The 60,948-nt window shown below is 44.1% G+C and overlaps 2 pseudogenes; one reads left to right on the forward strand and one right to left on the reverse strand.

The window, feature by feature from the left end:
• Positions 1–44,161: 44,161 nt before the first annotated feature.
• Positions 44,162–56,833, forward strand: LOC146396349 (F-box/WD repeat-containing protein 12-like; annotated as a pseudogene).
• A 2,854-nt stretch (positions 56,834–59,687) lies between these two features.
• On the reverse strand, positions 59,688–60,495 carry LOC110256607 (coiled-coil-helix-coiled-coil-helix domain-containing protein 2 pseudogene; annotated as a pseudogene).
• Between the last annotated feature and the right edge of the window lie 453 nt (positions 60,496–60,948).

A 60,948-nucleotide genomic window follows, 5' to 3' on the forward strand; every position in this document is an offset into this window, starting at 1 on the left:
TTCTCTGGCCACCTTGAAGGTACTTTTGAGCTCATTACTGCTTCCTAGGGCCCTGTAAATAGGAGTAACCTGTGCCACCTTCCTGCAGGTCTTTGCTTCTGTTGAGAGCTCAATGACCAGGCCCTGAATGCTGGCCCTACTCATTGCCCTCTTCTCCCTGAAAACATACTGAGCATCATGGGGATAACAGACTTCTCATGCAGAAGAAAGAGACAGCAAAGATCCAAACCCCACACCAATAATAAAGAGTAACCCCCCAAAAAAAGATACAAAGGGGTATTCTTGCATAGACATAGACTTACAAAAATATAGTTTGGCTTTCCCAAATTCACACAAAAAGAAAAACACAAGGAAGATGAAGAACCTCAGAAATGATTCTGTTAAAACAACAGGAGAATTCACCCAAAGCAGTCAACAAGGAAACAGACCTCTGCAGTCTGACAGACTTGGAGTTCAAAAGAGACATAGTGAAAATACGGAAGGAATTAAGAGAGGATAGGAACAGGAATGCAGATTCCCTTAGAAAGGAATGAGAACATATAAGGAGGAGCCAAGAAAACTAGAAAATTCATTTGCAGAGATACAAACTGAAGGAAAGGCAATAAAGACCTGAATGAATAATGCAGAGGAAAGAATTAGTGATGTGGAACAGAGAATAATGGAAATCACCCAATCAGGACAGCAGACAGAAAACCAAATGGAAAAAGATGAAAGAAATATGAGACCTATGGGATAATATAAAGCAGTAAAATTTATGCATAATACGGATTCTAGAAGGAGAAAAAGAAAAGCAGACTGAAAATATATTTGAAGACATCCTGGCTGAAAATTTTCCAAATCTAATGGATACTGATAACAAGAAATAGGAAACACAGAGGGCCCCAAACAAGTGGAACCCAAACAAGCCCACACCAAGACATATTATAATAAAAATGGCAAAAAGTTAAAGATAAAGCGAAGATTCCAAAGGCAGCAAGAGAAAAGCAAAGCGTTAATTACAAGGGAACCCAAATAAGGCAATCAGCTGATATCGCTACAGGTACACTAAAGGCCAGGAGGGAGTGGCAAGATATAATTAAACCACTGAAAGGAAAAAAATCTGCAAACTAGAATATTCTATCCAGCAAGAAAATCATTTAAAATAGATGGAGAAATAAAGAATTTCTCCAACAATCAAAAGCTGAAAGAGTACAGCAACACGAAACCCATTCTAAAACAAATACTTAAAGGGCTTCTGTAATTAAAAAAAAAAAGGAATATATAGGATGGAGGAAACCACAATTGGAAACCCATCATTTAAATAAGTCAGCATACAGACCTAAACATGAAGATGTTAAAAAAAGAAAAGGCATCCAAATCAAACACTGTGGGAAAGGGAAGTAAGAAGAAATAGATTCTTTTTTAATTTTTTAATGATGTGTTTAGCCTATATGACTATCAGGCTAAAGTAAGCAGATATAGGAAGGGGTTAACATACTTAAGGAAACAGGGCAACCACAAATCAAAACCGAACACTACATTCACAAAAACTGAAAAGAAAATACTCAAGCATAAAATAAATGGAAATCACCCAACCAAACAAGGAAAGGAAGAAAAGAGAAACATAGAATCAACTGGAAAATAAGGCTTAAAATGGAAATAAATACATATCTATCAATAATCACCTGAAATGTCAATGGACTGAATGCTCCAATCAAAAGACACAGAGTGGCAGATTGGGATAAAAAAGCAAAATCCTTCAATCTGCTGCCTACCATACACTCACCTTGGGGCAAAGGACACTTCCAGATTGAAAGTGAGGGGTGGGAAAAGAGATTTCATGCCAACGGACAAGACAGGAAAGCAGGAGTTGCAGTACTCATATCAGACAAAAGAGACTTTAAAATCAAGGCCATCAAGAAAGACAAAGAAGGATAGCATTGTATAGTTAAAGGATCCATTCAAGAAGAGGATATTACAATCATCAATATATATGCCCCTAATATTGGAGGACCCAGATACCTCCAGCAAATACAACAGAGATAAAAGGAGAAATTGATGGGAATACAATCATAGTAGGAGAATTAACACCCCACCCACATCAATGGACAGATCCTCTGGACAGAAAATCAATAAGGCATCAGAGATCCTAAAGGAAATACCAGAAAAGTGAGACTTAATGGACATTTTGAGGACACTACATCCAAAACAACAGAATACACATTCTTCTTAAGTGCACATGGAACATTCTCAAGAATTGATCACATCTTGGGGCACAAAGCTAACCTCAACAAATTTAGGAGTATAGAAATTATTTCAAATACCTTCTCTGACCACAATGGCATGAAACTAGAACTCAGTCACAGGAAAGGAAGTGAGAAAAAAACCTACTACATGGAGACTAAATAACATGCTACTAAAAAACCAATGGGTCAATGAGGAAATCAAGGAGGAAATTAAAAAAAAATACCTCAAGACAAATGATCATGAAGACACAATCACTCAAAATCCATGGGATGCCACAAAAGCAGTGCTCAGAGGGAAGTTCATAGCAATACAGGCCTTTCTCCAAAAAGAAGAAAAATCTCAAATGGACAATTTAACCCATCACCACAATGCATTAGAAAAAGAAGAACAAGAAAAACCTAAAGTCAGCAGAAAGAAGGACATCATGAAGATCTAAGAGGAAATCAATAAAATAGAGATTCAAAAAACAATAGACAAAATCAATCAAGCCAAGAGCTGGTTCTTTGAAAAGGTAAACAAAATGGACAAACCTCTGGCTAGACTCACCAAGAAGAGGAGAGAAAAAAAACCCAAAGTACAAAAATCAGAAATGAAAAAGGAGAAGGCACAATGGATACTACCGAAGAAAAAAAAAAAAAAACCATGAGAGAATACTAACAACAATTATGTGCCAACAAATTCGACCACCTGGAAGAAATGGACAACTTCCTAGAGACGTACAACCCACCAAAACTGAATCAAGAAGAAATAGATCAACTGAACAGACCAATCACTAGAAATGAAATTGAATATGTCATAAAAACACTCCCTACAAATAAAAGTCCAGGACCAGATGGCTTCACAGGTGAATTCTACCAAACAAACAAGGAGGAACCTACACCCATACTCCTACAACTTTTCCAAAAGATTGAAGAAGAAGGAATACTCCCAAAGACATTCTATGATGCCACCATTACCTTCATTCCAAAACCAAAGATGCTGCCAAAAAAGGAGAGGTAAATCAGTCAACATCATACATCACATTAACAAAACGAAACTCAAAAATGACATGATCCTCTCAATAGGTGCAGATAAAGCATTTGACAAAGTCCAACATCATTTTATGATTAAAAGCCCTTACCAAAGTGGGTCTAGAGGGAACATTCCTTAGCATAATCAAAGCCATTTAAGAGAAACCCAAAGAAAATATAATACTCAATGGAGAAAACCTGAAAGCCTTCTCACGAAAATCATTGGAACAAGACAAGAATGCACACTCTCATCCCGATTATTCAACATAGTATTGGAAGTCCTAGCCACAGCAATCAGACAAACAAAGAAATAAAAGGCATCCAAATCGGAAGAGAAGTGATAAAGCTGTGACTCTATGCTGATGACAAGATACAATAAATACAAAACCCCAAGGACGAACCCAAAAATTACCTGAACTGCTCAGCAAAGTAGCAGGATATAAGATTAACATTCAGAAATCAGTCGCATTTCTGTATACCAACAATGAAATATTAGAAAAGGAATACAAAAATATAATACTTTTTAAAATTGCAACCCAAAAAATCAAATACCTGTGTATACACCTGACCAAGGAGGTGAAAGACTTATATGCCAAGAAATATAAAACATTAATCAAGGAAATTAAAGATGTAAAGAAATGGAAAGATAGTCCATGCTCCTGGATGGAAAAAAAATTAATATTGTAAAAATGGCCATACTACCCAAAGCTATCTACAGATTCAATGCAACCCTGATACAATTACCCACTCCATTTTACACAGAACTAGAACAAACAGTCCAAATATTTATATGAAACCACAAAAGACCCATGATTGCCAAAGCAATTCTGAGAAACAAAAACCAAGCAGGAGGCATAGCTCTCTCAGGCTTCAGGCACTATTACAAAGCCACAGTCATCAAGACAGTGTGCGTCTGGTACCAAAACAGACAGACAGACCAATGGAACAGAATAGAGAATCCAGAAATAAACCCAAACACCTATGGGAAATTAATCTTTGACAAAGGAGTCAAGAATACAAAATGGTGGAAAGACAGTCTTTTCAGCAAGTACTGCTGGGAAACCTGGACAGTTGCATGCAAATCAGTGAAACTAGAACACACTCTCACACTATGCACCAAAATAAACCCAAAATGGATGAAAAACTTAAATACAAGACAAGACACCATCAAACTCCTGGAAGAGAAAATAGGCAGCACATTTTCTGAAATCAACCTTACAAATGTTTTCTCAGGTTAGTCTCCCAAAGCGATAGAAATAAAAGCAAAAATAAACCAATGGGACCTAACCAAACATACACGCTTTTGCACAGCAAAGGAAACCAAAAAGAAAAAAAAAAAGACAACTTACAGAATGGGGGAAAATAGTTTCCAATGATGCAACTGTCAAGGGCCTCAGCTCTAAAATAGACAAACAACTTATACAACTCAACAGCAAGAACAGCAATAATGCGATTGAAAAATGGGCAAAAGACCTGAAGAGACATTTCTCCAAGGAAGATATACAGATGGCCAGCAAGCACCTGAAACAATGCTCAGTATCACTGATTATTAGAGAAATGCAAATCACAATGAATATGAGATACCACCTCACACCAGTCACAATGGCCATCATTCATAAGTCCACAAATAACAAATGCTGGAGGGGGTGTGGAGAAAAGGGAACCCTCCTGCCCTGTTGATGGGAATGGATGCTGGTACAACCACTAGGGAGAACAGTAGGGAGGTACCTTAGATATCTGTACATCGAACTACCGTATGACCCTGCAATCCCACTCTTGGCTATCTATCCAGACAAAACTCTCCTTAAAAAAGACACATGCACCCACATGTTCATTACAGCACTATTCACAATAGCCAAGACATGGAAACAACTCAATTGTCCAACGACAGATGATTGGATTGGGAAGATGTGGTATATATACACAATGGAATCCTACTCAACAATAAAATATAATGCCATTTGCAACAACATGGATGGAACTAGAGACTCACATCCTGAGTGAGGCAAGTCAGAAAGAGAAAGACAAATACCGTACAATATCACTTATATCTGGAATATAGTATACGGCACAAAGAAACCTTTCCACAGAAAAGGAAATAATTCTCTTGGAGAATAGCCTTGTGTTTGCCAAGGGGGAGGGCGAGGGAGTGGGTTGGATTGGAAGCTTGGGGTAAATCGATGCAGAATATTGCCTTTGGGATGGATTAGCAATGGGATCCTGCTGTGCAGCCCTAGTCACTTATGATGGAACATGTAATGTGAGAAAAAAGAAGGTATACATGTAAGTGTAACTGGGTCACAATGCTGTACAGTTGATAAAATATATATATAAATAAAAGATAAGAAAAAAATAAAGTTTTATACATTTAAAAAAGAAATAGGGACCTAGGGATGGCCAATGTCCCAACATTGTTCCTTTAACCGCACTGTGGTATTAGTCTTTCCACTAGAACAGCCCCTGAAGGGGGTCTCACCTGCCCTTTGTCCCTCTGGGTTATGGACATGGTCAGTTTTCTAACTCTTCTCCCTCCTCCATGCCTAAGCAGCCCCATGAGGTATGCCTAAGAAGTGGGCTGGTGGGGACACCCCTGGGAAATTAAAGGTTCTGCACTTCCTCACATGTGACTCTTACATGTGCCCACTTTCCTCTCCCTCCCATGGCACATGAGGCTTCAGCTGGTCCTAAAACCACCCACACACAGGTCTATGGCCCCCCAGCACTGCCCTCCAATTTGCATGCTCTAGGCTTAGGAAATGGACATTAGAGTCGCTCACTTTCCCTTCCACCTGATCACCCTCAGCCTGTGCTCTTAGGAAGGCCAGCCCTGGGGCACAACCCAAACACTGCAGCCATGCCACTGGAGTGCCACCAGAGGCCAAGGCACTCTGGTGTTCCCTAAGGCTGCGGTCAGACTAGGGTCACCAAAGAATCCTGCAAACCAGAGATTGATTTCAAGGCCCTTCTAAGGCACAGCCAGCAGTGAGTGGCCTTACAGCTCAAAGGCTCAGTTCTCTCTCCAAGAGGTCAGGACATCCCTCCATCCTCCTCAGGGACCTCGATCAGGACCCAGGGCCAATGAGGTTCTTGAGGAGACCTGTCCTCTTAGGGAGACCTGAGGGCTGGGGAACAGCTCCAGTAAGGAGGAGGACGATCTCCCCACCCTGACCTTCCTCCTGGAACCTCAGCACAACCTGCTGTCCTTGGTGCTGCCCCAGAGCCAAGTCCCCACCACAGGCCTTGTGGGGACTCTGCAGGCTGGGGGACTCAATGAGTTCACTGGGTCACCCCACCCCCCAGAGAATAGGCATCAGCCCAGCCTCCCCAGCAGCTGGCTCTGTGTGGAGGCCTGGCCACCACAGAGAACCTGCCCATGCCCAGGACTGACCTGGGAGTCTTTGGGAGACCAGCCCTAGACAGGGGCTTGTTTACCCTGACAGACCAAAAAGAGAAGGTGTAACATATTTGTCACAGGGAGGAGGATGTTCCACTGCATCCAGTAGTGAACAGTGGGCCAGCTTTCCAGTGCAAGCCCAACAGGAAGCCTAGGGGCTCTCTTTAGTCCCAGCACTGATCCTGGCTGACATGGGGGCAGGGAGGAAGGGCAAGGCTATCAGAGCCAGGAGAGGGGTGGCCCTGCGGGGGGTTAGGTAGTGAGGGATTTGGGTCTGGGTGTGCACAGAAGCACCATTGGGATGAAGTATGTAAAATGTGGACCAAGATAGTTTTATGGGAAATATTCATGGTCCACTGTCATCTTGCTCATGTCTGTGTTGCTCCACAGAGTGTTCTTTGGAGGAAAGAAGGATGAGGGCTGTCACAGGTGCTCTGGATTTACAGGTGAACCATGAAATCTTTCCTCCACAGAGACAAGGACTCATCAAGCTACTCTGGGGAGCACACAGATTTCACTATCCCCAGGAACCCCCACATCATCTCCGTCTCTCAAGCCTGCCTGACTAGTGGGCATCTGGGGCATCTCTACCATTATCTGCATCCCCCTACCTTCAAAGGACTTGGAGCTGCTTTTGTGCCTTTCAGCCTTCTGAACACTCAGCAGTTCCTAGAGTGGAGGCTGGTGACAGCCTTTACCTTTAGGGAGTTTCTCTCTGCTTCCCCGAAGTGGCCAGATGACAGGCTGGGATGATCCTACACTCATCCAGGGTGCCCTGTGTGGGCAGCCCGGCCAGAGAGGACAAGGCTTGGCTGTAGGGACAGGCCTTTCTGCTTCTCTGCCTCATCGATGGGGGAGAATCCACTATTCTCAGTGGGATTATTGCAATGGGCAAAATGGTGGGGGCAGGTGCCTCTTAGTCCCAATGAGGACAGAAAGATGGGAATGGTTGAGAGGAAATTCATAGATGACTAGTGACTTGAGTGGAGTAGTCCATCGTGATTTATTTATTTTTTCTTTTTAAGGCTGCACCAATGGCCTAAGTAGGTTCCCAGGCTAGGGGTCACATCAGAGCTGGAGACACTGGCCTATGCCACAGCAATGCCAGATCTGAGATGCATCTTCAACCTACACAGAGCTCACAGCAATGCTGGATCCTTAACCCCCTGATAAGGTCAGGGATCGAACTGGCATCCTCATGGATACTAGTCAGATTTATTTCCAGAGAGCCACTATGGGAACTCTGAGTATGGCACCTTGTCAAATCCCTGCACCACCCCAATGGCATCAACACCCAGATAGCTTTAGAAAGAGCAAGACCTAAGACTTTACAAAGACCAGGAATAGAGTTCCTGCTCTGGGAAAGAGGCCTAAGTATCCTGCCTTGTTCCAAGGAACCCCCATATGCCAAGAGTGTGGCCAAAAAAGGAAAGTAACAAAACCAAAAAATGAAATAGACTAGGTTTAACATTAAGGTGCATGGACTGCAAATGACAAATTACACTAATGTTCTTCAAACCATAAAAGGAATGAAATAGAAGGAGTTCCTGTCATGGCTCCGAGGTAATGAACACAACTGCTATCTGTGAGGACATGGGTATGATACCTAGCCTCGCTCATTTGGTTAAAGTTCCAGAGTTGCCACGAGCTGTGGTGTAGTGTCATGTAGCTTTGATCCTGCATTGCTGTGGCTGTGGCATAGGATGGAAGCTCAAGTTCTAATTCAATTCCTAGCAGGGGAACTTCCATATGTCCTGAATGAACCCCATCAAAAAAAAAAAAAAAAGAAAAGAAAAAGAAAGAAAAAAAAGAACAGGGCGTTCCCGTCGTGGCGCAGTGGTTAACGAATCCGACTAGGAACCATGAGGTTGCGGGTTCGGTCCCTGCCCTTGCTCAGTGGGTTAACGATCCGGCGTTGCCGTGAGCTGTGGTGTAGGTCGCAGACGCGGCTCGGATCCTGCGTTGCTGTGGCTCTGGTGTAGGCCGGTGGCTGCAGCTCCAATTCAACCCCTAGCCTGGGAACCTCCATATGCCGCGGGAGCGGCCCAAGAAATAGCAACAACAAAAAAAAAAAGACAAAAAAAAAAAAAAGAACAAAAAAAGAAAAAGAATGAAATAAAATTAATTAAATGGAATCTTCATTCAAAAGAATCAGCTGTAGCTTACATTTGACCCCTAGTCAGGGAACCTCTACATGCTGCAGATGGAGCCAAACTTGACCAAAAATACATACATAAAATAAAATAAATCAATAGTGGTCTAACGGATGATACATTCATGGAATCAGAGAATTGACTACCATCCACAGGGTGGATAAAGGAGGTTCCTAATTGCAGGGGTAGCATGGCTGCAGCTTGTCTGAGGGAGAGGCAGGTGCTGGGCAACCTTTGGATATGGTACACACCAAGGGGAAGCCTGCCCATTGACAACACAGAAAGTCTCATCTCCAAAACTCTCAACATGGAATCAGAGCATTGGCTGAAGGAACACCCCTGACAGACGCTGTGGGCTGCCTGGTCTGGGTTCTCCCTACCAAAGGCCATGTTTCTCCAAGAACAAGGCAAGGAGTAACACTTTTCTAAGTCACAGACATCATATATTAACAATACAGCTATTACAATTGTGCAGGTAAAGGGCTCTGAAGGGAATTTTTAAGTGGGGGGCAGGGAGCAGTTGTGTACTAGGGAGGATTTGGGCCCTCTAGCTTGTAGGTGACCTCTTGTCAGACAGGGGAAGTGACACACCTGGAAGCTGGGTAGTGTTCCAAGGCACTGCCTTCCTTCCTCAAATGGCAGGGATATGGAGGGTTTAAAAGTGGGAGCAGAGCAAAGATCTATCACCTACTGCCTCCTTACCTCCTCTGCTTCAGGGTGAGGAGCTTCCTGCTTTCATAGAAATTATTGCTAGCACACTGATAATTGGAGATCTTGAACATCAACATTTTACTTCTCAGAAGCACATAGGAGAAATCAAAGATAGCCCATGGGTGTAGCTAAGGGTCTTGTCTTAGGGGAAACTTGCTTAATTGCAGTAGCTGCTTCCTGGTTAACTGGGGTTTGGTTGTACTTCTTCTAGAAAATGATGTTACTAATATTTGAAAAATAACGTTTGGGGAGTGACCACCATGGCTCATTGGCTAACAAATCTGACTAGGAACCATGAGGTTGCAGGTTCTAGTCCTAGCCTCGCTCAGTGGGTTAAGGATCCAGCATTGCTGAGAGCTGTGATGTAGGTCGCAGTAGTGGCTCGGATCCTGTGCTGCTGTTGCTCTGGCATAGGCCAGTGGCTACAGCTCTGAGTAGACCCCTGGCCTTGAAACCTCCACATGCCATGTGTGCAGCCCTAGAAAATACAAAAAGACAAAAACAAAAGTTTGGCAATCCCATGTTTTGGGAGGTAGCAAGATGGAGTGATGAGATTTCGGTTTCTGAAGTAGTGAGAGGGCAGGGCTGACTTGGGCAAGACAACCTCCCTGCAGGAGAAAGCCTGGCCTTCCTGGGACTTCAGGGTCACTGCCCATAGCCAGGGCTTATGGCTGACAGAGATGGGAAGTGCTGCCTAGTGACTCAGCCACTGGCCTTCTGAGACTTATGGCTGCACCCACAGCTCAGACCCACCCTGAGCAGCAGGAAAGAGGCTGGAGCTTCCCCCACCCTGAGCGCTCATCCCGCAGCCAGCTACTCAACCTGCATCCTGCATGTCACCATGCTGGTGGTAGTCCCTGCCCACAAGGGGCCTGGACTTCTCTGATCATGCAATAAAAAGCACCAAGCCCAAGATCTGGGCCCCTCTCCTGAACGCTGGGTCCGAACAGAGTCTCTGGGTGCTGACCCGGAAAACAATGTGCAATGGGGACCCACAAATTCTCCTACTATTGTTCTGTCTGTGAACTTCCCTTGATAAACGCAACTTCAGCAGCATGAATTCATATATTCAGGCAATTCCCTTATGGTTACTGTATAAGTGAAAAGTCTGAGAACTCCTATGTAAAATTAATATTCAAAAGGTTCACACCAATGACACTTGAGGAACCTATAAGATAAACAAATAGTCATTACATTTCACTCCACCGTGTCCAAAGTATAAGCTCCCCCTTGTATAACAATGAGAATGAGAAGTGAGCCTCCAAATATGTGGAAATTGAGAGGCACACTTCTAAATAACCCATGGTTAAAGATGACTCTCAAAGAAAAATTTTGAAATGAATAGAACTGAATGCAAAGGAAGATACAGTCCATAAAATGTGATTGGATCCAGATAAACCATTGTGAAGATGGAAACAAATGGCACTAAATGCTTCTACAATACAAAAGAAGAAAGGTCTCAAAATCAATAGCTTAAGTTTTCCTGAAAGGAAACTACAAAAAAAAATTGCAATACTCAACCAATATCTGAAGAACAAACGAACTGACAATGCATTAGAATCAAATGGAGTTTATTGTAGGAATACAAGCTTGGTTTAGTATTTAAAAATCATCAGTGTAGTTTGCTGTTATTAATAGATTAAAGAAGAAAACGTACATGGTCACATCAATTACTACAGAAAAAGCATTTGGCAATGTTCAACAACCCATGCATGTTAGAAACTCTCAGAAAACCAGGAAGAACACTCCTTCAACCCAGTACAGAACATCTACAAAATACCTACACTAAGCATCCTACTGAAAGGTGAAAGAATGAATGTTTTCCTCCTAAACTCAAAAGAAGGTCAGAATGTCCTTTCTCATTTCTTCCATTCTACTTAGTACTGCAGGGACTTGCCAATGCAGCATGGCAAGAAAAAGAAATGAAGACATACAGAATAGAAATGAAGAAATATAACTGTCCATGTTCATGGATTGCACGGCTACCTCCACAGAAAATCCCAACAATTCTCTTAAGGTACACTGAAGAGATGGAGGTTCCTTTACCAAAGTCTCAGGAGAGGAGATCAACACAGAAACATTCATCATATATGTAAATGCTAAAAAGGGACATCTGGTAGCCCAAACCAAAAACACAATGCAATACAGAACAGTTCCAAAAAATGAAATATTTGGTTATACATATAAGTTTATGGCTGATCCTGCAGCTTGTGGAAGTTCTCAGGCTAGGGGAAAAAAATGGAGCTACAGCTAGCAACCAACACCACAGCAACAGCAACACCATCTCCAACTGGCATCTGCACCCTACACTATAGCTTGTGGCAATAAAAGTACCTTACCCCACTGAGCCAGGCCAGAGAGTCACCCCACATCCTCATGGCCACTATATCAGGTTCTTCATCAGGGACCCATAATGGGAACTCTCGTTAGAAATGTTTTGATAGAGGATTTGATTTGTATGATAAAACCCTATAAGACCTAAACAAATGTGTAGGCATATACATAGATAATATTCACAGTCTGGAAAACTCCACATAATAAACTGTCCACTTCCAACAGAATTGCTTTTGTCAACATGGACAAGCTTATTATAACATGTATAAAGAAAAGGAGCCAAAATAGCTAAAATTATTTTGAGAAAGAAAATTAAAATTTGAGGCTATTAGGCTCCATATAAAGCCCTATGGAAGACAGATTAGCATTGGTGGAGGAATAGATTCATAGTTTGGTGTACAGGATAGAGAATACAGAAATAGACACATACCAATACAGCAAACTGGAATGGCTTAATACAAAAGTTATAGAGAAGTAGAATGGAAAAGGGATAGTTTTTAACGGATATTGAAATTCTACAAAATGGGGCATAGATTCAAATGCAAATTTCGAGACTGAAATTTTTACCAAAAAAAAAAAAAAAAAAAAAAAAAAAACTAGGAGAAAACTCTCTGGGTTGTTGGGCTTGATAAAGAGGTCTTACACAGGACAAAAAAAAATTACCCAAAAAAGAAAAAAATGGAAAATCATATTTCATCAAAATCAAACATTTCCCTATACTGAAATGTCCTTCAAAAGGCACATGCACCACAAATGTCCCTGAAGCACTGCTTACAAAAGCTATTGACCATGAGAAGTAGGTTGTGAGACTTCCCTCTACAGGCCTTCACAACTTGAAGTTTAATGAAGATTTCATTTTCTTAATTGGCACAGTTCTCCTTGATCTGGAATGATCCAGATCTTTCTCTGAAAGCATCACTGATCAAGAGTCAGGTTTTCCAAATTTAGAAGTCTTCACCTCTCAGTGCCAGGAAGGCTCTTTCTCATGCACTGTGTCCCACATAGAAGGGAAAGTAGACAGACCAGAAATCACTTGAGGTCACATTTGAGTAACAGGAAGAATAGTAGGGAGAACCCTCAGGTATGAGAGTCTACAACCCTATTGTTTGCAAAAAGGAGATCACACTCAAAAGCTCTACAAAATGACAAGGCATAGAATTATGACTCAGATAAAGGAAGAAGAAAAAAACCAGAAAAACAATTAAACGATCTGAAGATTATTAACTTCCACAAAAAAGACCTTAGACTAATGAGAGTCAAGATGGCTCAAGAACATGGAAATAAACTGGAGGCAAAGAGAGACAAGTTACAAGAAAACCCAACAAATAGAAGATTTTAAGATTAAGCAAGCAGAGATGAAAAACACAATAGCTGAAATAAAAAAATTCACATCAAAGGAAACAGTAACAGAATGCAGAAGGCAGAAAAATGAATAAGTGAGATGGAAGACAGACTGGTGGAAATCACTGACGAGGAACAGAAGAGAAAAAAAAGATTGAAAAGAAATGGAGGCAGTCTATGAGAACTCTGGAACAACATGACATGCACCAACATCTGCATTATAGGGGTACCAGAAGCAGAAGAGAGAGAGAAAGGGCCAGAGTACATAACAAAAACTTCCTTAACATGGGAAAGGAACCACTCACTCAAATCCAGGAAGCACAACGAGTACAATAGAAAACAAACCCAAGGAGGAACACCCCAAGACACATATTCATGAACCTGACCAAAATTAAAGACAAACAGAAAATGTTGAAAGCAGCTAGGGAAAAGAAACACATAACATACAAGCGAAGCCCAGGAAGGTTTTCAACACCACCAAACCAGCTTTACAACAAATAGTATAGGAACTTCAAGAGGTGGACATGAAAAGGCCACCACTAAAATAAAAAATACTAAAAACGACACGGCTTACCGGTAAACATATACATATACATATAGTAAAGGCAGGAAATCATCCACACACAAATATGCTGAAAAATCCAGAAAGCATCCAAAGAGGGTACAAATGCAGCATACCAGAGTTGCATTTGCAACTAAGAGACCAACAACTTAAAACAATTTGTATATAGATAGACTCCTATATCAAAACTTCATGGGAACTGTGACCAACAATCTACAATCAATACACACAAAAATAATAAAAAGCAGTCCAAACACAACACTATATAGACTCATCAAACCACAAGAGAAGAGAAGAAGGGAAGGAAAAGAGGCCAACAAAAACAAATACAAAACAGTTCATAAAATGGTAATGTCATTGGACTAAATGCCGCAACCAAAAGCTATAGACAGGCTGAATGGATACTAAAGACCCACATATATGCTGTCTCCAAGAGACTCACGTCAGTTCTAGGGACATATGAAAAGTGAAAGCGAGGGGATGGAAGAAAATATTCCATGCATATGGAGTCAAAAGAAAGCTGGAGCAGCAATACTCTTTTCAGACAAATTAAACCTTAAAATAAAGAATATTATAAGAGACAAACAAGGTCATTACATAATGATCAAAGGATCAATCCAAGAAGCATGCATAGGGATGGTAAATACATATGCAACGAAAGAGGGTTACCTCAAAACATAAGGCAACAGCTGTTAACCTGACCAAGGAGGTGAAAGACTTACATGCTGAGAACTCTACAACTTCACTCAAGACAGTTAAAGAGGATTCAAAGAAACAGAAAGATGTTCCACACTCCTGGATTGGAAGAATTAATATCATTTACATGACCCTCCTACTCAAATCAATCAACAGATTCAAGGCAATCCCTATCAAATTACCCATGCCATTTTTCACAGAACTAGAACAAACAATCCAAAAATTGATATGGATCCATAAAAGACTCAGAATTGCCAAAGCAATCCTGAGGAACACAAACCAAGCAGGGGGCATAACTCTCTCAGACTTCAGACAATATTACAAAGCTACAATCATCAAGACAGTGTGGTACTGGTACCAAAACGACATACACTCCAATGGAACAGAATACAGAACCCAGAAATAACCCCAGACAACTATGGCCAAACAATCTTTGACAAACGAGGCAAGAATACAAAATCAGGGAAAGATTGTCTCCTCCCCAAGTGGTATGGACAAAGCAGAACAATTCCACGTAAATCACACTCTCATACTAGAACTAGAACACACTCTCATACCGTACACAAAAATAAACTCAAAATGGCTTAAAAACTTAAACATAAGATAAGACATCATAAAACTCCTGGAAGAGATCATAGGCAAAACATTCCCTGACATCAAACATTGAAAGGTTTTCTTAGGTCAGTCCCCCAAAGCAATAGAATGAAAAAACAAAAATAAACCAATGGGAGCTAATCAAGCCCACAAGCATTTGCACAGCAATGGAAAACTTTAAAAAAAGCAAAAAGATAATCTATGCAATGGGAGAAAAGAGTTTCAAATAATGTAACTGACAAGAGCTTAATTTCCAAAACATACAAACAACTTATACAACTCAACAGCAAAAACAAAACAAACAAACAAACAAAACCCAGTTGAAAAATGAGGAGAAGGGGACTGGATTAAGATGGCAGGACAGAAGGAATGGAGTTCACCTGCTCTCTTCAAAACAACAAAATTACCACCAAATGCTGAACAACCTTCAACAAAATGGATTGGAAACTTTCATAAAAGATATCCTACTCCAAGAAACAAAGAGGAGACCACATCAAGATGGTAGGAAGGCCTATTATGTGATATACACAAGCCCATGAGCATCATGTGGGCAGCACACAGACTGGAAAGGAACTGTGTCACAGAGACCCACCTACAGGAGCGAGAGTTCTGAGTCCCACATTGGATCCCCATACCTGGGGGTATGGCATTGGGAGAAAGAGCCCCCAGAGCATCTGGCATTGAGGGTAGTAGGGCTTCGGTGCTAAAGCTCCATGGGACTGGGGGAGACAGAAACCCCATTCTTGAAAGGTACACACAGGCTTTCATATCCACAGGGTCCCAGACAAAGTAGAGACTCCATGGGAATCTGGGGCAGGCCCGACTGCAGTTCTTGGAGGATCTCCTGGGAAAACAGGGAGTGACTGTGGATCACTGCTGGGGAAGGACACTGGAAGCAAAAGTCTCAGGAGTGCTCACTGGCATGTGTTCCTCTAGAGGTGGCCATTTTGGGAAAATCCGGCCCCACCTATCAGCGCTGAGAACCCCCAGGTCAAACACGAATCCAGGTGAGATCACAGCCCCACCCATCAGTAAACAGGCTGCCTAAAGACACCCTAATCACACAACTGTCTCTAATCTCACCCAGAGCAAAGACCCATCCTCCAGAGGGATAAGAAGCAGCTCCACCTACCAGTGGGCAGGCACCAGTCCTTTCCATCAGGAAGCCTATAGCAAGCCCCCATACCAACTTCAGCCACAAAGGGTGCAGACTTCAGAAGAAAGAGGGGCTACCACATTGTTTTCTGGAAAAAGGAGACCACATCAAAAACCTATAAAAATGTAAAGGCAGAGAACCATAACCCAGATGAAGGAGAGAGAAAAACCCCAGAAAAACAGCTAAGTGATCTGGAGAGTATCAGCCTCCAGGAAAAAGACTTTAGACTGATGATCATGAATGTGATGCAGGGCATTGGAAACAGATGGGAGGCAAAGACTGATAATTTACAGGAAACACTGAGCAAAGAAATACGAAATTTAAGACTGAAGCAAGCAGAGATGAAAAACACAATAACTGAAATATAAAATTCATTAGAAGCAGCCAACAACAGAATACATGAGGCAGAAGAATGAACAAGTGAGGTGGAGGACACACTATTGGAAATCACTGATGTGGAACAGAAAAAGAAAAAAGATTGAATAGATTGGAAGACAGTCTAAGAGAACTCTAGGACAACATTACATGCACCAACATCTGCATTATAGGGGTGCCAAAAGAAGAAGAGAGAGAGAAAAGGCCAGAGAACCTATTTGAAGAGATAATAGGCCAAAACTTCCCTACCATGGGGAAGGAATCACTCACTGGAATCTAGGAAGCACACTGAGTACCATATGAAATAAACCCAAGGAGGAACACCCCAAGACACATATTCATGAAACTGGACAAAATTAAAGACAAAGAGAACATATGGAAAGCATCTAGGGAAAACAAACACATAACATACATGGGAATCCTGAAAAGCTTTTCAGCTGATTTTTCAGCAGAAGCTCTGAAGGCCAGAAGGGAGTGGCACGATATCCTTAATGAGATGAAAGGAAAAATCTCCAACCAAGATTACTCTACCCAGCAAGGCTTTCATTCTGATTTGAAGGAGAAAGCAAAAGCTTTACAGACAAACAACAGTTAAGAGCCTTCAGCACCACTAACCCAGATTTACAACAAATACTGAAAGAACTTCCTGAGGCAAAGAAAAGGCCACAACTAGAAACCAAAACACTACAAATGACAAGGATCACCAGTAAAGGCATAGACACAGTAAAGGCATAGACACGGTAAATGTAGGAAATCATCCACTCATCAATATGCTACCAAATCCAGAAATTGGGAGAAGAGGAGGGTACAAATGCAGGACACTGGAGATGCACTTCCAATTAAGAGACCAACAACTTAAAACAATCAGAGAGAGAGAGACGCCTATCTCAAAACTTCAGGGTAACTACAGGACCAAAACCTACAATAGATACACACACAAATAAGAGCAATCAACTCAAATACAATGCTAAAGGTAGTCATCAATCCACAAAAGGAGAGACCAAGAGAAGAAGGGAAGAAAAAAGAGCAACAGCAACAAATCCAAAACAGTTAATGAAATGGCAATAAGAACATACAAATCAGTAAATAGCTGACATGTAAACGGACTAAATGCCCCAACCAAAAGATCTAGACTGGCTGAATGGATACAAAAACAAGACCCATACATATGCTGTCTTCAAGAGACCCACTTCACTTTCTAGGGACACATACAAATTGAAAATGAGAGGATGGAAGAAAATATTCCATGCAAATGGCAATCAAAAACGCTGGAGTAATGATACTCTTATCAGACAAAATAGGCCTGAAAATAAAGAATATGATAAGAGACAAAGATGGGCATTACATAATGATCAAAGGACCAATCCAGGATCACTTCAATATATAAGGCAACTGCTAACAACCTTAAAAGGAGAAATTAACAACAACACCATAGAGCAGGGGACTTTAACACCCCACTTACTGCAATGGACAGATCATCCGGACAGAAAATCAACAAGAAAACTCAGGCCCTAAATGAAGCATTAGACCAGATGGAATTAATAGAGAGTTATAGCACATTCCATCCAAAAGCAGCAGAATACACGTCTTCTCAAGTGCACATGGAATTTGCTCTAGGAATGATCACATTCTGGGCCACAAATCAAGCCTTGGTAACTTTAAGAAAATGGAGATCATATCCAGCATCTTTTTCCAAACACAACGCTGTTCAACTTGAAATCAACAAGAAAAAATTGCGAAAAACCACACACACACAAAGACATGAAGGCTAAACAACATGCTACCAAACAACCAATGGATCATCGAAGAAATCAAAGAGGAAAACTATAGCAAACGCAGTTCTAAGAGGGAGGTTTATAGCAATACAAGCATACCTCAGGAAACAAGAGAAAGCTCAAATAAACAACCTAACTTCACATCTAAAAGCAGCCTGAGAGAGTGTAACAGACAAGACCTAAAGATATAAGAAGGAAAGAAATAATAAAGATCAGAGCAGAAATGAATGAAATAGAAATGAAGAAAAACATAGAAAAGAGCAATAAAAATAAAAACTGGTTCTTTGACAAGATCAACAAAATTGAAAAACCCTTAGTCAGACTTATCAAAAAAAAGAAAAAAAAGAGGACTCAAATCCATAAAATTAGAGATGAAAAAGGAGAAGTTACAAAGGACATCACAGAAATACAGAGGATCCTACGAGACTACTACATACCAATAAATCTATACCAATAAAAGGGAAATCCTAGAAGAAATGGACAAATTCTTAGAAAACTACAATCTTCTAAGACTAAACCAAGATGAACTAGAAAAGATGAATGGACCAATCACAAGCACAGAAATTGAAACTGTGATTTAAAAAATTCCAAAAAATAAGTCTAGAACCAGATGGCTTCACAGGGAATTCGATCAAACATTTAGAGAAGAGATAACACCTATTCCTCTGAAACTATTCCAAGAACTTTCAGAGGAATGAACACTTCCAAACTCATTCTAGAAGTCCACCATCACCCTGATATCAAAACAAAAGATGCCACAAAAAAAGAAAACTACTGGCCAATATCTCCAATGAATCTATATGCAAAAATCCTCACCAAAATACTAGCAAACCAAATCCAACAGTACATTGAAAGGTTTGTACATTATGATCAAGTGGGATCTGTCCCAGCAATGCAAGGATTCTTCAATATCCACAAATCAAACAGTATGATACACCACATTAACAAACTGAGGAATAAAAACCATATCATTCTCTCCATAGGTGCAGAGAAAGACTTTCACAAAATGCAACACCCATAAAATCCCTTCAGACATGGGTACAGAAGGAACCTACCTCAACATTCTAAAGGGCATATATGACAAACACACAGCTAACAGCATTGTGCATGGTAAAAAGCTGAAAGAATTCCCTCTGTGGTGAAGGATGTCTGCTCTCACCACTAATATTCAACATAATTTTGGAAGTCTTGGGCATGGCAATCAGAGAAGAAAATGAAATAAAAGGAATCCAAATTGGAAAGGAAGAGGTACAACTCTATTTGCGGAGGCATGATACTATACCTAGAAAATCCTAAAGATGCTACCTGAAAACTGTTAGCATTCATTGATGAATTTGGAAAAGTCACAGAATACAAAATTAATACACAGAAATTCATGGCATTTCTACATACTAAGAATGAACGATCAGAAAGAGAAATTCAGGAAATAATCCCATCAACCATCACATCAATGAGAATGAAATTCATAGGAATAAACCTACCTAAAGAGACAAGAGACCTGTACTCTGAAGACTATAAGACACTGATGAAAGACATCAAAGGTCACACAAACAGATGGAAATACCATCTTTTTGGATTGGAAGAATCAATATTATCAAAATTACTGTACTACCCAAAGCAATCTGCAGATTCCATGCAATCCCTATCAAACTACCAAGGACAGTTTTTGTAGAACTAGAAGAAAATATCTAAAAGTTTGTTTGAAAGCATGAAAGACTCAGAATAGCCAGACATCCTGAGAAAGCAAAACAGAGCTGGAAGAATCAAGTTCCCTGACTTCAGATTATTCTACTAAGCATCAAAACCATATGGTACTGGCACCAAGACAGAAATGTAGATCAGTGGAACAGGATAGAAAGCCCAGAATTAAACCCACACACCTACAGTCAACTAATCTATGGCAATAGAAGCGATAACATACAATAGAGAAAAGACTGTACCTTCAATAAATGATGTCATGAAACCTGGACAGCCACATGGAAAAGAATGAAATCAGAACACTTCCTAACACCACACACAACAATAAATGCAAAATGGATGAAAGACCTAAATAGAAGACCAGATAACATAAAACTCTTGAAGGAAAACCTAGGCCAAACACTCTCTGATATAAAGCAAAGCAATATCTTCTCAGATCCACCTCCTAGAGTAATAACAATAAAAACAAAAAAAATCAATGGGACTTAATTAAATTTAAAACTTTCTGCACAGCAAAGGAAACCCTAAACAGAACAAAAAGACAACCCAAAGAATGGGAGAACATATTTGCAAATGAAGAGACTGACAAGGGGTTCATCTCCAAAATTTACAGCTCAATTACAAACAAGAAAATAACCACATCAAAGAATGGGCAGAAGACCTAAACCAACAATTCCCCAAAGAAGACATAACAGATGGCCAAAAAACACATGAAAAGATGTTCAACAGCACTAATTATTAGAGAAATTAAAATCAAAACTACTAGGAGGAACTACCTTACACCACCCAGAATGGCCATCATTAAAAAGTTTACAAACTGGAAATGCTGAAGAGGGGTGGAGAAAATGGAACCCTTATCATACTTTTGGTGGGAATGCAAATTGGTGCAATACTATGGAAAAGAGTGTGGAGATTCCTCAGAACACTAAAAATAGAATTACCCTTGATCCAGCAATCCTACTCCTGGGCATCTCTCCAGAGAAAACATGACTTGAAAAGATACCTGTACTCCAATGTTCATTGAAGTACTAGGTACAATACCCAAGCCATGCAAACAACCTAAATGTCCATCGGCAGTGGAGGAGATAAAGAAGATGTGGTCCATATACACAATGGAATATTACCCAATCATACAAATGAATGATGGGAGTTCCCACAGTGGCCCAGTGGTCATGAATCTGTCTGGTATCCATGTGGATGCAGGTTTGAACCCAAGCCTTCTTCCATGAGTCAGGGAGCTGGCATTGCTGTCAAATGTGGTGTAGGTCATAGATGTGGCTGATGCCATGTTGCTTGGACTGTGGTGTAGACCAGCAGCTGCAGCTGGGATTCAATCCCTAAATGGAAACTTCCATATGCCCTAGGTTTGTCCCTAAAATGCAAAAAAATAAAATAAAATAAATCATAAAGAATGAAATAATGCCATTTACAGCAGCATGGATGGACCTAGAAATTATTGTCCTAAGTGAAGTTAGACAGTGAAAGACAAACATCATATGATATCACTTATAGGTGGAATCTAAAAAAGGGATACAATGAACATCTTTGCAGAGCAGAAATAGACTAACAGACTTTGGAAAACTAATGGTTTCCAAAGGAGACAAGTTGGGGAGTAGGTGGGGTGGGCTGGGTGTTTGGGATGGAAATGCTGTAAAATCAGGTTGTTATGTTTGCTGAACAACTATAAATGTAATAAAATTCAATATAGCCCTGGGAACTATGTCTAGACACTTATGATGGAGAATAATGTGAGAAAAAAGATATATATGTAAGTGAGACTGGGCCACCTTGCCATAGAGTAAAAAATTGACAGAATCCTGAAAAACAGCTATAATGGAAAAAAAAAAACATTATAATCTAAAATAAATGAATTAAAAATAATAAACAAACAAACAAATACATACATACATACATACATACATACATAAACTTAGAAGGTTTTGCACAGGAAAGGAGACCCTAAACAAACAAACAAAAAGACAACCCATGGAATGGGAGAAAATATTTGCAAATGAAGCAACTGACAAGGGATTCATCTCCAAAATTTATAATCACCTCCAAAAAAATGGGCAGAAGACTTAGACAATTCTCCAAAGGAGACAGACAGATGGTCATAAAGCACAAGAAAAGATGTTTATCATCACTACTTATTAAAAAAAATACAAATCAAGATACAATGAGGTACTCCCTCATACCCACCAGGATGGCCATCGTCAAAAAGTCTGCAATAAATAAGTGCTGTAGAGGATGTGGAGAAATGGGGACCCTCTTAACAATGTTGGTGGGAATGAAAATTGATACAGCCACTGTGTAAAACACTATGATCATGTCTCAAAAAAACTAAAAACAGAATTATCATATGATCCAGAAATCCCACTCCTGGGCATCTATCCAGAGAAATCCATGACTTGAAAAGACCTAGGCACCCAAGTGTCCACTGAAGCACTTTACAATAGCCAAGATCTGGAAGCAACCTAAATGTCCATCAACAGAAGAATGGATAAAGAAGAGGTGGTACATAAACACCATGGGATATTAGCCATTAAAACGAAAGAACTAATGGCACTTGCATTGTTGTTGCAGCAACATGGATGGATATAGACAATATCATGCTAAGTGAAGTTAGTAAGACAGTGAGACACCAATATCATATGTTATCACTTATATGCGGGATCTAAAAAAATATGGATACAACTTCTGTGTAGAACAGAAAATGACTTTGAAAAACTTTCCGTTACCAGGTGGGATTCACCCCAGGTTCACAAGGATGGTTCAACACACTCAAATCAAACAATGCCATGCACCACCTTAACAAAACAGTCAGAAACCACATGATCATCTCAAAAGATGCAGAAAAAGCATTTGACAAAGTCCAACATATATTCATGATCAAAACTCTTAATAAAGTGGGTCTAAGAGGGAACAATCCTTAACATAAATAAAGCCATTTATGACAAACCCGCAGAAAATATAATACTCAATGGAGAAAGGCTGAAAGCCTTCCCATGAAAATATGGAGCAAGACACGGATGCCCACTCTCAGCACCAAAGGTATTCAACATATTACTAGAAGTTCTATCCACAGCAAACACACAAACAAAAGAAATAAAAGCCATCCGAATAGGAAGAGTAGTGGCTAAAACTGTCAGTGTAAAATGATCACAGTAAACCTAGTTAATATCCATTACCACAAAGAGTTACACATTTTCTTTCTGTGATAAGAACTTTTTTTTTCCTTTTGGCTGTGCCTGTGACATGCAGAAGTTTCTGAGCCAGGGATTGAACCTGCGCCACAGCAGTGACCTGAGCCACAGCAATGATACCACTGGATCCTTAACCCACTCTCCACTAGGGCATCCAAGGACTCTTAAGATCCATTCTCTCAGCTACTCTCCAACACACAACGCGGTATTAACTGCAGTCACCATGCTGTACATTACCGTCCATGATTTATTTTATTTTATTTTATTTTATTCTATTTTATTTTATTTTATTTTATTTTATTTTATTTTATTTTATTTCACTATTATTATTTATTACTCATCTGTAATTGCACAATGACCATAATAATCCAATTTCACAGGATTTCCATCCACAGCCCAAGCACATCCCCCCACCCCCCAAACTGTCTCCTCCGGAGACCATTATTTTCTGTCTTTTATTTATCAATCTGCTAAAAGGGAAGCTGAAGCAGGCTGAGTGACCTTTTAAATGTATAGAACTCCAAATGCTACAAAACGAGATTCCACAGGCTCCAAAGGCTGCCACAGATTCACCCTTCTTTGTGACTATGATGGAATTGTCCACCTATCAGTGTGAGCAGGGAAGATGTTAGGAATGGCTTATCAAAAGTTACTATTTTGCAAGCCCGTTCAGCTTGAGGCTCTTGAATATCATCCTAGAGGTCACTAACAGTTCACTGTATGGAATCCAGGGGCTGAGTCAAAATAGAGGGGTCTATTTTGGGAAGGGAAGCAGGAGGCTGTAGGGTCAGCTGGTGGACATGGTGAGCATATGGCTCCCTGTTGGGCTGATGGCTGGATGTGGAATAAAGAAAAATAGGGTCAGGTCATCTGAGAACCAAGGACCTGAGATGAACTCCCCATTGTTAGAAGCATCCTGAACCTTCAGAAAAGAACAGGGACCATGTCTAAAGGTTTGGGAATATCAGAGCCATATCTCCTCAGAGAAGGACTCCCCAGGCTCTCCAGGCCTCACTCCCCAAGCCTCCCTTAGAGACAAGGCCTCCCCACCTTTGTCCTTGTCAGCTCACTGACCCTAGAGGTCCTGCCTATCCCTGAGGACTTAGGTTTCCACAGAGATATGGTGGTGGAGAATTGCTCATACAGCTTACCAGCCTGACCAACAGTAGTTCCCACCACACTGGGGCAACTGGGCACAGGGACACATGGCTCTAGAGACTTGAACCATCTGGACCCCATGTGCACGGTGTCCTTGCATACCAGCTGTGCCACAGAAGAGCCAGGAATACCTGTGCTTGCCCAACTGATTCTCAGGGGGTTTTCCTGGGAGAACACTTGCCCACCTTACCTCTTATCCATGAATCCCCATGACTTCCTGACTGCCGCTTGTCGGCCAACCACACACCCGAGAAGGTTCTGTGCTAGAGAGTGATCTGCAATTAGCCTCACCCTTCTAGGGCCCCAGATTCTAGGACCATTCAAATGCTGAAGGTGTGTCCCTGCCTAAGGTACAGATACCCTAAATCCATCCACATGATTTCCACTGGAATTCACCAGCATTTGGAGGGAGGAATTCTTGACCCTAAAGATTGAATCAACCTGAGAGGAGCAATGCTGTGATTCAGAATGAAGGGCCAAGGCACACATAAAATGGCACATCACCCAGGATGCCCCACTCACAATTCAAATATAATGTGATATACACACACACCAATGATGCCTGAAGATTCTGGCTTGCCACATAATTAAGTCATAACACACAGATGAATGATATGCTCTAAATGCATTTTTGAAGCTCTTCAAGAAACTCAGGTGACATTTCAGATGTGATATCTGCATGGTATGAATATTCCAAACATGAGCAAACTCAAATTACAAAGCTGAGGTAACCGAACACAGAGCCGATTATCCCAAGCTAGTCTGAACCAGTTCCAGTGCCCTTTCATATATGCATGTGCACACAATCCACTTACACTCTGAGGAGGACCCTCAACACCCACCAGGGGATGTAAGCAACGGACATCACACATACGTGTGTGTGTGTGTGTGTGTGTGTGTGTGTGTGTGTATCTTCTGAGCACACATGTACCTTTTAATCCTCAGTGTGAATCACCATACAAACTGACCGCCTAAGTTTACATATCTCAATAGACACAAATTCTAAAGTTTTACAGACAAATTCCTACTCACCTGGAATTTCCCACTGCCTCTCCTACTGAGACAGGTTGGGACCTGGCACCCTTGGCTGAGGTGGCTGCAGTGGCTGCAGGGAATGCACCTGGACAAACATCTCCTGGGGAACAAAATACAGCAAAAGTATAAACAATGAGAAAGAACTCTGCTTGCACATTGCGGACAAATCATGAGAAAAATACAACTGCCACTTCTGAAGAACAGAGAGCAAAAGCAGAGGACTATGCATGCCCCCTACATGCACCACACTAAAGGGGTGGGGTGGGCAAGCCCCCTCAGCCACCCCCCCGGCCCAATCCCTGGACATGCCCCTATCCTCACCCCATAGAAGGAACTAGCTCACCGCTACTCAGTGAGAAGGTGAACGAGGGAACCTGGTGATTGCTTCAGTGCCTCTATGCTGAAGCAGGTGTCCTGAATAAAGCCTTCACTGAGTTTCTCCTCCAGCATCTTATCAACTGCTCTTGATTAAGGAAGGCCAAGAACTCTAGCTGGTAACACTCCAACTCTATACACATCCAAAACATGGGCCTGAATAAAACAGGTGCAACCTCCCTACCAACCAGTTCTCCATGTGGAATACCTACATGTACAGGCTCACGAAAACCAGCAAGTCCTCAATTGTCTCATGCATAGCCCGTATGCCATGCCATAGCCCTAAAACACAGCCAATCCAGGACTCCTGAACACACACACAGCCTACACCGTTTCTTGGTTTCCAAACACACAGACTTCTCACACCTCTCAGAATACATACCACATAAGCTCCAGGAACTCAAATACACACACAGCCACAATTAGCCTACACTGACTAAGATACATATACAAATGTCAAACACCTATGGACACACACATCCAGATATTCCCAACCCTTGGACATACAGATGCCCCAAACACTAGGCGTGATGCCACCTCTTCAAAATACAACCACCCTCCTCCTCCCCCAACATAGACACCAAAGGGCACTCTAAGTGTATGTGTGTCAAATGTATGTATGTTTTTGCCCTCCCCTGGATAGACACAGACAGACCATCTCTTAGTACCTATTAACAAACACATTAGCAACAAACACATAACACCTTAGCATTCTCCAAAGGAACATACTTTGCACACTCCTAACAACTCCAAGCCATGCGAACAAGACTTGGGCAGTCATGCACCTGGTGATAGACCTACAAACATGGATATGCAAGTAAGACCCATGGACATATCTCCAGAAAACCACATATGAAGTGACTTCCATCTATCAAATGATAAGAGGAGCCAGCTCACACACCTGCATCTACTAACACATAACCATAGCCCATATTTCTCCTACACATCAATGCAAGTCTCCAACTCCCCTGAATAAACACAGAACCTCATCTCTCCATTAGAAACACACATACGAACTCCTGGAAGAGCACATAGGCAAAGCATTCTCTGACATCAACCTCATGAATATGTTCACAGGTCCTTCTCCAAAGGCAACATAAAGAAGAGCAAAAATAAACCAATGGGACCTAGTCAAACTCACAAGCTTTTGCACAGCAAAGGAAACCAGCAAGAAAACACAAAGACAACTTTCACAATGGGAGAAAATAGTTTCAAACAATGCCATGGACAAGGGCTTCATCTCTAGGATATACAAGCAACATATGCAACTCAACAGCAGAAAAGCCAACCACCCAATGGACAAATGGGCAAAAGACCTGAAGAGACATTTCTCCAAGGAAGATACACAGATGGCCAACAAGCACCTGAAGCAATGCTCAACATCCCTGATTATTAGAGAAGTGCAAACCAAAACGACCATGAGATACCACCTCACACTAGTCACAGTGGCCATCATTCATCAGTCCACAAATCGCAAGTGCTGGAGGGGCTGTGGAGAAAAGGGAACCCTCCTGCCCTGTTGGTGGGAATGTAAGCTGGTACAGCCACTATGGAAAACCACATGGAGGTACCTTAGACATCTATACCTAGAACTACCTTATCACCCTGCAATCCCACTCTTGGGATACATCCGGACAAAACTTTCCTTGAAAAAGACACATGCACCTGCATGGTCATTACACAATAGCCAAGACATGGGAACCAACCCAAATGTCCATCAACAGATGATTGGATTGGGAAGATGTGGTATACATACACAATGGAATCCTACTCAACCATAAAAAAGGACATGAGGCCATTTGTGTCACCATGAATGGAACTAGAGACTCTCATCCTCAGGGAAATAAGTCAGAAAGAGAAACACAAAGACCATAGGACATCACTTATAACTAGAATCTAATATACAGCACAAATGAACATTTCCACAGAAGAGAAAATAATAGACTTGGAGAATGGACTTGTGGCTGCCCGGGGAGAGAGGGAGGGAGTGGGAGGGATTGGGAGCTTGGGGTTAACAGGTGCAAACTATTGATCTTGGAATGGATGTACAATGAGATCCTGCTGTGTGGCATTAAGAATTCTGTCTAGATACTTACATTGCCACACAACAACGTGATGAAAACCTGTGCGTACATGTATGTGTAACTTGGTCACCATGCTGTACAGCGGAAAAAAAATAAATGAATAAATAAATAATAAATAACAAAGAAACACACATGTGCACTTCCCCAAATATTTAGGCCTAAAATGTCCCTACTGAAAAATACAAGTGCATAGCCCCAGCAAATATTCTACCAAATGACCGTGCCCCTTGAATACACACACAAACTCATACACACAACTCCTCTCCACAAGCCCCAAATATACCCACAATTACCCAGGACACTACAAATATGGCAACGTATAACCCCTATGTATTTGGTTCCAAATACACATATAATACATGCTCAGCATATACATAAAATCACACCCCCCCCCAGCCTTCATGCAAATACAGAAGCACAGAAACACAGGACAGCCACCTATGGAATATTCACCAGTCTCATAAAAGTTTCAGACTTGCCCTAAACACATCAAAAGACACACACAAAGCTCCTGAAAAACTGCTACACAGAAAAGCCAAGAAGCATACAACATGCTACAAATACACAAATAATCATCCTAAAGATAAGGATAGATTCGGACACTTAAAATACATGAAAAGTCACACTGGGGGTGAAAGACAAGGTTTAACAGAGTTTGGGGAACTGGTGTAAGCTGAGGAGCACTCAAGGAATGGAACCCAGCTATGATCTACACTAACTTGAAGGAAGACCAGGGGCCTGTAAGTGTCAGACATGCTGAAGCCACAAACCCCCATACTTAAAACATAGGACAACAGATAGGAAGAGTAAATCCTGTTGCATGAAGTCATGGAGTTAGTAGTCCTTGAAAAGCAGCATTTTTTCACATACCCAAGACAGAAATATAGATGACAGGGGACAAAACTAGGTAAATGGGGACATTAGCTGGAAACCTGAGATGAATTGCCATATTGTACATGTTACCACACTCCTGGTAATACACACAAGACTTCAATAGCATTGTTGACTGACCTGGTTAAGCCATGTAGGGGCAAAGTGAGGGACAAAAGATGTAAGCCTTGCCATCTGCCCCCAAATGAGGAAGAAGGCAGACTTCTCCCTTCTCCTCTTTTCCTTGAATTACAGAAATGGAGCTCTCTTGGTTCTTGGGGCTGCTCTGCTCCCTTGCCAGCCTGCTTCTCTCTCTCTCACAAGTGTCTTATGCTAAAAAACTCGCTCATTGCCTGCTGCTTTGTCTCAAGCTGAATTCATTCTGCAATGAGTCAGAAAAGCCTGAGCTTCATGAGTCCTGACACTGGGAGAGAGGTTTTTCCTTAGAAGACAGTGGTTTTGAGGAGTTCGAGTCATTCTTTTGTGGCACAGAAGGTTAAGGATCCAACTTTGTCACTGCAGCCATCCAGATCGCTGCTGTGGCATTCAGTCCTGGGCCTGGGAACCTCCCCATGTGGCAGATAATATCAAATAAAGGAAAAAAAATAATCATTGTGTTCCAGTCCACTCCTAACCTGGGATCCTGGGTTCAAGTGCCAAGCTACCGTGCAGGTTGATTCAAGTCCCACTCTCAATTTTGGCTGGGTTGAAGTCCCAGCCACGGAGTTTCACTACATTCCCCACATATACAACATAAACGGATTGTACACCCAAACAAACAGTCCCCCGTAATGACCAAACATGGCCCTTATGCATAGGCAGATAATCCAAGTCCACCATTAGACACACAATCCCAAAACTCATGGGTGAAAACACCACATGCCAAATATTCCCCTGAACACCAACTTACAAACACCTAAACACCAACTCCTTGAGTGTGCCTCTGTTACATCTCAAAACCCTTCAAATATAACACTCACCCTTAAAAACGTTCACCAAAACACAGGCATGAACTCCCCTTATACACACATATCCATAGACCTAACCAACCCAGATATCTGACCACCCACCAGACTCCCAACAACCTATTAAATATGTCTGAACCCCATCTAGGCTTGTGCATCATTCATGATTTACATCAGACTACAAAGAGAGGGTGAGCACTACATTCAGGAAAGTTGTCCCCACCATGGACCCAAGCATGCCTTTTGAATATGAGCATTGACAGTAATTTTTATGTTCTGAAGGAGACACCAATGAAACTATGATCATGTACCTTGGCTCTTCACTGATTTTCCAGTGACCTGCACTACTTCCTGGGAAGTGCATGAGGGTTTTCCAATTGGAAATGTTTCTGTCTAGCTTTCCTACTCTTGAGAACTGCATGCTGGAATGGCACACATTTGAATGGCCCACAAACTTTATGCACCTGCCTCTGGAGGCCCTGCAATCACTCAAGTCTTCATGCAGCCTGACCCACAGTGCTGCCAATAAACTGTGGTGAAACACTGCTCCGGACCTTAACTCCATGCTGGCATGAACCCACACAGAGGAGGGCTCAGATATCCTACAGAGTGAAAAAGAGTGCTGAGGGCTCACACCCAACACGTGAAAAGTCCCCATATGCCTTACCAGGGCCTTCACAGAATTAAGCAGAAAGGCCGCCATGACTGGCCCCACCCCCAGGCGGGCCACCCGTTGGGAAACCACCCTCTGCCCTCATGCATGCACTACTGGCTTCCCAAGCAGACCTGCTTCAACAGATGCTAGGAGCGGTTGGTGGAGGGTAGTCCCTGCACCTGACAGCCCTAGCCACTAGCGGACGTGTGCATGCTTGCTGGTGTGGGATGTGTGAATACCTAGCCCAGGAATTCTTTCAAGAGAGGAATATAATGGAGAATTGGCATCCTCTGGGGAGTTTTTTTGATATGTCTTCTCATTGCGATCTTTCTGACCTTCTCCTCTTCAACCTGTCTCTTGTGAGATGATCTCCCACATTCAAATTGCAAACTTGAAAACCGTCCATTTAGATATGATCCCCATGAAAGAGTTTGAGCACGGTATCCTCAATTTGGGCCAAGGGCATTCATGCCCTTTGGGCTGCAGTTCCTTAGTTTTGCTTACTGTTTTTTCTAGAAATATTAGGTCCTTTTACCTAGCAAGCCTTAGGGTTCCATTAAAAAGAATTTCTAGCAATGAATTGTAGACATGGAAAACACTCTGAGAGAACTTTCTCCTGTTTCCATGCCTAGAGCTTTTCCAAATGCATTTGTTCTACTCGAATGTTTTGCTCTCAATGTAGTTAATGCATGGAAGTTTTTCAATAAAGGTTGATTCATAGGTGTTTCCTTTGTAAGGTTTTGGTTATCCTTGTGAAGTAAACTTGACAATCTTGGCCAATTATAGCACAGCAGGTACTTTGGGAACAATTGTACTCTCCCTCCCTACTTCTTTGACTACATCACAGAATTTCCATTGGCAATCAACCAACAAATAAATAGCAGCAGATTCAACTTACTGACCTGACATTGTCATACTTTGCAAAGAAATGTGAACCATCAGGACTGTTCTCCGGTTAGCTGCAACGTTGGAGCATTTCTTCATCAACAGGATACCTCTCATAAGCCCTTACATCTAACAACACCCAGAGCTCCCAAGGGCACAGACTTGAAATGTCCACAAGACACAAACCTGGAATCTCTCAGTGCCTTTAAATTTCCATCAGCAAGTGGAAGATTACCTGTCTTCTGATGCTTGTGATCCATTTCCAAAGATGTTTCTCCTCAGCTGTCAGTGCCTGCCCTGAAGCTCTCTGCAGGAATAATCAGAGATAAGGGTCCAAAAGACATTGAGACACCCACATGCATGACTGGTTTTCTCTAATTACATTTCAACTAATTTGATTATCTCTGCCTCTAGGATGTAGGGTTTTGAGGTAGTAAACAAAAATTGATTGCAGAATTTGGAATGTCACTTTTCCACAATGTGATTTTCTATCAGGGTCCCTGAGAAGATGCATTCAAATACTATATCAGAGCTATGAGTGAGGATCTTATAAATAATCGGTTGAATGGCTGAACAAGGGGAGGAGACAACAAGGAGCCTGCCCTTCTTGAGAGCCTGGGTACAATGCTTGCCTCACCAATCCTCTCATATGAAGTTATTGGTTGAAAAACATTTAAAATTTTCATTATAAGAGCTCAAATACAGAGAAATATTTCCAAATTGTTTATTTTTTCAATCCCCCATCAAGAGATACTTGATAGAAAGCTCACCATGATATTGCTTGAATCCTCTCACCTTGGCTTCTCACTCTCTTTTGAGTCCATTTTTCTTTGCAAGGGGTAAGAAGCTTCTGAAGCATCTTCCCAAGTCTTTTTCTCAATGTGGGACACTCCTTATAAACCTCTCTTGCCATCCCCAACACCCTACCATCAGTAGGAATTGTAGTGGTGCTACAGCAGAGAATGAATTTCACCTCCCAAGAGATTTGGTTGCAGTCCTATTAGGTTTCCACCCCTTATCTCCCTTGGCAAGTTTCCTAATTGTCCTCTCTTCTCACCACACAAAACATGAATACTCATTCATGTCATTAGGAGAGTGATAAGGTGACATTAATTCCCAACATGAAAATAAGAGTCAGAGAACTGTTTCTCATTTGTGTCTCTGTTTTGTTTTCTAAGGGATGCAGATGGGACCATAGGTAATGATGAGTCTAGATTCTAAAGTGGAAGGTTATGGGATGCAGACAGGAAATTCACAAGCTTATAGGCAGGGCTTGCAGGCCAGGTCTTAGATGGGATTGGCTTTGTCCAAAAGGAGAGTGGACAATGGTGGATAAAATACTGGCACTCTCTCAAGGTGCACATGCATTTCATGGGTAGTTGATTTTTTAAATCCTAGACATACAAGAAGTTTCCAATGTGGCTCAGCAGAAACGAACCTGGCAAGTATCCACGAGGATGTGGGTTTGATCCCTGGCCTCCATCAGTGAAATAAGGATCTGGTGTTGCCTTGAGCTATGCTGTAGGTCACAGACACAGCTTGCATCCCACATTGCTGTGGGTGTCCATAGGCCTGCAGCTTTAGGTCCGATTTGACTCCTATTCTGGAACTCACATATGTTGCAGGTCTGGCCCTAAAAAGTAAAATAAATTAAAGACCAAAAAAAAAAAAAAAAAAACAAACCAGATCTCTGGGATATTTAGTACATTAACTTGTCTTCTTGTCCCTTATTTCTGTCCTTAACCCCACGAAGCACAAACACTCAATCCTATATCCTGCCTCTTCCATTGACATTTCATCCTGCAGATTTGGGGTCCCTTTGCCATTTTATTTTGGGTTGGACCAAAATGCACATTTCAGTTTCTAGTCCAAGTTCTCACCCTCTCTAGAACTGCTCACTACTAAGCGCCTAATATGTTACACTTTTTGGCTAGTCTTGCCAGATAAATGCTGATGCTGAGGGAAAGGTAAATTTCAGATAAATAGGGAAAGAACTTTCAGTAAAGATATGTCCAAAATGTTGCATAGGACAGAGTTAAGGCTAAAGGCAGGCACTGTGTATAGGAAATGAAAAATTCAAATGGAGCTGGATATTTACTTTTGATATTGCCTGGCTTTGAACACTCTGTTCTTTCAGTTCCTTGAATTTCAAGAGAATGTAGAAACTCCCATAATAAAGGTTAGTCCAGTAACAGAGGAGCCACAATGGCAGTATGAAGGCGACAAAAATAATATACTCAGATATACGGAGACAAGATTTAATTTTCTATTTTTCCTTTTTACTGTTTTTCAAGATGAACTCTTACCTTATAATTGTTAAGTTTTCCATTGCAGTTGATTTACAATGATTTGTCTATTTCAACTTTACAGCAAAAGGACCCTGTCATACAGACACACACACACACACACACACACATATATATACACATATATTATACATATATAATCGCTTTCTCACATTATCCTCCAACATTTTACATCACTGTGCACATTTTAATTTTCAGAGACAAAGAAATAATTTTTGAAAAGGCAAATGGATTGCATTCAATGTTCCTTGCCCAAAAGATCTCTGAAAACATGTGAATGAAACAGGTAACACTGATTACCAGTGGGAACGAGGACTGAGTGGACAGGGGAAAGAGGGGGGAGGAGGACTCAACACTGCATATTCTATCTGGCACAAGTGGATTGTGATCCCTGAGAAGGGAGGAGTTGTGGAAAATGTTACATTCAAACATTTAAAAGGTAAAAGCTTCAAGACTTACCAGCAATGTCATCATACGGGAAAGATGTCAGACTGATCTCTGGTCTTGGACATGTGGGCTGTGCAGTGGCTTTTTGGATAGGCTGGGCCTTTCCAGCACAAGGGAACATGAGGAAGGTGGGTCCTGCTGGATGCTGGTTGGCACACAAGGACGGCTTCCTTAGGAAAGATGGACACACACCAATCACACATGGTGGGTCTGCTGAGAGAAGCCAAACCATAAACATTGGGTTCCAGGTGGCCATGAAAACCCAAGTGGTTATCAGATGATAAATGGTGAATTTTGTTCAGAAAGTCTGGCCTCTGGGGAAGGAAGCCAAGAGCCAGGAGGGAAGCTGAGCAGGTTGAAAGACAACAAACAAGTTGATGAATAACGAAGGGAAAGGGAACATCAAGACAAACCTTGGTGCTGTGACTCTGAAAACCAACACATACATTGCCTGACGAGGCACTCGACAATTGTCTGGCCCTTGCATAAGGTGGAAGAAACGTCTGGTTCTTGCCTCCCTGCTGAGGCCAGCATGGAATGGCACCCCACCCCCACCCAGGCTCACCTGCCCTCGGCCCCTCCCCCACTGCAGAATGACTGGAGGCCCACATTCTACTGTTGAGATTCAAACTTGGGCTCCTTTACTTGCGTCCTGAGCATCTGTTGGGGCAGGTCCCTCGCTGGGTCCTGCTCTGGACTGTCCACATTGAGGCCACCAGCCCGTGGTGGTCCAGGCCCATGCCTGTGGGAATGGCTTCAGAAGGCGGTAAGCCTCTAGACAGGGGCTGTTTTCCAAGAGAAAGGGCCTCCCTCAAATGCCTGGGTTTCCGTTTGGACCCTTCACTGTGGACATGGAGTTGGACGGAAGGAGAGGAAGGCGAGAGCACTGCACCCCAGGGACATCTCACTTGGGCAGCCTAAGGTCATACAGAAACCGGAGGCTGCCCTGGGGAGGACAGCTGCTTGGAGTTGGATAATAAGAATCTGCTCTGGTTGGGGAGGCAGGATGGCAGCAGGCAGGTTGGTGGTTTCTAGAAGGGAGACAAGCCACTTGGAACGTGTATGTAGCCAGTGTCCTCTTGCTATTCAATTTTATAACAAAACTTACTAATTTCAACCAAAAGAGGTGAGTCGTTTGAAGTAGGGAAAAGATTAAATTTTAGAAAATTTGTAAGAAATGACACCTTGTGGAGTTCCCACGGGGGTGCAGCAGGTTAAGGATGTGGCATTTCCACAGTTCCAGCTTAGGTGGGATTCAGTCCCTAGCCTGTTTCTCTATGCTGCAGGTACAGCCGAAAAAACCCCCAGAAAACCTGAAATTTCATTGTACTCATGCCTACAGAATCTAGGCAGAGAGGCTGTTTTCACAACTAGACAATTAATTGTTATTCCTAAGCCATTCATTCCTTAACAGTTCTAATCTTTATATGTATTAATCTCTCTTTAAGAAACATAAGAATCTTGCCAATACCTACGGTTTTATCAATGAACCCATTTTATCAACTGTCAGTGTCATGGCTATACATGTAAGAAATCTAAAATATATATGTGTGTATTGCATCACCCGAGTTTGCTATTTTTCTGTCTTTTGCTTCTTAGGGCCGCACCTACAGCATAGGGGAGTTCCCAGGCTATGGGTCTAATCAGAGCTACAGCTGCTGATCACAGCCACAGCAATGAGGTATCCAAGCCATGTCTATGACTTGCACCAGAGCTCACGGCAATGCCGGATCTCTGACCCATTTAGTGAGGCCAGGGATCAACCCTGCATCTTCGTGGATACCAGTCAGATTTGTTTCCACTGTGCCACAAGAACTCCTTGGGTTTGCTATTTTTCATATCACACTCTCCCTCCCTCAATCAATCCAATGGTGCTGTGGGGTGATCAGTCTTGACACAGACACCTTTCCTGGGTTCCCCTCACAGAGCCCTGTTCTGGACCCCATATCCACTTCAGCCACCCCTCTCTCCTCACTCCTTTCTGCAGTGAGCTGCTCTAGGCCCCACCAGACAGCTGCTAACATACTCTACATGGATGAAACATCGCAGTAGGTTATGTGACAGCAGGTTATCTGGTAGAGCTGCATGAACCAGAGGGACTCAACTCTTGGCCAAGCTCAGGCTGCACACACCCCAAACACTTTGCTTCCTGATAGCAGTGCCTTTCAAACAAGATTCTTCCTCAAGTCCCAGAGAATAATGCAGACATGGGTGCTAGCTGCATGTACATTTCATAAGAAAGGACTTATGATCTTAGAATAAATCTAACCACACATTATAAAATTCATCAACCAATAAATGAATCATCTGGGGGACATCTACAGTACAAATACTTTCATCTCAGTCTTTCAGAGGTTTCTTTAAATAGTTTTGGAATTTATTTGACCAGGGGGAGGGGTTGGTCAGGGGATTTAGAAAGAGCCCATCACACATTCCCCATTGGACAACAATGTCCTGGAAGGCAGCAACAATGGCTTCCTGCCACCAGCACAAGAGCAACAAGACTAGGGTCAACTCTGCACCCCCTGAAAACATGCCCAGTAACTGGTAGAGAGTATTTATGCTCCAAAAATATGAGACTTCCTCCCCCAGTACGAGGATACTCTAAGAATCACTCACAGAGCCCCATCCTCTCAGTTTACAATGAAGAAACAATGGCTGGAAGAAGTGGAGTCATTGGACCAAGGTCACCCAGTAGCTTGGAGTCCAAGTAAATAAATTTATTTAGCAAACAAGGGTCTGGAAACCAGTGCAGTAAAGTCCTCATCATCAGAGTGATTTTATCATTCTTCAGCCAGCCAGCCATATATTTGTTCTATTAAACTTTCACCACACAGCCTTGGCTTTAATATTGTCACATGCATTCCTCTTCTCGCCCCAGAAGAGTGATGCTCTTCGAGGCAGAAGATTCCCTCCAAATTCCATGTTAACAGTCCAGGAGAGCCTGGCTCTGCTGGGTGAGGAAGGACCACCACCTGACTGAGTGCTGCTGGAGGCAGCAAGCCAGCTGAGCAATGCCTCAGGTCCTGAGTGGACTCACTGGGAAGGCTGGTCTTGTCACTTGGCAGGGGCTGTCGCAGCAGCTGCATGTCTGTCATAACCACATTAAGTGTCCAGGGCTGATTGAGGGGCCAGAGTGTGGGAGGAGGCTGAGTGCTGGCTGTATAATTAAGACCTAGGAGAGGTACAGAACAACACCCACACCCTCACTTCAACACTGGGAGAAAGCCTGAGACCAAAGTGAACCATGAAGGTCAAGGGTGGATGCTGCAGGAATAAGGGGATAAAGCTCTGTCTTCCTCATTGAGCACCCTTGCTGGGTAGATCTCTCCTCTGGGACTGTGACCCTCTCTCTGTAAACCAAACTGTCACCAGTCTGAGGTCTTATGTCAAGATGGATCTTCCACATATCAAATTAGGTTCTAGGCTTAACAAGAGTCTTCTTGGCACATACTTAGTGGGATGACATTAGTGATGGGGGCCTAAACCCTGCTGTAAGCCATGGTGCTCCATGGCCTGCAGGGTCCTTTGGTGGGGGAGAACTGTGGTCCAGTGACTGCAGGGGCCTACTTGCCATGGGCAGAGACCCCGGATGTCAGTCATCACATATGTGTTTCATCAGAGGGGTCACGTGCTTCATGGTAGGCGAACCAGGAAGGAGCATGTGCCAGGAGCTAGGATGCAAGGGCAAGGCTGTCTGAGAACCTCAGTTACTGACCGCAGCTGCATTTTCCACGGGCCATATGCCGTTGGAACTAGACTTTGGTGCAAGCAAGTTTAGAGGGGTTCTCCATGGTGGGAGCTGTGTTCTCTCCTGATGGCACTCTGCCCATGCCAGCCTTGTGGTGTGAAGACAGAATGAGGATTGGGTGGGCTCAGTTTCTCAGCTGTGAAACCTGCATAAAAGGAGCTGAAACTCAGATATTCAGGCTTATGGACTGTCAGTGAGACCATGCTCCTTGCCTCTGATCCTTTCCTGCTTCCTCATCCTATTTCTTCACCAGTGAGCCTGAAAAGTAGGCATGGATATAGGAATGGAGGATGGAGGCTCCAGCCCAGCAGCACAGTGGTGCTGACCAGTGAGGCATGGAAGTCCTCATGTGTTGCCGAGGCTCATCGTCCAGCATAGATGCAGGCAAAGCCCAGTGAAGATTTCAAAGTCAAGAGGATAGTGTACTCAGAAGGCTGTGCCTGGACATCTCTGACTCTAGAATGAAGCTTGCTCAGAGGCAGAGGGGAAACCAACCAGTCAGTTGGTTAGAGAAAAGCCTTTAGCTCTGCCACTTAAACTAACAAACTTACAAATTACCTGACAGGCTTTGGGACAACACAAGGAAGCCTCAAAGATTAGGGTCAACTTCCTAGCAAGTTTTGTTCTAACAAGAGGGGGAGGAAACCCTGTATTTTAGCAAATAGCTGGGAGAGGAGGAACGAGCCAAGTGAAAAGGCAGATGAGGCTGGCAGCCCCGGGCAATCTTCAAAAAATTACTGGGAGAAACCCAGGGGGAGAGAGGAAGCTGTTGATGGGAGGTTCTGTTCCTGGTGGGGGTGGGGGGTTGCTGTTCTGCTGCAGAACTTGGAAAGCTGTGTCAAGCCATGGTGCTTGACTTAGCTTCGCTTGGTCTTTCTCAGGTGGAGCATTTGACAGGCACCTGCAGAGCTCTCTCTGGACCCCAGAGAGCTCAGACTACAAATCATCATTAGCAAAAGGTTCACAGCTTAGGTTAAGAAATGAGAAGGGACTAGGACCATCTTCAGCAGATGAAGAAACCAGGAGGCACTCTTTTCTGCACAGAAGCCAAAGACAGCAGCCTTAAAATGTCTTGGGCCAGTTTGAAGAATTATAGGGAAAAGAGCAATGGTTGTAAGGAAAGCAGGGCCCTCAATTTTGTTTGGAAGTTGCTTATTATAATTGCGGATTCCATCATCATCTGGGGTGTGGGAACCCTTGAGAATAGAAAAGGGGATTTCGGAAGTTTTAACGCACAGCCTATACATGGTGAAGAGACAGGAAATGCCATGAAACCTGAAGGTGCCCCCAATGCAAGTTACACACTTGTTAGCTGACAGTGGGGCTTTGGATGCCATTTTTCAGGGCGAAAGGCAGTCTGTCTAAAGGGTAGAAGGTGTCCCTAGAACATAGAAACTCTGTGTCACAACCCATTGACCGGAGACAGCTTTTAATTGACCATGGATGTTTGAGGCTAGAGTCTGGTGAAATTATGCACTTTTAATGGCAACTTGGAGGAGCTGAACCAGGACATGTGCTGCTCTTTTCTCTCTTTGATTCCTTGTCCATCGTCCTCCTCTACACACTGCAAGCCATCTGCCATAGTCTGTAACTGGTGACAACTGTGCAGATTTAAACTGCAGGAGAGGCATCAGGCTCTGCAAACTCTGCATTTCCAAAATCGCTGTTTGGACTGTAAGCTGACCAAATAGACACATTTAGGATTTGGGCTCCTGTTTCCCAGGCAGAAATGCAGGCCTGGAAAAAGATGCTTCTCTATCTTGACACAAAGCTTTGTCTTGACAATTCATTGGAGCATTGAGAAAATGGAACACAGAAGTCTCAGAGTTGGTGCAGCCCAATTTGGAAGCACGGGGAGGCTCCACATCCATTCCGGAGAAAATGAATTATGCTGCAGGTTCCGAAGAAGATCCTGACATTATCAGGAGCCGCTCTCACTAGGGCCCTCTGGTCAGGACCAGCCAGAGGAAGAAAAAGGAGGAGAGAAAAGATGCTTTTCAGGTATCTTAGGTCTTGAGTTGATGATGGGAGGGAGCTGGGTAAGAAATTTTACAAAGTTATAACACATATTTACGATCCCTCACCTCATCAGCTCCTGTCTGCTTGACAAGGACAATACCCCTTCAGGAAAATAAGAAATAAAATGGAAAGTGGCCTCACGATGAAATTACCTGAAGCAATGGCCTGATATGTTACAGAGTGTTGGGAGCAACATTAAAAAGGCATTTGTAACTGGCCACCTCCATGGCTCCAAGTGGAAGCTGATGCAGGCCTTCTCAGTCCCAGGGCTTTTGTGAGAGTTGGCCCCTCATGACCACTCTTGGAAAGCCAGGCCTGGGACCCTGGGGACCCCACCTGGGAAAAATTCCTTTTAAAGAGTCACAGCCCCTCTTACATGGACATTCTAGCAAGAGTCACGTCTGGGCAGAGGGTCAGAGGCATTCGCACCTGGGAGAGGACGAAGGAGGAGCCCAGCACCAAAGGGGGCTGGAAGTTGGCAACTGTCCCCACAATAATCTAATTATTACTCTGCTCCTGTCCCCTCCTGAATAACTTTTTTATTGAAGTAGAGTTGATTTCCAATGTTGTGTGTCAGGTGTGCAGAAAAGTGATTCCATTATACCCCTGCATGTGTATATCTAGTCTTTTCCAGATTCGTTTCCATTACAGGTTCGTAAAAGATGCTGATAGGTTGTCTATTTGATATTTAGTAGTGCTGATAACGTCCTCAATCTACCATAACTGGGCGCATCTGAATGACACCCAACGCCCCTCCTTCCTGAAGGCTTTCCTCTCAAGCTGGATGCCTGTCAAGATTCCTGTGCTGTGTGACAGCCCTCTCACTGCTGGCCCTGCAGTCAGCCCCTTCTCCACTTCCTCTAGCTGTCCTCCCACCTCATCACCATCCACCCCGCCTTATTCCCACCTCATTACCGACCTCCCACTTCACCACCACCCTCCCACCTCATCACCATCCTCCCCATCTCACCACCACCCTCACATCTCATCTCCGTCGTCCCCACCGCCCCCTCACTCCCTCAGCACCACCACCTGCTCCCCACTGGCTCTTCTGGCGCCCTGGACTCCTCTGCCCCCCCTCAGGCCTCCTCCTTCTCAGCAGTTCAACTGTCACCTACAAAGCCCATTAACAATTCCCTGCTCATAAAAGTACAGTCTGGGAAATAAAGCAAAGTCTACCTTTTCTTTTCCTTTGTGCTTGGCCGGGTTTCAGTTGCTTGCAGGGCGCAGTGCAGAGACACCACGCCTGCACTGCAGACCCCAGTTAGGGAAGCAGCTGCGCCAGCCGTTAAAAACGGCTCCTGAGGAAACTAAGAGCAACACCGCGATTCAAGATGGCAGCGGACTGTGAACTAGGCTGTGCCTGGGATTGGGTGTGAGCCGTGTGCCCCCGCCTCCCACGGACAGCCGAGGCCCCGCCCCCCCAGGAAACGGCCTGCCGAGGCTCCGCCCCCCCAGGAAATGGCCTGCCAAGGCCCCGCTTCCCCAGCTCGGCCTGCAGAAGCCTCGACCCCCAGTCACATAGCCTGCCTAGGCCACGCCCCCCGGCAGAGGGCCTGCCGAGGCCCCGCCCACCTGGCACATGGCCTGTCGAGGCCCCGCCTCCCCGCGCGCGGCCTGCCGAGGCCCCGCCTCCCTGGCACGCGGCCTGGTGAGGCCCCACCTGTCAGCGCGCGACCAGCCGAAGCCCCGCCTCCCCGCGCGCGGCCTGCCGAGGCCCCGCCCCCCAGGAAACGGTCTGCTAAGGCCCCGCCTCCCCCGCTCAGCCTGCAGAAGCCTCGCCCCCCAGTCGCATCGCCTACCGAGGCCCCGCCCCCCCGCGCGCGCCCTGCCGAGGCCCCGCCCCCCCCGAACAGGGCCTGCGGCGGCTTCTCCTACCTGGCACGCGGCCTGCCGAGGTCCGGCCCCACCGCGCGCAGGGCCTGCAGAAGCCTTGCCCACTGGGCACTTGGCCTGCTGAGGCCCCGCCTCCCCGCGCGTGGCTTGCCGAGGCCCCGCCCCCCCAGTACTTGGCCTGCCTAGGCCCCGCCTCCCCGCGCGGCCGGCAGAATCCGCTCCCCCAAGTCACATAGCCTGCGGAGGCCCCGCACCCCCGGCGGAGGGCCTGCCATACCCTGCCTCCCCTTGCGCGGCTTGCAGAAGCCTTGCCCACCTGGCACGTGGCCTGCCGAGGCCCCCCCCTCTTCCGCGCGCGTACCGCAGAAGCCGCGCCCCCCAGTCACACAGCCGGCCGAGGCCCCGCCCCCCGGGACACGTCCTGCAGAGGCCCCGCCCCCCGTACAAGGACTGCCAAGGCCCCGCCTCCCTGGCACGGGTCTACCGAGGGTCCCCATGTCAGCGCGCGGCCTGCCGAAGCCCCGCCTCCCCGCGCGCTGCCTGCCGAGGCCCCGCCCCCCCACGTCACGGCCTGCCGAGGCCCTGCCTCCCCGCATGGCCTACCGAGGGGGTTCCCCCCCCCCCACCAAACAGGGCCTTTTTTTTTTTTTTTTTTGCCTTTTTAGGGCCACACCCACAGCATGTGGAGCTTCTCCAGGCTAGGGGTTGAATTGGAGCTGTAGCTGCCAGCCTACACCACAGCCATGGCAGCATGGGATCTGAGCCACATCTGTGACCGACACCACAGCTCATGGCAATGCTGGATCCTTAACCCACTGATCAAACCTGCAAGCTCATGGTTCCTAGTTGTTTCCATTGCGCCATGACGGGAAGTCCAGAAATTCAAACAATTAAAGTTAAAAATTGGAAAATATTTTAATCATTAAATTGTTAATGTTTTCTCTTTGTTCCTCCTTTGGAACGTGACATCTTTTCTTTTGTCCCAAGATATATGTATCAGATCTTCTGGCTACTGACTGACAACTAGGAGGTATATTTAGTTTTAGTCATTGATGATGGAAAACAACTGTTCACATGAAAGCTCTTCCAAACGTGGAGGGAGTCTTTGTGTGATGTTTTTATTTTTAGGCTAACTGTGCATTGATGTGCTTGAGAATTCTGGAATGCCAGTCTTGCTATATTTAGTTTTCAGTATCATATAGTGTTGTTCTGTCGGTTGCTTTTTATTCTTTTTGTCTTTTTAGGGCTGCACCTGCAGCATATGGAAGTTCCCAGGCTAGGGGTAGAATGAAAGCTGCAGCTGCCCCTCCACCACAGCCATAGCCACAGAAATGTGGGGTCCAAGCCTCATCTGCAACCTACACCACAGCTTACAGCAGTACTGGATCCTTAACCCACTGAGCGAGGCCAGGGATGAAACCCACATCCTCATGGTTCCTAGTCAGATTTGTTTCCACTGAGCCATGACAGGACCTCTATTCTTTCTGAATAATCTCTGTTCTCTGAGACATGAGCTGGTCACCAGTGCTGAGCTCCTCCCAGTGATGGTCTTGCTGTTTAACCAGCAGGAATCAACTGTTGAATATTGATGTGAGGGGGAAGAAGGAAACTAGTGGAAGAACACTGGGATGTCATGATTGGACAAAGATCATGCTGGCACAATAGCACAAGATAGAAAAAGAACCGTAATTACCCCAGGTGGGAGAGAAAGTGCTGGGAAACACTGAAGTAGCAATTACAGTATTGATTCTTGGATGCCCTGTGCCATGGGCCTGCTGGCACCCGTGCTTTTTATTGTGCCATTCCAGCTTTCAGAATCCTGGGGGAGACCGTGGAATCAGTTGTTTCCATCTCTGCCAATGGCCATGACAGGGCACAGGCCTTGGCCAAGCCTGGCCCATGGTGGCGCTGCTGGGCACAGCCCTGGGAAAGAGGGTGTTCTGAGCAGGGCAGCTGCAGACGTGCAACAGAAACTGTTGACATCCACAAGCCCAAATTAGCTTCTTTGTAAAACTGGGGTCCCCAAAGACTGAACGAGATGCTCCACGTGGAAGTTCTCTGTGTGCAGCCCAAGCCCTGAGCATGACTCAGGTCCTAAGCATAGTTTGGCTCCCAATCAGGGGATGGTATTGGGTCCTGCCTGGGTCCCAATCAGGGGATGGTATTGGGACCTGCTTCCCTGTCCAGCCTTCCTCAGTTGAGCTGTAGGTAACCACTGAAGTGCTTCAGACAGACTGCACCAGCATCACACCCCACCCCACCCTCAGTGCTCCTGGTGATGGGGGGCCAGCCCCCAGGTGTCTCCCCACCCATGCTCAGACTCTGCTCTCCTCCGTGAGACAGGACACACCTTCTCCTCTGTGGTGGAGTATTGCCTCTGTGTCTCTTGGCTCCTGTACTCTGCTTCCTGTAAGGATGAGGATCAGACCCTTTTTGGCTGTATGTCCCCAGTGCACAGTGGGTGATGGGTGAACGAATGAAAATAGCATTTAGGAAATAAATGGGCCCTCCCTAAGTTGTTCCATTCATTGTGTTGTTGCCCAGGGCATGGAGGTCTGGTCAAGCCCTTTAGAGCCCATGGCTCTGGTGAATTTGGTGACCTACCCGTGACTGCAGCTGGTTGTCACCATGGATGAGCAGGGCCTGATCAAAGTATGGAAAGCAGAGAACAGGTGTGAGCAGGCCTCCTTCTGCCTGCCTAGCTCCTTGTCTGCATTGGAGGCCTGTGACATTCCAGAGGGCCCCCTCCTGCTGAGGAGTGACCCCACTCTCAGGAGCCTCTGCTCTTTCCCAGGGTCTGTGGACACTTGCATCAGACCTGCCGTGTTGGGTGGCATCTCAAGCCAGGCCTTCCATGTGGCAGACCAAGTGATCACCCTGTTTTGTTCTGTCCCCCTAGCTTCTTGCCTGCCGCAAGAGGGCAGACTCCTCGTCCCCCTTCAGCTCTAGCATGCTGGCGGCCTGCTCCTTGCCCAGTTTCTGCAGCCTCTTGCTCTCTCACAGTGAGGTCCAGCCTTATGGGCTGCCTGTGCTTCTTTTTTTTTTTTTTTTTTTTTTTTTTGCTTTTAGGGCCACATATGCAGCATTTGGAAGTTCCCAGGCTATGGGTAGAACAAGAGTTGCATCTCCTGGCCTACACAAAGCCACAGCAACACAGGATCCTAGCCACATCTGTGACCTACACCGCAGTTCACAGCAACGCTGGACTCTTTGTCCCATTAAGCAAGGCCAAGGATGAAAGCTGTGTCCTCATGGACACTAGTCAGGTTCGTTACCATTCAGCCATGGTGGGAACTCCTACCTGCACATTTTGTCTGCACACCCCAGCTTTTCTGTTTCCTGGTCTCCCTCAGAGTCTTTCCTCCTCTTGCAGTTCCTTCTCACTACTGCATGCTCCCCTTTTTCAAGTCTCAGTGAGGGCCCAACGTAACAGCTGTTCCTTTTTTTTTTTCTTTCTTTTTAGGGCCACACCCACAGCATGTGGAGCTTCTCCAGGCTAGGGGTTGAATTGGAGCTACAGCTGCTGGCCTATGCCACAGCCACAGCAACTTTAGATCCTAGCCGTGTCTGGGACCTACACCACAGCTCATGGCAATGCCAGATCCTTAACCCACTGAGCAAGGCCAGGGGTCGAACCTGCAACCTCAAGGTTCCTAGTCAGATTCGTTTCCGCTGTGCCATGACAGGAACTCCAGTGTGAGGGCCCAACTTAAAGGAAAACTGAAGCATGTTGGACAGGATGCAGGCGTTTGCCTGAGGTGATGAAGGCCTGTTGCGAGGACATTTGGTTGAGAGATGATTCTTAATCACTGGGAGGGAGCATTTGACTCCTGAGAAAGAGTGAAAGTGAGTGTGTGCTAGCAGATCAAGGAGTAGCCCTCACCTGGGGCAGCATAATCCTCTTAGAGGGAAGAGGTCTTTGAAAGTGTGGGCAAGCTGGCCTCCCAGACATCAGGATGGGCAGGCATCCAAGGACAGTTTCCTATGTGAACAGAACTAACTCTGTAAAGGACCTAAGCTCATAAACAAGCAAGAGCTGATGACAGATTTTCTTTCTTTCTTTCTTTCTTTCTTTTTTTTTTTTTTTTTTTTTGCCATTTCTTGGGCCGCTCCTGTGGTATATGCTAGGTTCCCAGGCTAGGGGTCTAATCGGAGCTGTAGCCGTCAGCCTATGCCAGAGCCACAGCAACTCGGGATCTGAGCCGCGTCTGTGACCTACACCACAGCTCACGGCAACACTGGATCATTAACCCACTGAGCAAGGGCAGGGATCGAACCCGCAACCTCATGGTTCCTAGTCGGATTCATTAACCACTGCGCCACGACGGGAACTCCCCTGATGACAGATTTGTTATAAACAATTCTGTAGTTGTTTAAAGGAGACTTTGGAATAATAAGTGTAAATAAAAAGCAACTGGGGAATACATGGTCTAGATGAAGAGGAAGTGCTGTGGTTCTCCCCTGGGAATGGCAGACCACACGAATCACACTTACTTGTTGGTGAAGGACAGTTAGAAAAATTAGAATATACATCAAGTCAGAGAGCCAAAAAGAGTGAAGTTTCTAAGCCAAGATTCCAAAGTGCTGAACCTGACACTGGGGCTGCTTTTGCCCTGGAGGTGTTCACTCCAAGGCTAAGAGGCAGAGCAGAGCTTTGACAGACAAATAGACAAGGGCTGGGGCCCTGTGAATCATCTTACTTTGGGAGGGTTGTCATGTCTGAAAGGGAACAGTCCCTGTGTTGGCTGCAGCTGCCCAGTTACCAGGAGGGAGTAAATGGAAATCCTTTCTGGAAGAGGATAACATCACCCCAGGCTTCTCTTTTCCACACACACTTAAAGGTAAATAGGCACATGAGATAAGACAATGTGAACTAGAACCTATAGCATCAACAGCAATGTCAGTAGAGCCCCAGGGGCTTCAGATACTGCAGTTAATAAACACAGACAACAGCACACCTGTGGTGGTTCTGATGCTCAGGGAGATACATTTCAAGAGAATTTAAAGCCATGAGAAATGGTATAACAGATTTGGAAAAGAACCAAGTAGAAAGAAATTCTCAAACCAAATAACAAAGGTTAGGCCTCAGTGGATGATTTAGCAGCACAGGGGACAGTTGACTCACAAACAGCCTGGGGAGGGTCAGGGGAGCTCGTGGGCCACCAGGTGTGTTCTGTGTCTAAACTTGGGTGGTGACATGAATATTTACTTTGTGATCACTTACTGAGCTCTTGTGTTTAAGTTCTGTGTGGTTTTCCATGTGCATTCTCTGTATCACTTAAGGAGTTAAGAATTTAACAATTAAAGAACTGGAAGGTAAAAGTATCAGGAGTGGTTAGTTGAAAGAGAGGCTGAGAGACAGAGACCAGTGCTTCTGAGACTTGAATGGGGTGTGAATCACCTGTGGATCTTATTTGAGTGAAGGTTCTGATCCACTGGGTCCCTGGGGACATCCGAGATTCTGAGTTTTTTAGAAGCTTCTTCAGAATATTGATGCTATCAGGTTACAGACCACACTTTCAGTGACAAGGCCATCAAGGATCCATGAAAAATTTTAGTATTTATTTATTTGATGTCTTAGGAGCAGGTGAGGCAGGGGGACATAAACATTTGAAGAGATGATGGTAGATGTTTTTCTGAAGTGACCAAAGATGTTAATCCATGGAATCAAGAAGGCCCTGCAAACCCCCAGCAGGGGAAATAAAAATAAATCTGCAGCTAGACCTATCAGAGTGACCTGTGACAATGGAAACCTAAGAAAAATCTACCTAACAGTAGCCAGAGGAAATAAAACTACCTTTAGTGTAATACTAATGAGACTTCTTCAGGCAGAGGGAAAAGGATCACAGATAAAATTTCAGAGAAGCAGGAAGGATTGATGAGTAATGGCCATGATGAAGGAAACATGAGGAAATCTAAATTAATATCCGCTGTATAAAATAGCACCAACAATGCCTTGTGGACTTTTAACTATACGCAGAAGGAAACTACGTGACTTTAGCATTTAGGTTTGGAGAAGGTTATGAGGAACTGAAAAGTCCAAGTTCCTTGAATTGTCCGAGAAGATTAAATGAACAATTAGCAGTATCCTTTATAAGGCAGGCTACACACAGTAATCTCTCGTCTAACTCCCAGAAGAACAGTATATAGCATATAGCTTCTGAATCCTGAGAGGAAGATGAATGTGTCTTGTGGTGGGGCAGGATCCACCCAGACCCAAAATTTGCCTTGGTTATCAAGCCTGATGATGCCACACATGACCACGGGGTGTGAAAGGTTAATCTGTTCTTTAGAGAGCAGGGTGGGCTTCCAGGAGGCAGCTCTGGGAATGGCTGAGGGAGCAGGGAGGAGTTCCAGGTTCTGGTTTTCCCAGAGGTTTGGGGGGTGGGGCTTGAAGGAGGGTTCTCACTCCTGGGCCAGGATTTCCTGGTTTGAATTCTCTGCAGGTTCCCCTTATCAGCTTGCCTGTGGGCAAGAGAGAGGGATGGGCCTTAAAAGCTATCAGCTGTCAAATATTGAAAGTGGACTCCAACCCTTTATTATGACTCACTTCTGATGTTTGATGACTGAAAGCCTCATGTTTCATTTCCCTGAACCTGAACTTGTGTTGGTAAGCCACATGGTGCTCTGTGAGGCCTGGCATCTAAGGCTAGCAGATGGGGGCAGGTTCCCTTCAGTGACTTGCTCAAGAGCTCAGGGTTGTGTGTTTTTAAAGTGAAATGAGTTCCCATCATGGCACAGTGGAAAGGAATCTGACTAAGAACCATGGGGTTGTGGGTTTGATCCCTGGACCCACTGAGTGGGTTAATGACCTGGCATTGCCATGAGCTGTGGTGTAGTTTGCAGATGTGGCTCGGATCCCATGTTGCTGTGGCTATGGTGTCGACTGGCAGCTGTAGGTCTGATTAGACCCCTAGCCTGGGAACCTCCACATGCTGTGCGTGTGGCCCTAAAAAACAACATAGATAAATAAGAAACAGTAAAGTGAAGTGAGTGTCTTAATCCCTGTCAGTCAAGAGTTTAGGGTGCCTGGAATGTGCAGAGACAGATGTTACTGTTGTTTCTGTTTGGGGTGTCTGGGAGGCAAGAGGTCCTGAGGTCTTCATCCCAGAGGGAAAACCTTGGGTGAGTTTTGTTTCTGCACTTGCTGGCCGCATGGCCATACCACTGGCAATGGCCCAGGAGTGTGGACATGCACCTCCAGGGCTAGGAGTTGGCGGAGATGGAAGGCAAAGAGGACAACCTGAAGGTAAGCCATTTGTGTGGAGTGCTGGTTGTGTCCTTTGTGTGGGATCTGGGCAGTGCATTGCTCTAGAAGTGCCAACGGCATAGGATGCTGGCAGTGCTGTACAGTGTGAGAATTCTCTTTCTCCATGTACTCATAGGGTGGCCTTCTCTAGTGTCATTGCCTGTGGCAAGGGTCTGAGGATGGCAGGAAGCTACTTCCTTCTGGGAGAATGTGCCCCAGATGGCCAGGCTTGCCTGCATCCTGAAGAGGTCATTTCTGTCATAGCAGAGAGGCTTCTGTGGCTGTGCTGAGCCTGAGCCAGAGCCTCAGAATGTGGCCTTATTTGGAAATGGTACCTTTTCTTTGTACTTAATGATCTCAAGAGCAAATCATCTTGGATTTCGTTTGGGCCCTTAATCTAATGGGTGTTATCTTTGTAAGAAGAGGAGAGGGCACAGAGATACACACACAGAGAGAGAAGCCAGGCGCAGACAGAAACAACCCTGGATCTGCTGTTATAAGCCGAGGATAGCCCTAGAGCCTTTAGAGGAAGGATGGCCCTGCTGGCTATTGATTTGAGGCTTCTGGCTTCTAGAACTGTGAGAGAATAAATTTTTGCTGACTTTTTTGGTTTGTTTTGCTTTATTTTTAGGGCCACACTGGCAGCATGTGGAGCTTCTCCAGGCTAGGGGTTGAATTGGAGCTGTAGCTGCCAGCCTACACCACAACCACAGCAACCCGGGATCCAAGCTGCATCTGCGATCTACACCACAGCTCACGGCAACACCAGATCCTTAACCTGCTGAGGCCAGAGATCGAACCTATGTGCTCATGGTTACTCGTTGGGTTCATTCCTGCTGTGCCACAATGGGAACTCCTAAATTTTTGCTTTTTTAAGCCACTGATTTTATTACTGCAGCCCTAGGAAACTAATATAAGACTCATCTAAAACAGAACACTTAGGAAGGGTGGAATTGAAAGGATGGGAAAATGAACTATCGCATTTGGGGTGGATAAGCAGTGAGATCCTGGTGTATAGCACAGTGAACTGCATCTAGACACTCACTTGTGATGGAACCTGATGGAGGACAATGTGAAAAAAAAGAATTTGTGTGTGTGTGTGTGTGTGTGTGTATGACCGAGTCACTTTACAGCATAAATCAACAGAACAATGTAAACCAACTATAACAGAAAAATAAAACCTAAAGCAAAATAAATAAATAAATAAATAAATAAATAGAAGGATGGGAAAATGGTGTGCCCTGGGGATGAGAACCAGAAGCAAGCTGACCCAGCTAGTAATGCTAGATGGGAGGGCTGGAAGGTCCTAGTCTTTCCTGGATATTAGGGGCCATCTCCAGATAATAATTAAGTCAACCTCCCAGGAAGATACAGCCATGCTACTTTAGGATGCACCTCAGTATATGGCCTAAAAATATATTGAGCAAACGTGTGGAATTTCAGGAGAAGTGGTCAAAGCTTATAGCATCATGAGAAATTTCTGTTACCCAGCTAAAGAGAGATGACCTGGGTGGGCTCTAATTCCATGAGTGCTTTAAGGGCACAGGGTTTATTCTGGCTGGTAGCAGAAGACGAAGTCGGAGACTCAAAGGTCTGGGAGCCTTGTGTGAACCAGATGCTGGCCACCATGCTGTGGGTGGGCCTGGGAGCAAGAACTGGCCCTGGCCCCAGCTGGCCAGGCAACCTCAGTTCTGCACCCACAGTGTCCTGAACTGCTAACAACCTGAAAAGGCCTCCAAATGCGTACCCAGCACCTGGACTCCTTGGCTCAGCTTTGTGAGTTTTCCCCTGTCCCAGGCATTATTTCGAAGTTGTTCTCTGTGTAGGTCAGTGGCTTATTTCAAGTTAAATTTTGTTTGTGAGCAAGGTCAGTGTCAAGTTTCTTTCTTTCTGGTTTTTTTTTTTTTTTTTTTTTTTTTTTTTTTTTTTTTTTTTTTTTAGTGCTGTACCCTTGCATATGGACATTCCCAGGCTAGGGATAGAAGCAGAGCTGCAGCTGCCAGCCTATGCCTCAACCACACCAACACCAGATCCATGCTGCATCTGCAACCTACGCCTTAGCGCCCAGCAGTGCCAGATCCTTAATCCACTGAGCAGGGCCAGGGTTTGAATCCACATCCTCATGCATACTAGTCGGGTTCATGACCACTGAGCCACAACGGGAACTCGAGGGTTCATTTTTATTTACAAATGGATATCCAGAATTTGTGGGAAAGACCATCCTTTCCTCATCGAATTACATCGTCACCTTTGTTTGTGAAAATATCAGCTGTCTGTGTCTCATGTATTATATGTTGAATGTGTGGGTCACTTTCCACTTATCTGTATGTCTGGCCTTATGACGGTCGCACAGGGTCTTGTTTCCTGCAGAGTATAGTTAAATTGTGACCTCCAGCATTTTTTTTTGAAAATATATCCATTTCCCTAAAATTTTTCAAGACAGCTTGTCAATTTCTACAAAACTGCTTCCTGGGATTTTGGTTACTTTGAATCTATTGATTGATTTCAGGACAACCAATATCTTAATAAGCAGTGAACATGGCATAAATATCCACATTTCTGTAGGCTTTTCATCATCTGGTGCTGGATACTTTTTTGTGGGGTAATTTTCTTTGTCTTCTATAGAAATTGGTTTGCTCAAGCTTTTCTGTCTCCTAAGATCATTTTGATATGTTGCATTTTCCTAGGAAACTACCCAGTGTATCTAGGTTTTCAATTTTTTATGCACACAATTCTGTAGAATATTCTCTTGATAATTTTTCTTTAAATTCCCTCTGCTTAAAAAATTTTCCCCCGTGTTATTTCTTTTTGTGTATATGAACTTTCTCCCATTTTTTTGTGATTATACTAATGTCTTGTCTGTTTAATATTGCTATTGATTACTAGTTTTATATCATTGTGACCAGAGGATATTGTTTTTATTACTTTGCCATACATAAATTTAAAAAAAAAATTATTTCTTTTTATGGCTGCATGCCCAGCATATGTAAGCTCCTGGACCAAGGGTTGAATATAAGCTGCAGCTGTGGCAATGCCTGATCCTTTAACCCACTGTGCAGGAATAAAACCTGCACCTCTGCAGTAACCAGTCACATTCTTTCTTTTTTTTCTCTTTAGGGCTCCACCTATGGCATACGGAAGTTCCCAGGCTAGGGGTTGAATCAGAGCTCTAGCTGCCCGCGTGCACCACAGCCACAGTAAGAGCAGATCTGAGCCACATTTGCGACCTGTATCACAGCTCATGGCAATGCCAGATCCTTAACCCACTGAGCGAGGCCAGGGATCAATCCCATATCCTCATGGATACTAATTGGTTTCATTACTGCTGAGCCACAAGGGGAACTCCCATATTCTTCATCTATTGTGCCACAGCTTTATTCAGTTTTTCTAACTGTGTGTGCTTGTAAGGACTGTGCTCTCCATTATTAGGGTACAAAGGTCCAAAGGTAGTCATTTTTTTTTTTTTGCCTTATTAAGATTGTACTTGCAGCATATGGAAGTTCCTAGGCTATGGGTCAAATCAGAGCTGCAGCTTCCAGCCTACACCACAGCTTGTGGCAATGCCAGATCTAAGCTGCATCTGTAAACTACACCACAGCTTGTGGCAATGCCAGATCCTTTACCCACTGAGCAAGGCCAGGGATCAAACCTGCAATGAATACTAGTTGGGTCCTTAACCCGCTGAGCCACAACAGAAACGCCTAGTCATTCTTAATTATGTTGTTTATGTCTTATATTTATTTACTTTTTATCTACTTGGCTTGTCTTAGGCTGAGAATTATATTATTCTTTATATATATATATATATATATATATATATACACATACATACTTTTCTGGCTTTTTAGGGCCACACCCATGCCATATGGAGATTCCCAGGCTAGGGGCCTAATCAGAGCTGTAGCTGCTGGCATACACCACAGCCATAGCAATGTGGGATCCAAGCCACGACTGCAACCTACATCACAGCTCATGGCAACACTGGATCCTTCACCTACTGGGCAAGGCCAGAGTTCAAACCTGTGTCCTCATGGATGCTAGTCAGATTCGTCAACCACTGAGCCATGATGGGAACTCCACCATATTATTATTATTATTTTAATAATATATTTAAACACATAATTTATTAATTATCAGTGAATTTCATTCCACTCTTTCTTGTATCTGCTCTGTAAATGTGATTGGGGTGTTTGATTCCTAGGTATGTCTAAGTATTATCACTTCATTGTGAATTACAGCTTTTAGCATGGTAAAGGGTCTTCACTTTTGTTTCATTTCCTACTTGGGGCCTGAATCCTGTATCTCTTCTGCTAATCAGGATCACTACTCCTGTTTTCTAAGGCTTGGCGTGTGCCTGGCACCTTTCCTCTCATATTCCACCACCTTTCTGCTTTGCCCTTTTTTTTTTCCTTCCATGCCATATGGAAGTTCCCAGGCCAGGGGTCGAATTGGAGCTGCAGCTGCCGGCATACGCCATAGCCATAGCAACTCTGGCCCCGAGCCGCATCTGTGAACTACACCACAAGCTCAGTGCACCACTGGATCCTTAACCAAGGCCAGGGATGGAACCCACCTCCTCATGGATACTAGTCGGGTTCTTAACCTGCTGAGCCACAATGGGAACTCCCACCTTTCTGCTTTGATCCATTCTCTTGAATATAGATGTTTGTAGGTATCGTCATAGCTCAATTTTCCCAGGAGTTTATATACCCTTTCAGTACATGATTCAGGTTTTCTTTTACCTCCAGAAAGTTTCATTGTACATGGACTGTAAACGCCAGGCTGTTAATTATTTAACTTCTCCTCTGTAGGAGCTTCATTTATGCGTTTATTTGATCTTCCTCGCTTATCTTCTTGGACACTTTCTCTCTGATTCATTTTAGCTCTTTATTCAGTTTTTGTCCCCTGGCTTGCAGGCCGCCTGTGCTGAGGGGGCACTCTACATGCTGACGGTGCCCCAGCTGCAGCTGCTCTCCAGGGTGAGCATGTTTCCCAACAGCCCCACCAGTCTCCTTTGCTCTTCTGACTGGCCGTGGGTGTTTGCGTCAACCCCACATTCAGACTTGGGCCAAAGGTCAGTAGTGGGGCTGTGTCCCTTGCCCAAGGGACTTGGCTTTGTGCACGCAAGGTGGCACGTCCTGTGCCCCAGGCTTGTGGGGTGCATCTGGGGGGCAGCTTCTTGTGTAACACCAAGCCCCTTAGCCCATGGGGATGATGACGATGAGGGACGGTGGTGGCTGAGAGCAGTGGTGGCCTTCACCAGCTGACTTAACACAATGCTGGCTTCTCCCCGGAGCCTCTGCTGTTTCCATGCTGCCCTGTTGCCCACAGGTTGGAAGGGGTCAGCTCCCTGGCTAGAGAGGGCAGAGTTCAATATTGAAGGGGTTTGGGGCCTTAGAGACTTCTTGGTGGAAAGGCTCATGAGGTATTTGGTGGCCCGAGAACTGTCTTCAGCAAGAGTGAGGAAGAGAGGGTCCAGGCCGGGCATGGAGGAGATGCTGACAGTGCAGGGACAGCATCCATTACCTGGAGGCCTGCACGTAGCTGGCCCATGTGAGGGGCTGCATCTGCCAGTGATTCATGGGCTCAGAGATGTTCATTCTGAGTGCCAGGGGTTGTATTTGAAAATTAGATTAGGGTGAGAAGCAGGCAGCTGGAGAAGATCTCTAAGATGTACTTGGGCTGGTGGCCAAGGAAGGACAGCAAGAGAGAGCAGTGGCAGAGCAGGACAGACTGGCTGTGCTGGAGCCTGTAGCCAGGGGAGGCCGGTGGTTGAAGAGGGCAGCCAGCAGAGAGAGGCCACAGGATCCATGGGCAGCACCGAGAAGCGGGTGTTTGGAAGCAGCCTGCAAGGAGATAGGAGAGGAATTACCGAGGAAGACATTGGAGGCAAAAGCAAGATGGTGACATGCAGCTGCTCAAAAGCAGAAAATCCGTTTATTTGATTCACCCATCACATCGCCCTCCCTGGGACCAGTGTGCCACCATGTTCCCAGCAGGGCCACACTTGAGCTGGATTAACCTCACTTTGTGGTTGGTGTGGTCACGAAAGGAGGGTCCACAGGTGGCACAGGCCACTCCTGTAAGACCCAAGTAAGGTCATGGTGGTTGGGTCTGTGGGAGCGGTTTTCATAGTGCTCCCAGGTTGGAGAAGTCCCCTCCCTCACAGGTGAGGAGACGTGAGATGGTGTTGACATGTGGCAGTCTCTCCCCAGGTGTTCCACACTCACTCTTTGCTGTGTCCATCAGAGGATGAGCCTTCTGCCTCCACCACTCTCCCCATCTGGCAGACGTCCAGGGCCTGTTGGGCCCCTGACAAGGCAGCCCAGCTAATGGTGATGCACAGAAATGACAATGGCATGCAGTTGGTTGTCACGACCTATGAGCTAGGGGCCAAGAAGTCCAGGGATCAAGTGGACTGTGGGTAAGGATCCCCGTATTAGGGCTGTCACCACCATGCCTTATTATGCTTCAAGCACAGATTGCTCATGTTTCCTTTGGGGCACTTTTCTTTCCTCTCAGTGAATCATAGTGAGCCAACAAAGGTTTACTTTTTTTTTTTCTTTTTGCTATTTCTTTGGGCCTCTCCCACGGCATATGGAGGTTCCCAGGCTAGGGGTCCAATCGGAGCTGTAGGCACTGGCCTACGCCAGAGCCACAGCAACATGGAATCCGAGCCGCGTCTGCAACCTACACCACAGCTCACAGCAACGCCGGATCGTTAACCCACTGAGCAAGGGCAGGGACCGAACCCGCAACCTCATGGTTCCTAGTCGGATTCGTTAACCACTGCGCCACGACGGGAACTCCAACAAAGGTTTTCTTGTTGGGATTTATGTAACGGCTGAGCAGTTGGGCGTGTGCTGTGTAGTGGACCCTGTGCCTGGCCCTGGGCCTCAGACGTCACCTACGGTCCACTCTCTCCCCTCTCCTGACTGGTCTCCCTGCTGCATTCATCCCTCTCTTTCACAACTAGGTCAGAGTCACTGTTCTCAGCACTGAGTGCACACAAAGGTGAATAAAAGCCACAACTCTCTCTTCCCTAATGAACTCCTCATCCAGTAGGAAAATAAGACCCACATCCATCTCCTTTTTTGTCTCCTCTATTTCCCAAACCCTGCATCCCTCTGATAGGCTTTCCCTGTGGTCCTTAGCATTTTTTCTTTTGTATTATGTTCATTTGTTTTCCTGTCGTCATTTGACCATAAATTTTACTCTGAGCTTCCTGGCAGCCAAGGAAAAAAGGGATACAGGATGTGTAATGTAATCCTTTGTCTGATGTGAGAAAACACATGACTTCTTCAGAAGAGGTAATTTTATGTTCCTGGTGCTAAATTCCATAAGGAAATGATCAAATAAAAAAAAATTTTAACAAGTAACACTATACAGTATAAAAGTATCTTCACCAAGTTTTTGGCAGATGTCATAAAAGTCGTAGTTCTCATGTGGCCATTTCTTACATCATCCTGTCTTAGATGAGGAAGGGGAGAAGGCAGGGCAGAAGCCTCATCCTTGGGTCATTTCCACTGTCATGTCATCTTGGGCCTTCCCAGCCCCTGTGAGGCATCGCAGTCAGTATCTCAGAGCCGGTGCCCGGGGGACTTAGGGGAACAAATGCATGGGTCAGGACTGAACACAGCTGTGACCACAAAGCCATTGCTTTTTCCACCATCTTAGGTGAGGCATGTCTGTTCTAGACCCACAGCTGCTACTAAGAAATGACAGTCTGTGTGTCTTTATTTCAAAAAGGAGAACAGATCACAAGTTTCCTCCTGCCAGAGACCATGATGCCTCCTCACATCATGAAGGGCCACGGCTCTCAGGTGATCCTGCTGGTGTCCGGGTCGGAGCTGGTGCTCTTCACCATCCACGGCCTGCAGCTGGTGACCTTTCAGGACCACCAGAGGCTCATCACGTCCATGGGGGTGGTGAGTGTGGCGCCCGCCCACCTGCCTGTGTTGAGGCTCTGAGCTTTGGAGCCCACGTCCCTGCCTAATAAGTTCTTATAGCAAGATCACAGGATACAAGTTTATTGTGCTAAAACTAACACTTTCTTTGTAGTAGCAATAAACAAGTAGAATTTGAAATTTAAAACACATTGCCATTTACATTAGACTCAAGAAATCAAATACTTAGGTATAAATCTAACAAAATTCATTCAAGATCTATACAAGGAAAACTATAAAACTCTGATGAAAAAAATAAAGAACTAGATAAATGTAGAGATATTTCATGTCCATGCATGGGAAACTCAATATTGGCAAGATGTTGGCCCTTTGAAACTTGATTTATAGATTCAGTGCAGTCTCTTTGAAAATGCTGGCCTTATTTTGTGGATATTAACTAAGTGATTCTAAAATTTATCCAGAATGGCAAAAGACCCAGTATAGCCAGTATTGAAGGAGGAGAGTAAAGTTGGAGGACTGACACTGCCTGACTTCAAGACTTATGATGAAGCTATAGTAATCAAGACCATGTGGTACTGGTGAAAGAACGGTCAAACAGATCATTGAAACAGAATAAAGAACCCAGAGAGAGACTCACGTAAGTATAGTGAACTGATCTTGAGGAAATACAAAGGCAATACAATGGAGAAAAGATGGTCTCTTCAACAAATAGTGCTAGAACAACTAGATAGCCATATATATCCTCGTATTTAAAAACATAAGAATCTAGAGGTAGAACTTACACCTTTTTTAAAAAAAATGATTGATTTACAATGTTCTGTCAATTTCTGCTGTACAGAAAAGTAACCTAGTCTCACACACACACACACACACACACACACACACACACATATATATATGCCTTCTTTTTCTCACATTATCCTCCATCATGTTCCATCACAAGTGATTAGATATGTAGTTCTCTGTGCTATACAGCAGGATCTCCTTGCTTATCCATTCCAAATGCAAGAGTTTTCATCTACTAACCTGAGATTCCCAATTCATCCCAGTCCCTCCCCAGCCCCACTACATACACTCTTCTGTCCTACATGTCCATGATCTTTTCTGTTTTGTAGATAGATAATTGGTGCCATATTTTAGACTCCACATGTAAGTTATATCATATGGGGTCTTTCTCTTTCTGACTTACTTCACTCAGTAGAAGAGTCTCTAGGTACATACATGTTGTTGCAAATGGCATTATTTGGTCCTTTTTATGGCTGAGTAGTATTCCATTGTATATATGCGCCACATCTTCCTAAACACCCATTCAGATGGGCAATTAGATTGTTTCCATGTCTTGGCTATTGTGAATAGTGCTGCCATGAGCATACAGGTGCATGTATCTTTTTCAATGAATTTTTTTTTGTCTGGATATATGCTCAGGAGTAGGTCATATGGTAGTTCCATATTTAGTTTTCTGAGATATTACCTTATTGTTTTTTATACTGGTTTTACCTATTTACATTCTCATCAACAGTGTAGGAGGGTTCCCTTTTCTCCACATCCTCTCCAGCAGTTGTTATGTGTTGACTTGTTAATGATGGCCACTCTAACTGGCGGGAGGTGGTATCTCATTGTAGTTTTGATTTGCATTTCTCTAATAATTAGTGATGCTGAGCATTTTTTCTTGTGCCTGCTGGCCATCTATATGCCTTCTTTGGAGAAATGTCTTTTTAGGCCTTCTTCCCATTTTTCAATTGGGTTGTTTGTTTTTTTGCTATTGAATTGTATGAGTTGTTTGTATATTTTAGAGATTAAACCTTTGTCAGTTGAGTCCGTTGCAAAAATTTTCTCCCATTGTGTAGGTTGTCTTTTTTTTTAAATGATTTCCTTTGCTGTGCAGAAGCTTTTGAGTTTAATTAGGGCCCACTGGGTGTCATACAGTTTTTGTAGTGTATTATATTCTTCTTCTTTTTACAATCCTTTAAAAATTTGTAAAAACATTTTTTTAAATTTGTTTAGCTTATGGCCTCTACAGAAACAGTTGATGAGCAGGATTTGGCCTGTGAGTAATAGTATCCTGATCCCTGGACAAAAAAATTCAAAATTAATTGATATAAAAAAGAAAATTGAAATCAATTGAAAAACTCCAAATCCATTCATCATAAAAACTCTGGTAGGCGTTCCCTCTGGCACAATGGGATTGGCAGCATCTCTGCAGTGCCAGGATGCAGGTTTGATCCTTGTCCGGCACAGTGGGTTAAAGAAGCTGGCATTGCCACAGCTCTGGTGTAGGTCGCAACTTTGGCTCAGATCTGATCCCTGGCCCAGGAATTCCATAAGCTGCAGGGTGCTACTCCCCCAAAAAACCCCTCTAGTATATTAGGAATAGAAAGGAACTTCCTTAATAAATGGTACCTACAAAAAAATCTATAATTAACATCAGGATTAGTATGAAAGGTTTCATATTTTACCGCAGGATCAAGAACAAAGCAAAGATACATTATTTTTAACATCATAAGCTGACTAGCCAGTACGATAAAGCAAGGGGAGAAAAAACCATATAGATTGGAACGGATGACATGATCATTAAAGTAGAAGTCTCTAGAGTCTATTTTTAAAGGCTCCTAGACTTAACAAGTGAATTTAGCATAGTTTTAATAAAAGGTCCACATATGGAGTTCCTGGTGTGGCACAACAGGGATCGGCAGCATCTTGGGAGAACTGGGTTGAGGTTCCATCTCCCGTTTAGCACAGTGGGTGAAGGATCTGGAATTGCTGCTACTGTGACTTAGGTCACAACTCTGGCTTGGATCTGATCCCTGGCCCAGGAACTTCATATGCTGCAGGGTGGCCAGAAATGAAAAAGAAAAAGAAAAGGTCAACATACAAAAATTAAAATGCAATTTATACAATATTAATGTATAAATCTGGGTTTTTTTTGTTTTTTTGAAAGAAAATCTCTTTATTCTAATTAATTCACAAACAATAACATCAGAAAAGCATGTTTCAGAGGCCACATAAACATCTGCCCAGCCCCAAACTCAATACTCAATGAACTTCCACATCAGAAGAATACCCTCCTCCACTGCAATTCTGAAGCACGAAAGCTATTAGTGATAGAGGAGAGGTTTAATCTTGATTTCACACTTTATATCTTCATGATCAATCACATTTTTATGCTAAATCAACCAGGTCATGGGGGGTGATTTTTCATGTCTTCAATGGAGCTTCTTGCTTAAGATAATCCATTTGCCAGTCTGCATTGTTTCAACACCTCGCTGAAACCCTCACAAAGCTTAAGGTCACCCTGGTTCTGGGCACACTCCAAAAACTGTTTCACCTCATAGAAGCATGGGCCAATCTGCTGCTGCTGTGCTGGCTGGGCTCCCTGAGGCTCCTGGTAAGTGATGTCAGGCCTTGAGGGCTCAGCACTACTTCCTCCACCGAAGCCCCCAGTGATCGCATGACCTATCGTGTGGCCGACGGCAGAACCCACAGCCACGCCGGCTACAGTGGTTGCCATCTGGGCCATGAGACCTGGCTGCCGAGGTGCAGCAGCAGGGGAGCCAACAGCAGATGGTGGAGCTGCTGCTGGTGGCTGAGCTGCCAGCGCTGGCCTGGGTGCAGCTCTCATCTGAGGTGCCCAGCTAGCCGGAGGGGCCATGTGGAAACTGCGGCTTCGGCTTCCACGAGGCATCGTAACTGCGCAACGAACGCGAACCTAGAAGACAGAGAAACTCAGAGAAGACCCTGGCGGCTTCTCATAAATCTGTTTTTAAAATACCTTTTATTTAAAAAAAAGGAAATACTTTGATATAAACCTGAAAATGTGTGCAGGAGCTATATGCTTAAAAATAAAAAAAAGCGAATGAAGAAGATCAAAAGACGTCTAAAAATCTAAATAAATGGAGAGATATATTATGATCATGGATTGAAAAATTAAATATGGTTAAGATGCTAATTTAAAAAAAAAGTGATCTATAGATTTAACACAACTCCAGTCAAAACCCCAGGATCACTCATTGTATATATTGACAACTTAATTTTAAATTCTATATAGAAAGTGAGAGGAACTTGAACAGCCAAAATAATTTTGAAAAGAAGAAAATCTGATTTTAAGACTTACTATAAAATCACAGTTATCAAGACAGTATGGTAATAGTAAGAGGTTAACCACACACAAACACATAGAT

This window comes from Sus scrofa, chromosome 14 (assembly GCF_054392235.1).
Source record: "Sus scrofa isolate SSC_HxYL_T2T_F1_AM1 chromosome 14, Sscrofa_HxYL_maternal_Yorkshire_Landrace_v2.0, whole genome shotgun sequence".
NCBI classification, from domain to species: Eukaryota; Metazoa; Chordata; class Mammalia; order Artiodactyla; family Suidae; genus Sus; species Sus scrofa.